General features: G+C 29.6%; 7 protein-coding genes across 8 annotated transcripts in view; 5 read left to right on the plus strand and 2 right to left on the minus strand.

Moving 5' to 3' along the window:
• Positions 1-1,577: 1,577 nt before the first annotated feature.
• LOC111042191 (probable Bax inhibitor 1) lies at positions 1,578-6,236 on the minus strand. The gene is made up of 5 exons (XM_022326717.1): positions 5,864-6,236; positions 2,307-2,536; positions 2,012-2,238; positions 1,764-1,934; positions 1,578-1,703 (listed from the first exon to the last, which is right to left on the minus strand). Exons 1-5 carry the CDS (start codon positions 5,911-5,913, stop codon positions 1,674-1,676), a joined length of 708 nt encoding a protein of 235 aa, XP_022182409.1. The 5' UTR covers positions 5,914-6,236; the 3' UTR covers positions 1,578-1,673.
• Positions 6,237-6,417: 181 nt separating this feature from the next.
• Positions 6,418-9,692, plus strand: LOC111042190 (DNA primase small subunit). Its single transcript, XM_022326716.1, has 8 exons — positions 6,418-6,728; positions 7,304-7,460; positions 7,530-7,661; positions 7,723-7,947; positions 8,014-8,221; positions 8,301-8,506; positions 8,570-8,754; positions 9,576-9,692. Exons 1-8 carry the CDS (start codon positions 6,635-6,637, stop codon positions 9,593-9,595), a joined length of 1,227 nt encoding a protein of 408 aa, XP_022182408.1. The 5' UTR covers positions 6,418-6,634; the 3' UTR covers positions 9,596-9,692.
• A 6,047-nt stretch (positions 9,693-15,739) lies between these two features.
• On the plus strand, positions 15,740-25,855 carry LOC111042183. Its single transcript, XM_022326707.1, has 13 exons — positions 15,740-15,883; positions 16,144-16,301; positions 16,385-16,688; positions 16,878-17,083; positions 17,274-17,427; positions 19,332-19,367; positions 19,459-19,632; positions 19,986-20,168; positions 21,050-21,178; positions 22,362-22,475; positions 25,111-25,221; positions 25,286-25,495; positions 25,556-25,855. Exons 1-13 carry the CDS (start codon positions 15,862-15,864, stop codon positions 25,756-25,758), a joined length of 2,004 nt encoding a protein of 667 aa, XP_022182399.1. The 5' UTR covers positions 15,740-15,861; the 3' UTR covers positions 25,759-25,855.
• On the minus strand, positions 25,763-35,518 carry LOC111042182. The gene is made up of 10 exons (XM_022326706.1): positions 35,251-35,518; positions 34,137-34,375; positions 33,834-34,051; positions 33,568-33,760; positions 33,313-33,499; positions 32,849-33,024; positions 29,856-30,167; positions 29,559-29,764; positions 29,231-29,500; positions 25,763-26,780 (listed from the first exon to the last, which is right to left on the minus strand). The coding sequence occupies exons 2-10, from the start codon at positions 34,371-34,373 to the stop codon at positions 25,979-25,981; spliced, it is 2,601 nt and encodes an 866-aa protein (XP_022182398.1). The 5' UTR covers positions 34,374-34,375; positions 35,251-35,518; the 3' UTR covers positions 25,763-25,978.
• LOC111042185 (testis-specific serine/threonine-protein kinase 2-like) lies at positions 30,346-32,841 on the plus strand. Its single transcript, XM_022326709.1, has 3 exons — positions 30,346-30,676; positions 31,903-32,288; positions 32,364-32,841. Exons 1-3 carry the CDS (start codon positions 30,346-30,348, stop codon positions 32,799-32,801), a joined length of 1,155 nt encoding a protein of 384 aa, XP_022182401.1. The 3' UTR covers positions 32,802-32,841.
• A 158-nt stretch (positions 35,519-35,676) lies between the features above and the next one.
• LOC111042184 (vacuolar fusion protein CCZ1 homolog) lies at positions 35,677-39,296 on the plus strand. Its single transcript, XM_022326708.1, has 10 exons — positions 35,677-35,990; positions 36,482-36,579; positions 36,661-36,754; positions 36,845-37,057; positions 37,188-37,363; positions 37,938-38,075; positions 38,158-38,318; positions 38,387-38,672; positions 38,756-38,883; positions 38,953-39,296. Exons 1-10 carry the CDS (start codon positions 35,922-35,924, stop codon positions 39,006-39,008), a joined length of 1,419 nt encoding a protein of 472 aa, XP_022182400.1. The 5' UTR covers positions 35,677-35,921; the 3' UTR covers positions 39,009-39,296.
• A 9,305-nt stretch (positions 39,297-48,601) lies between these two features.
• LOC111042195 (sodium-dependent serotonin transporter) overlaps positions 48,602-72,089 on the plus strand; it is a 33,245-nt gene continuing 9,757 nt past the window's right edge. Inside the window, exons 1-9 of one of the 2 annotated variants that reach the window (XM_022326723.1) lie at positions 48,602-48,785; positions 56,572-56,843; positions 60,970-61,104; positions 67,876-68,089; positions 68,302-68,440; positions 69,402-69,536; positions 69,634-69,862; positions 69,923-70,021; positions 70,243-70,388. In XM_022326723.1, the coding sequence (XP_022182415.1) occupies positions 56,576-56,843; positions 60,970-61,104; positions 67,876-68,089; positions 68,302-68,440; positions 69,402-69,536; positions 69,634-69,862; positions 69,923-70,021; positions 70,243-70,388 (1,365 nt within the window). In that variant the 5' untranslated portion in view covers positions 48,602-48,785; positions 56,572-56,575. Of the gene's footprint in view, positions 48,786-56,571; positions 56,844-60,969; positions 61,105-67,875; positions 68,090-68,301; positions 68,441-69,401; positions 69,537-69,633; positions 69,863-69,922; positions 70,022-70,242; positions 70,389-72,089 lie in introns of those variants that run through there. The other variant, XM_022326724.1, reaches the window with a different exon arrangement.

Consider the following 72,089-nt stretch of genomic DNA (forward strand, 5'->3'; position numbering starts at 1 on the left):
TGATTTTTAAAAAAATGTTTAGTTAGTCAATATAAATAAGTACCATAGTCAAAAAATTTTTTTCTTCATTTTGTAATGCTAGAATATCTACTTATGGCCCATTTCTTCATAAATTGTTTACTACACATTATTTTGTTTATATTAACAGTTATGGTACCTATCGCATATTTAACATTATAAACTATAGATTTTTTGTATTTACTAATATAATTATATCAATATGTGTTGTAAAAATGTAAACACATAATTTCATTTTGTGTTTAAGTATATATTTTTTTTTTATTTAAGAAAATTTACAATCTATATACAATTTATATAATAAGTAAATATGATGAGCAATATTACAGGACATGAAAATGTTGAGGGAAGGGAGTGTCCAGTGACACTACTTCCAATTTAAACTTAGGGGGGAGGATGTTTAAATATTAGAATATTTTTTAACAAGACAACAACTACTATACCTCACCATATTAATATTAAATTTTTATCAAATATTAAAGTGGATAGTATAGATCAAGTCAAAACAATTTTCGTGAGGAGAGCACAAGCCACCACAGGTTACGACACAAAATCATAAATTGTACAAGTTCTGATATAGTATACTTTTTACAAGTATTGTAGAATCTAAGTGGATCGCCGTATTGTTTTTACTGTGTATCATCACATTACCTTTTAGAGTAGTCAAAAATTTCGATTTTCTGGTAGGGAAGAAAATATAGTTGGTACTATTTGGGGTATGGTAAACCTTTAAGATTGATTAAATTATTTTTGAACTATTAAATTATATGACATTTTCAAAGTGTTTAGATTAATTTTTACCTGTATTCAGATCCTATGGTTCGTCAGAAATTACTTTGTTGATAATTTTATAACACTTGGTATCATTATATCATTGTCAATTTTTTATTGGAAAAAATTAGTTCAACCTACCAATTTCTAATAGAATAATAAAAATTATTTTAAATAGCAATATAAAATAATCTTAAAAGTATATGATGACACGTAACAGCTCCACTCAAAATTGTTTTTCTCATACAATGATTCATCATTGAATTGAAATTTAAAACATCCATTGCAATAACCTGCAAGATGATGAGGTACACTTGATGCTATATACTAGAACTCCCTGATTTTAAAATGTAGATTTGTCTAAAATTTGAAAAATTGCATGATAAGCAAACTGCAATATAGTTCCTGCATTTGTATTAATTAGTGACACTTAAAATAAATATTGTATTCTGTAATGGTTTATGGAGAAATTAATAATTGTAAGGATGTCATATTTAGAAAGGAGATCAATATGAATAATGTAAACGTAAGTCGTTATCAGTTATAGTAACAAATTTATTAGTCTTTTATTATAAGAAAACCATTGCGATAAATGAAAAATATAATTCTATTAAATGAATTCAACATATCTACATGCCTACACCAAAAGAACAATTTTGACATAAGGTAAGTTTATCTTTAGACGGTCTAAATTATAACTTAAATTATAAGACTTAATAGATTTATAATGTATAATATGTAAAGATATTACCAAACTAAAAACAAAAACCCACTATTATTATTTATACTTTTAAATTTAATTTCAAATAGTTGGTTGTGTACACAGTTGATAATATTTAGTTGGTAATTACAATTTTTATTTTAAAAAGAGGATGTGTTTCCAATCAGTCTTTGCGCTTCTTCGATCCTTGTTCCTATAACAGTAAAATTATAGTTTTGATTGATATTTGTATTTGTTATTTATTATTTTTTACCTTTTGTGCTAAAATAATTAGCAGCCTTCTGAAGATGCCAATAAAGTCCACAAAGAGATCAACCGAATGAGCAATGAAATCTTTGTCTCCTGCTCTTCTTTTTTCCATAATTAACTGAGTATCGTACAAAACAAAACCACTCATAATCGCAAGACCAAGGTAAAGATAGCTCTGAAATGTACATCAATAAGTTAGTAACTAAAAAAATAACACAGCAGTTAATATCTATTAATATATTATAAACATACTTTGAATATAAGCTCTGATCCAAGGAATAAGTTGGCCAAAGACAAACACATGAGGACAGATAGCAATGACATTAAAGTACCACCTAGATAGAGCCATTTTCCACGTTCGGCGAAAATGGCAGACAAGCTGAATGATGTGAATACCAATGTAGACGCCAAAAATGCTGTTGGTATAATACTGGGATCCACGTGGATAACATATTCTAAGACTGGACCAATTCCAAGACCTATAACACAATATTTCAAATCAATACATTTTAATATTTGATTAGTAATATTATTTATGAAAACTAACCAGTGAAGAAAGTAAATCCAACTAAATAACTCATTCTGAGAGAGCGATTTTTTCCATTATCTTGTGTGTACATAAGTGCCAATAATAACCCAGTAGCACCCAGAGTTGTCAATAATCCAGCACTAAGAAAGTTAGTAAAAACATGAACATACGCCCCAATTGCAGCTGATATCATGGATACTGTCAAACAGGCATACACATTGACTAAATGTGTACGTACTGGCTTTTCACTAAACAAAAAAAGTTTAATACATTATTACAGGTAAAATACCTAACTTAATGGAAATAGTATAATATTTTTTTTTTAAAACATTTTCAACATGTAACTCTATTTTATGATTTTTTTTATCTAATATAAAATTACATACTGATTAAATACAATAATACTAATTATTTAACATATTTATTATCCAAAAAATAGTTTAATTGAACCATGCATGTCAATTTTATTTACATTTAAATGATGTATATTAAGGGGTTTAGAATAATCGACAAATTGATTTTCAAATTTTTCTCACTTGAATGTAGGTTTTAGTGTATAATCTACTTAATACTAGTGAATAAATATATATTCATAGCTCTCACAAGTCAGTTTATTCTATTCTAATTTTTTTAAATAATCAGTTTTGTATATAAAATTGTTACCCAATCAAAAAAAAAAAGTATAAATGTGTTAGCATGTTTTAGACATTCTAATAGACCAGTGGTTCCCAAATTTTTTGGTACTACGGACCACCTCAATTGTATACCTTATTTTTCTTACAAATAAGAATCAATTTTTTTTCACATATTTTAGAATTTTGATTATTATTATATGAATAAGAGGCATTTAATAACATGGGTTTCACTATGTAATATACATTTATAAATAAACGACGTACTATACACGATTGTCAATAATTAGTGTTATGCCTCAAAGGAAAATGAAATTATTAAAATATTTTTACATTTTTTAAGTATGGCTCGCGGACCACCTGACAATGTCTCGCGGACCACTAGTGGTCCGCAGACCATAGGTTGGGAACCTATGTAATAGACAAACTATTGTAGTTAACATACGGTTGTTAATGAGTATTTAATTGTACTGTGTACAATATAACCTACATATTACGAGTACCTAATTCATTGTTTTATTATTCTATTAAAATTATTATTTCCTATAAATATCGGTTCTAGTATGATTGTTGAATACATAATTTAATGTTGACCCAAGCCTATATTATAATAAAAACTCTTAACCCATTAATAATATATAAATCAATAATCTTAGCATAATATCCTACACTTCAATAATCCGGTCATTTATCACCTACAAACTGCCCAGTATAGGTGTCACTGTATCAGCAACCACCACAAAAATTAGAAATTCCAAACACTGCAAAACAAATTCTTAGGAATAAACAAATACATAAAGATACTAGAATACCAAATTCAGAAGGAGCACATTTTAAACAAAAAAACAGACGTCAACAGACCTATAGGAATATACGGAAAACTATCAAGACGACAATTAATTATGAGTACAAAATTGAAAATCTATTATAAATTCATAAATCAATATTTGTTCATTTTTGTCATTAAAATCCAGGTAGAAATCAATTAACATTTCAAGTAGCTAACATTTTTAACACCAATGTGAGAGGTAAGCTTCAATCTCAAACAACTAAAAAAATGTTTGATTGGGAGGGGGAGAGGGTATCATGATTTTTGCCTATAGTTACACCAATTCTGTTAACTAATATTTTAATTCAAAAATAACAAATAATTATAAATTATAATACATGTACATAATGTAGCATAATAAATTTATAATAACATGTAAAAAATATTATGTTGAATCAATACAAAAAAAAATTATTTATTATTATATACCTAACTGTTTGTAACAATTTTAATGCAAAATCAGTAAATTAATATTTCAATGGTTGAAGGGGAATTTTAATATTAATAAAAAAATGTAAAGAATGTAAATACCTTAAAATAGCCTTCAAATTTCTACTATAATTTATAGGTAGGTACAAAAGTATATCATTTATTAATAAACAAAAAAAAAAAATAAATTATTAATATTAAATGTTAAACCTACAACAAATTTATATATTGTACCTGTGGTTTTTATTGCATTTAAAAATACAAAGAACCTATCTATGTGTTACTTAGAAATATAAGTTTTGAAACTTGTTGATTAAAAACAAGTAGAACGTTTTGTATGTAACAGTAGTAATTATACCTATTTAAATTTAAAAGCAATAATCTCAGAAGCATAACTACTTCGAAGTTTTCAATTGAAATATATCAAACATGATTCAAATGATTATTTTAATGTTATCTAACTATACGTCAGTAAAAATAAAATTGATATTTATAAGAAATATTTATTATTATTACCTATACCTATTAATATGTTTTATTATCTTTATTTATTTATCTCTTCTTACAGTTATTAGTTCTTATACAAAAATATTAAAAGGAAGCACAAATGGACTCTATGTGTAATGTCAAATGATTAATGTCTTATAATTATTATGCTTAATGTGATGATGAAAAAATACAATTCACTATATTGAAGTCATCATAGAATTCACTGATAAAATACTAATGACGGGTTGCGCAAACATTCATTTAATATTAAATGAACCAATTGTTATCTTTTGGCACCTTAAATATAATATAGTGGCTAACGATTGGTCAATTAAATTTCACTGAATTATTTAATTAATTTTTTATGAATTTTGGAGCATAAACAAATTTAAATATATTATTTCTAACTGGTAGAAATAAATATTTCATAAGAAAAGAATTCCAAAAATAGGGCTTTAAGCAGCTCAACAGGAGAATGATTTATAACTTAACAAGATTAAAAATGGGTAGGTAGGTATTCTAAATCTGTTCAAACAACAACGTCATAAAATAGCAATGAACAAATTTAAAAACCAAGCATAAAGGCAAACAAAAAACAAACATACTAGGTATGTAGAAATTCGTCAAAATATGTATATAAGTATGAAAATTTATAAAAAAATATTTATGTATGAGTAGTCGATTGATATCTAGTGAACTGAATAATTTATTTATTTAATACTGACATAAAAGTCATAATTAGCATACAAGATAATTATTATGTCATTGGAATTTTACCATTAAGTGGTATTACGCGGTTATTTGCAATTGCAATTAGCATTATACTTTTTTTTGTCGTTTCCAACTTTCAAGGATAACGTTGTGACATTTCAAGACGTAACCAATGCCTGAACGACCGAGAAAAGTTTCATGTCCGGAACATAATATTATTAATATTATACCTCTTTTCTCGTTGGGTACGATGTAAATAAAAAAATGGCGTATTAACTATTAACGACACCGCGGGCATAACAGCGTTCGTCAATAATCGATAAAAACGAGAATTTCCACCGTCAGCCGAGGCATAGCAATTAGCATAATTTGTTTTTGACAATATCACAGGGGCACTTCAATAACAACAACAACAGTATGAATAATAATGGTAATACAAATCTGTGAGCGCATCAGAATGCAAATTCGAGTGTCGGCGAACTTACATTTTCGACCCGAACGAACGGGCGAACGAGCGGAACGTCGTGGCCGACATGTTCGACTCTGCGTGGATGTGTTTATTTATAGGCAGATACGATCTGGTCACCGGTCGGATGCGGGAACAACGATCGAGATGAATATAATAAGAGATCCCACGGTCTATTTCCGTCGGCGGAAGTGAACACGATCGGTCGTATCGCGTTAAAAATCGTCGGTTTTGCTAATGCAACTTCAAGGGTTCCGTGTTACGTTGTCGTTTGGTCGCAACTTTCAAGATGTGCGGTCGTCGGGTGAACCGTGTAAAAATCGTCGAAGACTGAGCTCGAATAGCACTGAGACAGTGAGACCGGACGAGACGTGAACAACAACACTGAGTGGGCATGACACACACTCTGGGAACACGTAAATAAAAATCCGATGACGTCACCGGTGGGTCGACTCGAGACCTTGGCCGCGGGACGCTGTAGAAACGGACGTCGACCGTCCAAAGACGTTACGAAAAAACGAAACACTGGACATCTCGTTTTCCCGCGTTTTCTTTATTTTCTTATCATATAGCCGAGGTTTGTGCTTTGTGGGTACGAGACATGACTGACGAGCGTACGGAGCCACTAAAACTAAATATAAATTTTATGATAAATTTAATAATGTACTAAGTGTCAACGTCTCAGTGTCTCACACTCTCACGTAATAACTATTACTAATAGTATAGTTGTCTAACTACCGATTCGTAATACAAGTTTTAAAACGACAACGACATCAACGATATTATAATCATGTCCGACGACCAGTTTCCGGACTACCTTAATGTCTACTACAAAAAATTGTTTCCGTACTCGCAGTTTCACAAGTGGTTGTCCTACGGAAACGGTAAGTTTTTCATTTAAATCGTCCTGAAAAACATTTTCCACTCAAATTGTTTATTCATTCTTATTTCTACAACAATCAACTGTGAATGGCAGACAGATATGGTTCAAGTTCAATATCTAACCCAACAATATATTTGTGGTTTTTGGTTTCCTAAATTCAAAATGTATTACTTAATATCAACTGCAAATCATAATATATAATTTTTAGAAAATATATAGAACTACATTACTACAGCCCTCCTAAAAGAATTGTGCTATGGATGCTTATAAATAGATTTAAATACATTACATGTTACAGTTGGAGCTGTCATTTAGCAGTTTCACTGATGTTATAACTTCATTATAGATATAATTCAGAAACATTCAACAATAAGTATTAAATAGTTAAAAACATTGTTGCATTGTTATTTTTAATAGAGGTATAATTTTTTGAAACTCGTGTTTTTTTATGACACGATGGAGTTCAATGTCTCTTAATACAGCCCTCCACAGGCTATGATAGATCATAGATGTTTCAGATAGTTGTAAAAAAAAACTTTTATTCACTTTTAATTTGCTTGTAACTTGTATTTTCAGTAAAACCAGAAAACTTTTTAAATAGAGAATTTTCGTTCACCTTACATGAAGATATTTATATTAGATATCAATCGTTCAACACATTACAAGAATTTGAAACTGAAATTCAAAATAGATGTCCTTTTAAAATAGATATTGGAGCTGTGTTCAATATGAGGTTTTTATAATTTTATTATTATAAAATATTTTATTGTATCTCATGTGTTTGTATTTATTTGTTTTTTAGTCCCAAAGTCTGTCGAAATTATCCTCAGTTTCATGCTCTTGAAAAAGAATTAGTGATTGATATTGATATGACTGACTATGATCAAATCCGTACTTGTTGTTCAGGCGCTGACGTGTGTCAAAAATGTTGGAGGTGTGTAAAAATAATTTTACACCAATCTTGGGAAATATTTAATTTTATATTCTTGTTGTAGATTTATGGTAATTGCTGTAAAAATATTAGAACGAGCGATTCGGGATGATTTTGGATGGAAACACTTGTTGTGGGTATTCTCAGGTCGCCGAGGTATCCATTGTTGGATATGTGATGAGTCTGCAAGAAAACTCTTACCTTCTGAACGTGGATCGTTCATTGACTATTTAGCTGTACTATCTGCTGGGGATTCAAAAAGATATAATGTAAATCATCCATCTGTGAAGTCAGTTGCAAAAAATAATATTATATTTTCAAATTATCTTAATAACCTTTTTATAACAAACAACAGACGAAGTATTGCCATTATAAAAGAAGAATTCAATTCACTTCTTTCTGAACAAGATTTCTTAGGAACAACAGAACAGTGTAATAAAATTTTGTCATTTATAGCTGATGAAAAAATTAAGGAACAAATTAATTTACAATTTTCGAAGTATCAAAGCAGTATACAACGATGGGAAGCATTAACTGTTATTGTTAATAATAACCATAAAAGGGTAAAATTTACAAATCATTTAAAGTTATACAAAGCATATTTTTACCGCAACTCACATAATTTTACTTTCATTCTAACAGGGTCTATTGAACTTTAAAACAAAACATTGTGTGGAAGATATTTTGTTATATTTGGCATATCCAAGACTTGATGTGAATGTAACAAAAGGGTTAAATCACTTGTTGAAATCTCCCTTCTGTGTTCACCCAAAAACTGGAAAAATTTGTATACCAATTAACCCAAAAGTTATAGAAAAATTCAACCCAAACACTGTACCCACTGTCAAGTAAATAACTACTATTTTTTTTTTTTTATTACCATATTTTATTTATTTATTTATTTGTTATAGTGTTTTAATTGATGAAATTAATGAGTATGACAAAAAACAAAAAGAAATTATCAATGATGCAAACCTGAGTAGTAACCGCTTAAAGGATTATAAAAAAACTTCATTGTTAAAAAGTGTCAATATCTTTGAAGAATTTTTAAGAAGTTTAGAAAATACTTGGAAAGGAAGTAGAATAAAACAAAGTGGCAAGTTACTTATTAGTATATGTACATTTAATAACCTATTATTTTTATTTTAAAAATTATAAACAATACCTAAGAAATCGCTCTGCTCTAGAAAAGGTTTCGAGTCTACCTCATCATTGAGTAGATCACTGTAAAGGATGTGTTCAATTTGAATTCATTGATAAATCATTAAATACAAAAAAAGATTCTAAGTGAAGACAGTGTGTTAGCCTATACTTCTAAGAATATTAATTTATATTACTCTTAGTAGGAGATTTAGATAGATTTTATTAATTTTTGTGGAAAATAATATTTGCAAGAATATTGCATAAATTAATATATCATGTAATTATGCTTGTAATAATCCAATTCACCACCTGATGCGCCATGCAAACAATCGCTACTTTTCAGTTATAAGCAAATGATTATTGTTCATGATGTAGTTCTGAACCAGTTTCACTAACAACACTGTACTGATCATTGGTTGTGTCAATTTGCATTATAATACCATATAATCATATCATATGTTCTTGTTGGAAAATGGTAATTTAAAATATAAATATTTGTATACAATTTTAAGTCAATACTCTTATCATTTTAAAAAGTACCAGGAATTATTGATGAAAAAAAGTACTAACTAGATCCAATTACTACCAAAAACTGCACTCTACATTGAAGTTAAAAGAATTTTACTGCTCCTAAAGGTATTGTTAAATACAATTAAAAAAACATAGTAAGATAAATGCAAATAGTGCTTCACTCAGAATCTAAAATAATGAAATACATGCATTGTTTGTTTCAGAAGTATTAAATAATATGTATTATGTAATATTTGATTTCAGATATTAAAATGGAATTTTAAAATGTGCTCCATCTTTACTGTTAAAATATTGTGAACTCACCGAATGAATTGTGTCATTTACTACTACTGTATTATTATTAAAAATTTTTTGAAACTATGTGTATTTATTCTATACTTTACTTCCGGTGTACTATGTCATTTTAATCAGTACATTAAGAAAGTCCGGCCTTAGAAATTTGACTGGTAACAAAAGTTGGTATAAGTGTATAACCATTATTACTGCGGTGATGGGAGTAGAGACCGGGGGCAAAATAGATTATTACTTATATAGTGGTTGTTAATATAAACACAATTTTCTAGTTCAATACTGCACTAGTTACATTCAGTCATAATAACTTAACATTCATTGTACATACTACTTAGACACAATGTTTGATCATAATATTGTAACTATATAATACTATTACCATATTAACATATTATAATGTCTGTCGTATCACTTATTATGTGACCCACGCTAAACCTTTTATTGTTCTATCTTCGTACCTTACGTAACCTAACCTAAGACAATGACTCAACTTTAATTTAAATTAGCCAACATTTGTTGCTTATGTGTGGTACGATGCAAATTTTTATCTATTTTACATTTATCTCTTCCAAACCTCATTGATTAAACATTTAGAATACCACAGTTTGGTGAGATTTCAACAAGTACAAATATCCCAGAAATATTCACCTAAAAAGATAAGAACGTTGAACAATTACAAACAAACCTAACAGTTTTTGGTCAGAAACACTTATTAATAATTGAAACAAATATAAAGTATCTTAATATTATATGACAGTTGTTAGTCTATCCTATATGATTTTATATTTAGATGCAAGATAAATAAAATCCAATCAAAATGGTTTATTCGCGCATTGGTATTAAAAGGTTAGCCATACCCGGTGTCCAGGTGTAGGGGTAGTAGGGCACCCACAGGGAAATGCACTTTAAGAAGAAAAGGAATTTAAGACTGTCTTGCATAATGATGCAAGATTTTCAAGAAAGAATTTGGAGTGTATCGGTACGTATCGGGTCAATTTTGAGCGTTCAAGATGTTACACGTGCAGTATACAAGCGATACGTACCGACCCGTATCGGACTCGAACTACGATACAAGGTGGTAAGTAACTATTACGTATCGATACGTATCGAATTTTTCTTCTTGAAAATCTTGATGTTGTAGGCCACCAGAGACCGTAGTCTACATTTAAATACAATTTAGTAGAAATAAATAAGCTATAGGTAACCAAAACATTTTAATACTATTAAATAGGATCTTAAATTTTAAAAAAGCAGGTTAGTGGCTGTCGCTCTGCAGTACAGTAGGTTATAAATGGGTCACTGTAATTGATGGTGTTAAATTTGAATTCAATGGTGTAAAATCATTGTATACAAAAAACAATTTTGAATGAATATGGTGTCTGTCTATAATATTGTTTAATAATTTAGTATATTTGATGATATTATTTTGATAAAAATAATTTGTTTTACTAGTAAGCATTAATACTACATAAAAGATAAAATTCATTTTTGCCAAAAAAAATATATTTGAAAAGTCATTGTGTGTATAAATAAAATAATATACCTTAAAAGTTTTAAGTAGCCACAAATAATATTTTTAATTTACAACGAAATAACAAGAATCATTATTCTTGGTTATTTAATTTGTAATTATTTTGTCTATATACATTTGAATATAAAACAAAAAAATAATTGTATTTAAATATTTTTAGGTTTTTTGGTTATAGAATAACCTACTTTGCGTCGAACTCGTTTTCAATTTTCCACCATTAGTTATAAAAGTTGACAATTTTTTTAAATATTTAACTATACAATTATTTGTAAAATTTGAATGATATGAATTTTGTCAACATTTGAAGTTTAAATGGTTGTAAAAAAAATCATTCGCATGTATTTTCAAAATTTTTCAACTAAATACATATCAAGACCCTTATATTCAATTTTCAAACTTTTTGACCCAACAAATACAATTTTATTGACAATTACAGAAAAAAAAATTGAAAATGTACGTAAACATCTTAAAACTATAGTAAAAATATTTTGAAAATTGGATCATGATAATATAAACATTACGGCTTCAATAAAAATATTTACCGTGAAAAAACGATCTTTCAACATGCAAATACATACTACTAAATACTAACATTAAGTTAAAATTGACCATGACCCAAATAAGTATTATCAAATATTACCGTGGACCAAATTCGAGTACCCGGTGCCGGCGTGAGGTTTTGTGGGGCCCAGGGCAGATATGTTTTCAAGGGACCAAGAAACATTTTTCGTGAGGCAAAATAAAATGAATGGCACGTCCTAGTACTTAGGTAAAAGAATTTTTTTAAATATTTTTTAAAATAAAACATGTACAAATTAAATGTTTAGGTACACTAAACACAAATGTTACACAAAATTTAGAAAAAAATTCAAAATGTTTCATCAAAATCATCAAAATTGTTTTAGACGTTGCCGTCGCTCGCTGGCAATATAATTTATTTTTACTTTCACTCGTTAGTCGTTATTATAGGTTTTCCAATAATTATTTTATTAAAAACAACGAAGCCGCTGCAGACTGAACTAGCTTGTATTTTTAATTCGAAAAACAAAATTATAGACTAAAAAACCATCAACTGCCATGAAAAGAGCGGGATTCTGGGCAGCTGCCCCTTCTGTTTTGCCCTTCCTCGAGTACCTATTATTAAATAATACACCAAAATATGACCCAACTCATGTTTTTTTTAAACGATCAAACATCTCGGGACTCACCTCAAGTTTTCCCCGTTTATTGACCTAATTTAGTTAAAACAACTTTATATGTTTAACAGATTTCGAATATTATGAAATTTTCGATTAATGTCAATAAAAAAGAAATGTTGGCTCCTTCAAAAAACTTAATATTTTGGATACATTATTGAGAGAGAGAACAACTTTTATTTAAAATATATTTATAAATCAGATTGCCCGTCCAATAACTTGCATGGGAGCTATAGCGGCACGGTATACTTATCAAGTATATATCCTGTTCTTGTTGAAAATACAGTTTGTGTGGTTAAAAATGATATTGTAAGCAAGGGCGAACTTCAAACCGGGGAGGGAGGAGGCAAAGTCAAAAATCTCTGATACCACAGCACATACTATTTTTTTTGTTTTCACAAATGATAAAACGATAAATAATAATTAAAATAGCGGGAAAAGTATGGCCCCGGCACCATCCTCCAGGCTCCAATGTTATAAGTACTCAAGGCAGTATTTATAAATTATGCGCATCGGGGCACTTTTAAATTCCACCTCTCTTCTTGGTGGCACGGAAGGGGTGGGTGTCTAGTGTTAAAAAAAAAACTACAAATGTCTATAAAATAGCAAAAAATGCCAACGGCACGTAGTGTTCCCAAGCGGTCACCCATCCAAGTACTAACTACGCCCGACGTTGCTTAACTTCAGTGATCGGACGAGAACTGGTGTATTCAACGTGGTATGGTCGTTGGCGAAGGCTAGGGATAAAAGTACAATATTTAAATCAAATAATAACTTGTATTTTAAATTTTTTAATAAAAGAATAAATTCATTTTAATCAATAAAAATATGTAAGTACCTACATATTCGTAGATTTTTCGTCATCAAACTAAGTTTATTCAACGTTGATAATTGATTGATCTTTGGTTGGTCGAACTTACATCAATGCGTGGGTATAAGAATAAACATGTACTATTTTTGGAATGAGTTATTATTTCAGTGGGTATTCGAAATTTCGATTTCCAAAATTTTCAGTCTTTTTTTTATTTTTTATTTGTCTTTTACTCAAAAACTAGAAACTGTAGATATTTGAAATTTTAAGTTTTTTGAGCTATTTATGGACAATTAGACAGTGGAAATATTCGACTTTTCTTATTTTTTTTTTGAAATGTCAACCTATATGTGGAATACCTATAACAATGTAAACCACGAATTTTTTTTTAACCAACTAATATTATTTTTTATTATTAAGTACCTATTTATAGTATTGATTTTTTTTCACAACAATCATTAATTTTATTCATGTGTCGTCATATAATAAAATATGAATTTTTTGAAACACTGTGTATAAACTTATTTTTGTTAGGTGCTTATCGTACTGTCTATTTAAATACGAAGTATAGAACAGCAGATAAATTATGTGATCCCAAGTGCCATGCTTCTAAATCTTGTTCAAATAAATAGGTAATAATAAAATTATAATTTATCATAAAAATAAAATGATGAACGTTGATTATAGGTTGACATTTCAAAAAAAAAATAAGAAAAGTAGAATATTTCCACTGTCTAATTGTCCATAAATAGCTCAAAAAACTTAAAATTTCAAATATCTACAGTTTCTAGTTTTTGAGTAAAAGACAAATAAAAAATAAAAAAAAGACTGAAAATTTTGGAAACCGAAATTTCGAATACCCACTGAAATAATAACTCATTCCAAAAATAGTACATGTTTATTCTTATACCCACGCATTGATGTAAGTTCGACCAACCAAAGATCAATCAATTATCAACGTTGAATAAACTTAGTTTGATGACGAAAAATCTACGAATATGTAGGTACTTACATATTTTTATTGATTAAAATGAATTTATTCTTTTATTAAAAAATTTAAAATACAAGTTATTATTTGATTTAAATATTGTACTTTTATCCCTAGCCTTCGCCAACGACCATACCACGTTGAATACACCAGTTCTCGTCCGATCACTGAAGTTAAGCAACGTCGGGCGAAGTTAGTACTTGGATGGGTGACCGCTTGGGAACACTACGTGCCGTTGGCATTATTTGCTATTTTATAGACATTTGTAGTTTTTTTTTTAACACTAGACACCCACCCCTTCCGTGCCACCAAGAAGAGAGGTGGAATTTAAAAGTGCCCCGATGCGCATAATTTATAAATACTGCCTTGAGTACTTATAACATTGGAGCCTGGAGGATGGTGCCGGGGCCATACTTTTCCCGCTATTTTAATTATTATTTATCGTTTTATCATTTGTGAAAACAAAAAAAATAGTATGTGCTGTGGTATCAGAGATTTTTGACTTTGCCTCCTCCCTCCCCGGTTTGAAGTTCGCCCTTGCTTACAATATCATTTTTAACCACACAAACTGTATTTTCAACAAGAACAGGATATATACTTGATAAGTATACCGTGCCGCTATAGCTCCCATGCAAGTTATTGGACGGGCAATCTGATTTATAAATATATTTTAAATAAAAGTTGTTCTCTCTCTCAATAATGTATCCAAAATATTAAGTTTTTTGAAGGAGCCAACATTTCTTTTTTATTGAAATTAATCGAAAATTTCATATTCCTATAAAATATAAATAGTAAATATAAATATAAATATAAATAGTCCATCATGAGCCAACATTTTTTGAAAATTGTATGCAGTGTATAGAAAATGCTTACACAAACATTCAGTGAAAATGCCATGTATCTATGGTTATATTTTTAGAGGAACACTAAAAACCAAAATCGATTTTTTCAAAAACTGGTTTTGTTCAAAAATACCCGTTTTCTATTAATATTTTCACTTTCAAAAACTATTGGGAATCTTAAATTTTGACCTCCCGAATGCACCAACAAGATTCAATATCCTACCAGAAGAGTTGCCGTTGATCAAAATCGAAGCACTTTTACTGTCCCAAACCGTAATAACAGACACAAAAATAAAAATAAAACTCACATTATTGTATAATCAATACATTCATCGCTTCGCTTCGCTAAGAATTTGAAATACGATTAAAAAAAAAATGAAATGGTTAAAAAATTGTACAACTTCAAATTGAGGTAAGTACGCACCTACCACTTACCAGATAACAATTTTTATTACCTATTGACTATTGAGTGTTTCACTTTATCGTGGACAGACTGAATAGTAAACATATACATTAATTACCTACCTATATATCTGTTTTGAAAATGAATATATAGTTAGTATCGTATAAGTTATATTGATTAGTATTGTATTATACAAAAAGCTTATTATTGCCATTGAATTGGAAAAAAAACTAACAATATATAAGGATCAATAATGCGTCGTTGTAAAGGTCATTTTTCTTAGAGAAACCTTTTATATATAATTATAATAACAACGTAGTCGAAGCCCTATACTAACTGTTAGGTTAATTCAGTATATTATCTATGTGTCAGTTTATATCGTTCCATTGTTATTTGTTAAATATAAAATATGACTAAAGGTAGGTCGTACTGTCGTAGGTAGTAGAATAACAACCACGTTGACTGGGATGGATCAGTTGGTGTATATCGGTAGGTGGAATTTTATTTTAAATTTGTATGTTTTTATACATTATTTTCATAATAGACATTTAACTATAATATATATATATACATAAATGTATCCCCCTTGTTGAATATACATGTCATGACGTACTCGCAATTTCCATGAACGGGATGGTACCTATAAACGTTAGATATGAGCCTCTCGTCTCCCTGAATGACCGGAAAAGATACGTATTTAATTTTCGTACCAATGTATTATTTGAAAAATATTTTTTTGTACATTTCAGCTTGTTTATTGATGACGATATTTCAATCTATCGATCTCTCCTTAAATATCAAACGGTATGACATCTGTAGGCCATTCAATAAAAAAACAGTTTATACTGCGATTGGATCTCGAGGAATTGTATTTGCCAAAAACGACATCTATCGCCCAAAATTGAATGTAACTTGAAATTACTACGCACATAAACAATTTTTGAATGTGCTTTTATTTTCTAATAAATGTTTCTATCTATGCTGCTTTAGGAAAGTTTTTACAAACAATGTTCTCTGCGCATTATCGCATGTCCGTCGTGTATGATCAACTTACGTTTTAAAGACGTGAACTTGTCGTGTACTGCAGATAATAATTCGAGTGAAACGGATCTTGTTTGTAATTCCATATGCATCTTCGAACCACCATATTCGGCACGGTCTCTAAAATGTGTCAATGGCACTGTGAAGAATTCGTCTATTCATTACAAGTCTTTAACCAGTCAAGTAAATTTAAATTTTATCAACGGACATCCGTATCATAACCACGCATTTACAGCTGAGTACTTGATTACCAGTGAGTATATTTTACCTATTTTAATTGTGTGTCTAGGGGGGGGGTTACCCCCCCCCCCCCGTTGATGCCACAAAAAAAGTATTATAATGGTATTAGCCATTAGTTAAATATTTGATTACCTATATTATAACTGATGTTTACTATCCAACGTCTAGAATCTAGATTATTAAATAATGTATCTTATCGTAGGAAATATTCAGTTAGTGGAAATAAAACCAGAATTCAACTCTGCAAATATTTTATTCGGTGGATACATCAGTACTCCGTTCTTTCCGATGTCTTATCCAGATGATTTGACATTTGAACAGGTGATCAATTGTAAGGCATACACCGATGAGTGTCTGATACATTTAATTTTCGTGGATTTTCAAATTTCCGAAGAATCAATTGTTGAGGTAAGTATAGGTTAGCCCACAGACATGATATGTATTATAATAATACCTTTATTACCAAGTTGTAAACTTTTATAATCTCGAATTAGTATATTAGAAGTTTAATGATATTTTGTGAGGTACCTAAATTAAAATAAAATCATTTACTATTGATAGTGATTTAGTATTTTGTTTTAATTATTCGTACGTATAGTTTTACGATTCAAATCGAAAGAGATTGGGAATAATTGGAGGTATAACATTTAGACCACCAGTGATTATATCTTCTGGGCCAATGTTGTATATTAAATTCTTTGCTAATGCTGGATCTTCAATTGGGTACAAGGCACAATACTCCTACGTTAGAGGTCAGTAGTACATTTATTTGTTTATAATTTATAATATTAATTAAAAATTACAGTCGAAAATAAAAATTTAACCTAGCCGGCCAGGCATCTGTTTAATTTATACATGTAGAGACGTAGGGAAACAACGCATCTAGTATGAGGACTGGTAGTATGTTCGGTATACGTTTACCGATAGTTATATTGGTATCCTGCAGTATTTGAGAATTATTACGGTGCCTATGCAATGATTTAGTAGTTATCACTGTTGCAAAAAATACCATGCCGAGGTAATTACTAAACATAAACCGAATGGCATGTGTGTACCTATTATTGTGTCATGTCACTGTCTTCATCATAAAAAAATTGGTGTCGCTCAAATAATTTTAGGTGACCCAACCCTCATAATATACTGTATACCAACCTATAAAATGTCTTATTTTTCTTCTATGAATACCTACCAGATTACATTTAAGATGTTGCCTGAGCGACACTTGGACCCTACGTACACACCACTGACTGTCTTTGATACGAACGGTACCTACAGTTCCACATTTTGTATTGTATTCCTAAAAAACCTAAACTATGTTCGGTGTACTGTGAAGTATTTAAACCACGTGCCACGCGGTACAGATATAAATAGTCTAGAGTTCTACTTTGTAAGCTATACATTATAATATATATGTATACCTATCACATAACTAGTGGTCTATGATTGCAAATAGGACAGGAACCTCTGATTTAGATTCGCCGAAAGTACCAATTACCGATAAATATGCTGTTTTTGGTAATTACCTTAGTATAACCCGAAATAAGAAGTATTGATCATAACAAAATAGATATTATATTGTTAGGTCATCCTCCTAGTTAAGCCGACGACCGCCTGGGAGCTGGGGCAAACAAATTCTGTTTCTACCCATTTTCAGTTTAATTATAGGTATATTCTATTTTATTTTTTGTCCAACAAATCAACGCTCCATTTACGTATAGCTTGCATAGGACACAAGGTGTAAATAATATAACATGATATAATATATTGTGATTTTTGAATCAGCTTTTTTGTAGGAATATCTTGTACGTATAATATATTGGGGTAAATGCAAAATTAGGTTTGTAAATTTAACATTTTTTCTCTTCATAAATTAAAACTGAAATACAATTTTACTTTTTCAACAATATTTTTTTATAATTATTAATTCTTTAGTGAATTTTGAATGAACTAATTTATGCCTTTTAAACATCTAACATTACAATAATTATGTTTTTCACTATTTCCACAAAGACCATAAATTGGCCACCGCCCACCAGGTGCAATCAAACCCCCCTTAATGTGGCCTAGCCTATGCATATACTATTATATAGACTCACAGCTGCAAATAACATATTATATAATCGTTCAGATACGATATTTATATTTTTACCATTTTTCATCATTCTAATTTATACATTTTTACTTTTTAAATGACAACATGCGTTTTTGTTTTACATTCTTAAGTAGAATTTTTATCTGAGTATTTCAATATACTAAAATATTTTTTTCTTGTAATGACTAACTAAGTAAAAATAAATGTTTCAAAAAACGTTTATCATTAGGTACTTAATTAAAGACATGACTACCTAGTATATAGTAGTATACCTGTATACGAGTGATTATAATATACACTAAATATTTATTTTGTTTATAGTTATTAGATTCACGTAGGTTAAAAATCTTTGTAATTGAGCTATCTTACCAAATACAAAAAAATATATACCCCTACCGTCAAATTAATTAGGTACCCTATTCCTATAGTAGTATCTTAATTATTATTTACATATTTGCATGATAAAATATTTTTTTTCCATAATTTTTTTTACCTAAAAAATTATCTGACCTGTGATTAAGATTGTAATTTTTATAAATTATAAATTAATATGTTTTTTATCAGGAAACGTCAAAAGTTCTGTTTTAAAACCAAATACGAGTAAGTGATACCAGCGAATATGATTTGTACACAGTATTTGAATGTATAAAGGTTCTATATTATATTATTTAACTCATTGATATATATTAAGATTGTGGTGGATTCGTGGAAAATAAAGGTGGGGCTATTACAATGATGCAAATGGTGGAAGAGTACGAACCAGATGTGCAGTTTGATTGTATTTGGTTATTTCGAATATCGCACAAACTTTATAATTTGAAGTCACAACATTTTTACATGAAAGTCATAACGTTGAAACATCTAGGTAAGAAAATTAGATTGTGTGTATAATATATTAATATACATATACATATTATATCAGGAGTGTATAGGTACTCTATATTAGATTGTTCAAAAATCTCGAGTGACCTTTTACAATTTCAACCGAGTAAATATCACAAATTTTTATACCGCATACATACCTAATTACAATTTTTAATTTCAAGCGATAAATATCAATAATTCTGCACCCCCTCTCCCCGCACAAAACTTTGGTCCATATGGTGCTGGTATACTCATATTATATTATTATTTGGTTTGTGTTCAGGAGATTAATTGTAGTTCAATAATAATAAGCCACACTATTATACGATTTTACATGATATGCACCTTATTTAGTTGAGAGCAATTTGGTCATCCGAGAAGGGCGCACTTCCAACGGACGTTTATTGCAATGGTTTAACGGATCTCGTCGCACAGAATTAGACGTGGCTATCGAAGTTGGCTATTATGTCAGATTGACGGGAACGTTCAATTCCAGTTCTCGGCTAGAAATCGCCTACACAGCCTTTGCTCAATCTAGTAACTACAACATATATGTTAACTATAACCTTATCTTATATGGTATTAGACGGAGAAAAAAATCTACGGAAAAAAGCACAACAAAATAAACACACCAAGGAAAAAAAGCATACGGAATATAAGCCCAGAAAAAAAATAAATATAAATGTGAACACATGTATACCTAGTACATAATATGAATACAGGCAATTTTATATGCGGATACTCAATTAATAAGAAACTTTTCTTACGTATGATATACATATTACATATTTATACAAAAATTACACATGATATTAATAATTTATGACATTATTTTCATTTTAATATATTATATTTTGTTATACGAGTAGGTAAACGCCATACGGTAATTACTAATTCAGAAAAAAAATAGACATGTGTTCACATAAACGTTTATTTTTTTCCTGGGCTTTTTTTCTGCGTTTTATCTGATGTATAATATACTATATATAATATATGCACATATTTCACCCATATAGACGTGCGCCGAGAGGCAGCAGGGTGGGATCTTGCATCTTGCTGCTCATAAGTGCCCCCGACCAATCCGTCTATTTTAAAGGGTTGGTCAAACCCAATCTGGGTCACTATCAAGGCCGTAGCCAGAAAAATATTTAGGGGGGAGGGGTAAAGTTTAAGTGTTTTTAGGTCCCTTACTGAAGTACCGAACTAATAATCTACTCATTCAAAATTTGGATTTTAATGCATCAAAAGTTCCAGCGAAAATATAATTAAATTAAAAAAAACATTAATACATTTTGAGCAGCTGGGTGTTAACTGTTAATATAATCACCCAGCATACATGCATATTATAATAAGTTGGGTGCATTTACCGAAATTATAATAAGTTAGGTGCATTTACCAAAATTTAAAAAAAAATTAAGGGGCATGCAGTATGGCAAACGAATTTACGTGCACGAATGGACGCTGCATACCCAGCAGATTGGAATGTGATGGTTTTGACCATTGTGGAGACAACAGCGACGAATCCCCCCATTGTTTCGAAGCCCACGGTACGTATAATACATATAGATATATAATATAACTTGACATACTTTTTTATTTGTTATTTATATATTTTTTATACTATTGTTCCGTTTATGTGTACAGACGTACAGTGAGCGTCTCTTAAGCCTTAAGAAGACGCCACACCCTTATGATTATGTGTATTGTCTGATTGTCTCCGTCTTACAAACATGTAACATAGGACATTTACCTTCAGTAGATCACTTTTAAATCTTCCACTTTAACAATTAGAGTGAATTTAACCTATTATTAAACATGATGGTAAGAACATTATCTGTGTTCCCATATTGGTGTTTTACGACAGTTCAATATATAAGTGAGTTATGAGCATTTTTAATTTACGCTGTATTATATATACGGATAACTTGTTAATAAATTTAACTAAGTATCGTAAAAAACCAATATAGTGTTCTTACCACTTACCATCAAGTTGTATAATAGGTCGACCCATTCTAATCTTTAATTTTTTAAACTAAGAATTAAACATGATCTGTTCAGTGTACGCACTTGTGAGACGAAGACAACATAAATATGTGGTGTCCTCTTAAGGGGATTCGATACCGTCATTTTCTGTTTTTGTCTAACACACGCGCGACATAGTAATTTAGACGTGTTTTTTGCCAAATATACCAATTGATCTAATGAAGCGATAATAAATCTGAAAACAGATTTGAATTTGTCGTTAAGTCTACTTAAAATAGAATTTACCACATTTATGATATTATACCCCAAATTCCTAAAAATGTCATATTAAAAAAGAGCATTTAAAAATGTTTGTATTTCAATTTTCGGAGAAGTTAAAATCAAAAAATCATAAATGTGGGAAAGTCGATTTCAAGTAGACTTGACGACAAATTCAAATCTGTTTTTAGAATTCTTATCGCTTCATAAGATCAATTGGTATATTTGCAAAAAACACGTCTAAATTACTATGTCACGAGTGTGTTAGACAAAAACAGAAAATGACGGTATCGAATCCCCTTAAAAGGTTAGGTTAGTCTTGGATATAAATATATAATATGTAGGTAGATACGGGTATCCATGAAATTAGATTTTTAGAAAGAATTTAATTTCAATAGTCTCCTATTCAATATTTATTTTATATTTAAATATATATTATTATAATGTAATGCCTAACGATGAGCGTTTAATGTTTATTATATTGTATAGACACTCAATCGGATTATATGGACAAGAGTTGGTATGCATACAAGTCAAACTATTATTTTCCAAACAACACTTTATATTCAAAACGTTATCACATACTTTTGGGATGTTTTATAGGTGAGTAGCAATAGTTAAAAAGTAGCATATATAATAAATAATGGGTACATATAATTTATAATGTAGGTATCTACCTATAGTATAGTAACAGACAGGGAAATCTACGGCCGCAAAAATATAAAGGAGCATAAGCACAAATCAAATTAAAACACCTAATACGCGTAATTAAAATTGTCATAATATTATAATAATTAATAGGTAGTTAAAACTAAATATTAGGTATTTAATTAACATACCTTACATTGCATTACCAAAATATGATAAATAATTATTTAGTCCTAATACAGTTAAGGGTGTCGAAGCCAATGTATTTTGAGTACATATTAAAACTTTTATCACAGAAAAAAACTATAACGCTTCTTGAAATGATCAGATTTTGATTTTTTTTCTTATTTGAAGGATGAAAACTTTATTCAGGTTGCAATATGGTCCCCGTCCTCCCCGATTTAAAAAAAAACTATATTTTTATAAGTTGTGATAAACACTTATAGCAGTGTTTCCCAAAGAGTGCGCGGTGAAAACTTAAATTTTTTTATATTTATAACCAACTAACCTAACCATTTTAACATTTGTGTGACAGATTTAAACGTTACTCTTTCGTACAATACCTAGAATAAAGTAGTGTTCGATATTGAAAGAAGTTTAATATTACTAGCTAGGTACTAATCTGTGTATATTCACATAGGTACGTGTTTCGTGAACTTTTAAGCAGGTAGATTATTTATTGTTGGCAAATAGACAATCTATATCTAAAGTGTGCTGTGACTTAGGTATGAAAAGTAATAAATAATAATAATGTACGGAGATGGAATAAAAGTTTGGGAACCACTGGTGGTTGATCTAAAATCGAAATACTAAATACTAAATAGTCACACATTATTGAGTATTTCTCTGGCATTAATTAACTCCAATGCGACCGGAATACAATTTCCGATTGATCAACCAGTTGTACACACTACACACTATTTTGTTCATTACTAAAATAACCACTCACCAACCGTCAGTACTTTTTGACAAACGTTAGTAAGGAAAAACTAATTCAATGTGACAACGTTACAAATTGCAATGAGTAACCGAAAAAATGATTAATTAGGTACCGATGATTGATAACAAAATTTGTTGAGGGAGAGCAGGAAAACAATAAACATGATATTTTATTCACTATTCAGTTATAATTGTCGTCACCCAGATAGGAAAACATTTTAAAATTGATTTCGTCAATCAGTCCACTTGATTATTTTAATATTTGTCAAAACAATAAGGGTTTTTTAAGAACTAGAAATGTTCATTAAAAAACAAAATGAAAAAATATTAACATCAATTATTGAAGTTTGATTCCGACAAGGCTTCAAAACGGTTTTATAACGTTACGAGTATAATGTTAAACGATTCAAAAAACAATTTATATCGATAACGCATAACATATGTCGGTAAACGATAAACGATAAACGATTGAAACGGATAACCAAACAGAAACGATAAACGATTATAATTATTAACATCGGATAAAGTAGGTAACAGAAAACGATCAATAATTGAAACATAACATTGCCAAAAAAAATATAGGTATTATTTTGGTTATTTTTGTAAGACTGTGACTTCAAATACTAGGTAGGTACTTAATATAAAATATAACTTTAAACGTAAAAAGCTTAATTGTTAATAGCGCTAAACGCATAGGCATAAGTACATTGAAGACCTAACATTTTAAATTGTAAAACGTTTAACCGCACAAGTTGAATAAATTCTTTGCGATGTTCAACAGTCAATCGATTATAGACTTTAATATTCCTATAGGTGACGGTAAACTGTATTATTATTATTTTAATTTAAGCTCTGGATTCTAGGACAAAGGGACGCTATATTCAAACACAGTACAGTTCGAGACAAACTGTATCATGAAACCAAGCATTTGAGATAAATAATCACCAATATCTGTGGCTGGGTCAGGCCTCATTCACAGAACGTTATCTGAATATCCCGCACCGGTCAGTGCAACTAGTTCCCGGTTGGGTGACCACCCGAGTTCTTAATACATACCCGTGTTCCAAATCAACAGCACTCTAAGCTACGGCTAAAAAACCTACTAAAAAATAATCACCTAAAGGCCTACAGTAAAAAAAAATTACCTATCGATTGGTTCTAGGCTACCTACTTTAAGAAAATATAATAGGTTATAATAATATGTTAAGTTCAAGGCCTGATATATAAGCGATCTACTCTACAGACTTCATATTACAATGATATATGATATATCTCACAATATCTTCTCTATATGGTGTTTGATGTTCACAGTTATGTTAACCTAACCTATTTAGATTGAGGATGAAAAATCTTGGTATTATAATCTGTTGATACAATACCTACCAACCTATTTATTTATCCTAAAAGTCCTATGTGGCTATACTTCTGTAGGTAAATTTAAATATCAATATTGTTGGTTTCCTAACCAGATTCTCATTAGAAAAACTGAAAATTTATTACAGTGATTTAAATAGTTACTTAAATGATGGAATACTAGTATGATATGTCGATATGATTGATAATAAAGATTGTTACTTATTGAGCATAACTAATGTGCAACATACCCATAACATGTACCTACGTCCTACCCTTCATATTTTTGTCATTGCAGGATTCATAATATTCTTCATAATAGTTCTAATGGTAGTCTATAGAATTGCCACATGTTACCACATTCAAACAGATTTTCAAAATCGGCTTATATCCATCAGTCAACTACTTTGTGAGTACAAATAAAATATTATTACAATTTTAACATGTGGTTAAACCATAGTTGTGTTTTTAAGTGGAAGGAATTCAACTAGATGACAACAGTCTGACTTCAGAAATAGGAAGGGTGAATTCAAATTATTTAATTGACGAACCACCTGCATATGAACCACCACCAGATTACGAGGCCCCTCCAAATTATGAAGAAGCAATAAAAATGTACAGGAACTCAATGAAAAATAAACATAACAATCTAAAAACAGACCGAATGGACTTGGAATCAAATGGTAAATTTTCTTGTGTTAATTACAATATTCTTAAGTTAACTTGGATTCACCTGATTTCAGATAACAGTCAGTTATTACATGTTAACAATAATCAAACGTCATCAAATAAACATTTGACAGAAAATAATAATTTGTTTTCTCATTGTTTATGTTGTAGTCAAGGGAGTTATCATATTCTAGCATTAGACATTAACAGTATGAATAGATGTTGTTTGAATAAAATCTATTCATTAAGGACATTAACAATAAATAATCAGTATTAAGTAATTATGTTTTGACTATAATTAGTCTTTATTATATTTTACAATGATAAAATCAATAAGAAAAAAAATCACAAAATATAAATATCATACAATATAATATATACTTAGTATATAGTGTTCCGCTAATTTGATTAATTTAATCCGGTTGAGAAATGGAGATTTCACAATCACACAATTTTTAATTAGTGAGCACTGTAAACTATTTAGTCATGTTACTAGATTAATCTAATCCACTATGTAATTTGTTCAGATAAAATAATGATGTTTTATCATCAAAAGTTATTATACTTGACAATCCACGTTTTATTAAGGTTGTTAAATCTTCAATAAAAAGTTTTCCGTAACTACTTCTACTAATTTTTTTGATAGTTTTTACACGGTCAGGGAATCTTGAATTTGAAGTAAACAAATATTTAACAACATCTAAATCCACATTGGCCCCGAGTCTTAACTGATGACCAAAATCTTTTGCCCATCCATAAATTATATCACAATTATCAACCGAAATAGAGTTTATCATAAACATAATAATTTTTTCAGATAATTCATTTGACATGTATTGATCTGTGATTGTTATTAATTCTAAGAGAACATTTACATTTTTGGGCAAAAGACAATCACAATATACTTCAAGTAGAAGCAAAAATGATTTGATACAGTCAGAACTTACATCATTTAAACGTACAGTATTTTGGTATGCTTCCTTAAAACCTCCACATCGAAACATGGCCTCAAACATTGGAGATTTCAATGATAATAAGGATTTATTTGCATTTATTAATACACCATCGTCCAACTCTATTGTTACAGTAGTTTCTTTTTGTATAATACTTTTATTGCAATCTCGGGTTTGACAATATTGTATTTCTGATTTTTTAAAAGTAATTTTTACTTTATCAAATAAAGCTATTAAAGCTCCAATAGCATCATCAAACGATGGATTTTGGTCATCTTTAATTATATTACATAACATGTAATATACTTTGTAACGAGATAACAGTAGAATCAATAGTTTGGGATTGCTGAAAAATACAATTTTATTTATCATTATTATTCATTAATTAAATAAGGACAAGGCCCAAAATAGTAAATACAGTACTAGGTATTCACAAGTATTATGAGTTCAGTAGAAGTGAGAAGATACTAGTTAACCAGATTACAAAAGTAATAAAGGGTGGGCGTTGGCCAGACACATTTATCAGTCAATTGGATTATTCTGACAAAAATTAGTAGAGTATTTAGGAATACAAAATGGAGCAATAGAGAGGGATGGACACAGATGGACACATACATTTATGAGGGAAAGAAGCAATATGACATTAGCAGAACTGCTAATAAGATTTTGAAGGAACTTTTATTCTTTTATTGGCCAAGGTTATCAGTCCTAGCTCATAGATAATTGGATAAAAGTCGTGTAAGGGGTGGGGAATTTTAAGAACATAACTAGTGTAGGATAGACAACGCCTTTGTATTCGCTCTATCATAACAGTTTGAAGCTGTGAGGGGTCCCACAGGACTGTCTCAAGAAGGGTCCAAACTAATGAGCAATAAAGAGCCTTTGCTGGAGAGATGAGCTTAGAGTTTGACAATACACATTATATGAACCCTAGGGTCTTATTAGGCTTTGTAACTTATAAGAGAACACCTCAAGTCTTTTTTGCAGCTAACCGATGGTATAGTTATATTGCTAATTAAGTAAGTGCAGCAAACTAAAGAACAGCATAAATTGATGAAAGAAAACATAAGTAATTACTAATTAGTACCTATACATCTAAAATGTGAGCATATTTTATATGGATTAAACATGTGTACACGGTAAAAGGTAAATGGAAAATATTATAGAGAGATGAAGTCATTAACTGATGATCATTATTTTGTATCCGAGAACGAAGCTCAGCCTAACCTGTTTGACTACCTACAGGACTTTTCATTTTTTACTAGATAGTTGTATTTTTTTTAAATACCTAAAGGCTAAAGGCTAAAATATCAAATACTTATTGTATAATCAATACATATCTGAATTAGACTAGGTTAAATAATTATTATTATTCATAAATTATAAATTATTATTTTTATATGTTTTATGATTTTTTAAATTAAAATCAATTTTTACTGAGTATTTTAAGAATTTTTAGTACAATCAGTGTCTAACCCTAATAATGAACATTGGCAAAGTTAACAGTTGTTAAGTAGAGAAATACAGATGAAACTCCCATATCTTTATATTTTGTTCTGGGGAACAACTAAATTACACCAAAAAGGTTTTGTTGGACGAATTGACTCAGCGAGTTACCGAGTAAAATTTGGTTGGCCGTTCAAGTCATGAGAGGAAGCTGACTGAAAATAGTTAAGAGTTAATAATTGTAGAAATGGAGACTGAATGTTGGACTTAAAAAAATTTGTGTCAACAGCTACCAGTTGTATAAAGTACAGAAAAGTCTGTGGGTCAAATTTGTCTAATGCAGCTCTGTAGACAAGTATGTCAGGGCTCATGGAGGATAAGCTCTACATGAAGCACTTCTAATGTGTTTGTTGACTATCATTTCAGACTTAAATCTGCTATTGATAATGACTACTCTTTATCAGGATGCTTAATTAATTGAAAAGTACCTATCACACAAAAATGTTTTTTCCTCACATTGTACTATATAAATCAAAAATTATTTATAACAATATTTATAAGTAATTATTATAATACATAAATACATTAACAGATAATTTAATATTTTGATATGTTCTTCAATGATTATTTATTAAACTATCATCATTAAATGATTTTTAATAAATAGTGAATATAAAATAAAATTGATGCTTTCTTAAATATACCTGCCATCAACTTTTTCTGGTTTAATGAAAATGGTAAAGAAATTTAAAAATTACCTCTAAAATATAATTTATGCTCAATATTTAGAAACTATGATGTAAAAGACACTTATGATAGGCTAAGAGGGCAAAATAATATGAGTGTTACCTGACCGAAAATCATCAAAACCTGGTTGCATCCAAGTCAGTGTTGAATCCAGGTATACTTCCCTCCCCTGAAATTTCTTTCGCACCCCCTGACAAATACAACTTAAACAATAATACCATTTAGAATATGTGACCTTAAATTGATTACAAAATTAAAAAATAAATAATTTGTTTATAATTTGTTTTGTAGTTGTATCTAAATTGTAAATTGTAATAAGAATAACTACCTATTAATAGGTATAATTCATAATACTAAAATGTATCATCATTCACCAATGAAAAAAAAGTGAGCCCCCCCTCAAAGAAATTGTCTGGATTCAGCACTGATCCAAGTATCTTCAAACTACTCATTTTAGAATTTTCTTTAAAAGGCTTATAATATGAATATGAATTAAAGTTCTAAATTTTTAAAATTTTTATCTATGGCGTTATCAACAGTCATTGTAATTTATTATTTATGAGATAAAAATTGTTGGTGACGAAACTATAACATACAGCTTACCTTTGAATAACAAGGGGGACATGAACAGACACTAATATTTTAAGTTTTAGTTTAGCATCTGGTGTATCTGGTTCATCCAATATACCAGTCATAATACCTTCTCCAAATTTTGATGAAAATGATTGAGTATTTTTGATGATTTTCATACCCAATTTGTTTCGGATCATACAATACTTGCATAGCTCGAGTTCGTGAATAGGTCTACATAGACTTCGATGTGTTGTTAAAATTAACTCTTCAGTGAGAATACTATTCAAGTTCAGAACTTCACTATAAAATAAAAACAATAAAATAACATTGTGAAACTGAATAAAAAAGAAAAACGTACCGAGTAATAAATTCTAATATCTTTAATGCGTTTGAATTGTTATGTCCATTTTCAATATATTGCATATAATCTAAAATTGTCTCCCATACATTTTTATCAGCCATTAATAACACAACTTTTTCTATGTACATTACATGTGTTAGGAACTGTATTATTTTACACGCTGTTGTATCTTCTAGAGATGAATGTTCTACAATTTCATCATCCTAAAATATGAATTATACATTTATATTAGATATTAAAATAAGTTAAACTGATAATAGTGGTTTAGTGGAAGTATTGTGAATTTTATTTCACCTTTTCTTCAAAGTCACTGACATCAGATTTTGAATCATCTGCGTTTACAGACTCAATATCAAATGATTCACAAACTGGTGAATAATATGGAGAATGCGAGTCTGTGGCTATGTTATCATCTTTAGGTGGTGTCCAAATAGGACTTGCATCATGATCATATGAAGTTGTTGGAGAGGCACAGCTAACAAATGTCGAATAATCTAATGATTTAGCTTTAATTTCCAATGGACACATATGAGGCATTTTATTTTTTTTTACATATAAAGATAAAAGCTTGATTAACATTGGAATCAAACCTTTTTCTACCATTTTCTGTAATCAAACACATATTGTATATTATAGCATACTATACTATTACTGTAATTACCTCGTTGGCCAATAAATATTACTATCATTATTATATTCTATTACTATGGGAAAAAAATTATTTTTTCTCACAAAAAATGAATTATTTAAATAAATACATTTTTTACAACAGTTTTTACCAATAATGTTTTTATTTTTTAATAAAAGTATGAAATCAAATAAAGAGTTATCAAAAACAAACATTCTAAAATCAGAAGGATACATTATATTAGATCACATATCAAATGGAAGTTATGGTGAAGTACGCCATGCTAAATATATACAAGAAGATAAGGAATTGAATTTGGTAGTGAAAATAATCGATACAAGACAAACAAGCAAAGAGTATGTTTCTAAGTTTTTGCCTAGAGAGCTAGATGTTATACGCCAAATTAATCATCCATATATAATATATACACACAGTATTTTACAAAAGAAAGCAGTATTATTTGTTTTTATGGCATTTGCAGAAAGAGGTACAAAAACAATTACTTTGATTAATTAACTAAATATTATAGGTAGGTAACAATAAAACAAACAGATTAAGGATACTTTGTCAAAAACAATTAGTCAATAACACTTTTTGTCAAAGTGCTTTTCATCAATGTTAAAAATATTTTTTATACTTAATTTCAAATTATTTTTTAATTTATTGCACTAAAATATTTATTAAAATTATAGAAGTCAAACATTTTCATATAAATGTTTCCATAAGAAAATATTTAAAAAATGTAATTTTGTGTTTAAAATATAATAATATACGTAAAAGTTTTGAATTCCAACACAAATATATTTTAATTAAAACAAAATAATTAAAATTGTTATTCTTTGTTTAAATATCAAATTTTGTCCAAAATTAATCTTCAATTGGCTATGAAAAAAATTAAGCTTATATATTTTTTGGTTACAAAATGAACTACTTACAAGGAACCTTGCATTCAGTTTTCAAGCTCTAGTTACAAAAATTGAATGCTATATAATATTTTTAACAACAAAATAATTTGCAATGTTCTGCTATTTTGACAAATTTTATCAAAATTCGAACATCAAAAGCTTACATAAAATATAAATGTGTTTTTATATCATTACAATACCATACAAAACTACAGTTAGGTCAAAATATATTTAACACAACTACAACGACATAATTGTCGTGGTCTACTGTTTAAAATTTAAAAAATCCTTTTTTATATATATTATATAATATTATGTATATTATGTATTTTTATTTATTCAGTTGTAAAAACATATCTACAATGGCATACTAGGACATTAAGTAATTTCAACTTTTTTTTGGTTAAAAAAGCTGACATGAGTCGCATAAAATGTATGGTAAACAAATTGGGTCAAGAGTCATTTGGTTTGAAGACCACTAATAATTAATGTATATTATTTGAAAAATATGAGAACAGTTTTATATTATTCTCTATTGAATATAAACATTAATAGTGAAATTTCAAAACATTCCAAAAATAAGTATTATTTGATCACAATAAATTTTGCAAATTATCTTTTGTCATGAATAGTTGCTTTTGACAAACTGTCAAATATACTAACAAACACTAAACTAATTGGTAGATCAACACCCTCATTTCATTAGCGCATCCAGTTCCTATTTTTATACTCTTGAATTTGACTTTTTTTTTATAAAATATAGTTTATTACAATCATGAATAATAAAATGTATTTCTATATTTCTAAGGTGATCTTTTGCAGTACATTATTGATCATGGGGCATTAAAAGAAAAACTGGCTCGTGTATGGTTTAGACAGGTAGCATTAGCGGTGCAATATTTACATACACTGGAAATAGTACATCGAGATATAAAATGTGAAAATATTCTCATCACTGAGCATTATACTGTCAAGTTAACAGATTTTGGTTTTTCAAAATTTGTTAGTTCCAAAAGACTGAATTGTAGTACTTATTGTTGTTCATTGGGTTATGCACCACCAGAAATATTGACTACACGTCCATATGATGGAAAAACATCTGACATATGGTCACTCGGAGTGGTATTATATGTCATGCTTAATAAGAAAATGCCTTTCAATAGAAAAAACATGAAGTTAATGTATAAGCAACAAGTATATTATCACTCATGGCATGCATATTTTAAATATTATTCAATTTTTTTTTATTTTTAATTAAAATATTTAAAGGTCAAACGAGATTGGGAACATCAACCCTCAGTTGAGAGTATAATAAGTGAGAATTTAAAAATGTGTATAGACAATATTTTACAACCTGAACCAAGAAAGCGTTGGACAATTGATAAAATATTGAATAGCGATTGGATAAAAATGAATCGGAGATTAGTCAACATGACTGATCAAGAGTCATTTGCTCTTGTTGAAGCCCTAAACCAAGATAAAACAATAAATCAAAAACACTTAAAAAAGATAAAAGCTAATAGGTCAGATACTCAACAGATATTGAGCAAGAGATCTCCAAGATTTTTAAGTATAGCACAACAATTGGAATCAATATCTAGTTCAAATAGAGAAAAAGATGGATCTAAATACATGTTAAAACGTTCACAACGTATGGTACACACAAATAACATACTAGATACCAAAAATGACTTGACAAAAAATTAAAACTAAAAATATTATAATAACAAATAAATCATTTAAGTGATACATACTTTAATTGTAACTTTGCAATATTGGAAATGTGGTAAAGTATTAATTGCTATATCAATATAAGTATGGTTTGTACTGGTGATTAAGCCCAAAAATAGACTTTGCCAGTCTTGTATACCAACGAATCTAATGCGGTTGAGTGGACATTGCAATAAAAGGCACATTGATAATGTCAAATCTATAATTTAGAATAAAAAAAATTAATTATTATAAACAGTTTAGGTATATCAAGGAGACATGTAATTGTTTAAAAATTCAAAGTATTTGCCTATCAAGGGTTTTTATGTTATTGTAAAAATACATTAACAATTAAATATTAGTACTAAACAATCATTTTATATCAATGATAACTGTTTATGTCATACAAAAACTGAAGCAATGCAACAGGTAATGTTATTAAAAACAATCAATTTTAATTTGGTATACCTACTTATTGTATGTTATTATAAAATTATATGCAACTTACAATGGTTATCTTCATTTTTTAAAATTTCAGTGATATGCACAATCAAACGAGATTGATGTAAATATCCTAAAGCATCACGAATTCTACACATTGCATATATTATCTTGGAAACTAATGGCCGTTCAGGTAATAATCCCATTAAAATACATATGTTATCAATACTTTTTTGCTCACTATTTCCTAAAATCTATAACAAAAAGATATTTTTTTTAGTGTTCTTGATAATTCTTTTTATAAATTATACTCCAATGTTACCTGTACAACAGCGTCTAGACTATTTTTTGCATGTTTCAACTCTAAAACACGGTACAAAATGGCAGTCTGGGCTCGTAGAACAGCCATAACTATTTCCTTACATTCTGATTTTAAGGAATCTGAGATTATTTTAACAGCTCGCAACTTTAACATTTCTGAACAACCAATTTTTGATGAATTTTCCCATATTTTTCTAAATCATTAAAAATAATATTGACAATTACAAATTTGCTAACTAAAGTATGACAAAATTAACCAAGCATTACCTAAGAGCTCGAATTGCCGTATATCTTGTAAGATCACTATCAGTATTTGATAATGTTTGTATAGTTATGCTATGAATATTATGTTTGTACATAGCCGGAATATGGGCTTCAGATTTAGCTAGATTAGCGATCAACCTAAATATGCGATAGTGAATCGAATCAACATTTATATTTTTCATTATGAAACTAAGATCTTTGAGAACACCATAGTCAAGTAACTGCAAAAACGATGTTAGGTGTTAACACATAAATATTTATACCTAAAAGTGATTTTTATTTGTTTGATTAAGTAGTTATAATTACTTCTTCACAACACTCTTTATTCATGCTGTAGTCTCCAAGAATGCTTAAAACTAATGATGTTATCTTAGGGTTAACTTGTTGTAATAATCTGCTCAATATTTTAACACCACCATATTCTCGAAATTCTTTTAACGCTCCATTTTTTTTTGCCATTTCGGAACGTAAATAAACTAGACTTCCATAAATACCGCCTTTATTAGCAGCAACATTTGCAAGTGCTGATGTTACCGAATCCATGCCTGAAATAATTTAATAATTTATTAATCATATTTTTTCCAAATCAATAATAATTTTAATAGTTTCAAATTGAACAATATGCCAGTTATAACATTCTGTTAATGTTAAATTAAATATAGGTACTAGTAGGTAATATATAGTAGGTATATATAGCCTATATAGGTAGGTATTACTTCTTACAAGTGTAATATATAAATATAAGACAATCCAAATATATATTATGTACTTTAGAGTTTTAAGTTGAAGAGGATTCATTTAGAAATAATATTGTTAATTATATAACCATATGGCTATACAGATACCTAACATTATATGCATAGACAGCCATGTGTCTATTTGAATATCTAACCCATATAGATAGATGTAATCATAAATTATAGATTTGAACATCATATTGAAATTGTGATATACCGGAATGACGAAATAGAAATTTAAATATTTTTCTGTTGACACTGACATATGATAGGTACATATAGCAGCTAGTCTGTAGCAAAAAAAAACAAACATAATACATGCATTTGAAACAAATAATATTTATCCATTGACCCAATCTTAATTTATTTTTAAATATATAATAAAAATGCTGAAATTCTTAATAATATTTACCTACATTCATAATGATTCAATAATAGAAAAAATATTTTTAAACATTTCAATTCTAAAATTGAATATCTAATATAATAATGTAATGCACTATCTGTCACCCTTTGATACAACTTAAAAAAAATTAAAAAAAAAAAAAATTGTATGTATACAGTTTGCTGCCCACCCTTGATTGGAAAGTCGGAGTTATGACCCATTATTCTATATAACACTAGTAGTGACTTACATAGTTACATGGCATTGCAATTTGCAAAAAATTATTCAGATTACTTACCGAAGTTTTTATTTTTCGTAAGTACTTGTGGGATACGTAATAGAACTGGTACCGAAATTCAAACTTAAGATCCCATAAAATAATTCTACATCATAAGCTCCTAGATTCGGTTTATTTTCGGTACATCGTGAAAGGCATTTAGCACTTACCCAATATAGAACGATATATGGTAATTTAAAATTTGCCTATAACCTATAGGTATATAATATACTACACAGTACACTTTTATAGTTACTACAATTAATAATAGTAATTAATAAATAAACAATAATAATACATAACATCATCGACTGATAATGATCATAATAATATAATCATATTTTGATTGTACTTTGTTTGAGTTGTGTTGTACTTTGATCCGCCTTGATTCTATGGAGGTAGTTTTTCTCTCAGACGGTCGCATCTGATAACCGTTATCACATCGTCTGTTTGTTGTTTTGATAGCTGGTAGCTCATAGACTAGTAGACTACGGAGTTCAGAGTCACACTCGTAGATATTAGCTGTAGACTGTGAACTTTTGTTTAATTTCTCTTTATTTATTTGATTGTTGATCCATAAAACAATTTACGGCGCTCGCAACAATAATATTTCACACTTGCCATCGCTTTGTGTTAAAATTCAAATTCATATTCAATTCAGTAACATGTAAGCACGGACCACAGAAATAAAAATGCCTACTAAAGTCACTGTACAGAATTTGTACATTTTTAACTCGACACTATCAAAAACCGAGGATGATGTAAGTTTATTCGTGTACATGTTTTTAGTACCATTTGTCGTAACGGTTTTTATACATTTTTTTTAATCGTGAAAATAGTCTCTAAAAAATTAAATAATATTTGTTCATAATTCATTGGCCTTGTTAGACCTTAGACATCAAAAATGGAACTTTGCTTAAGAGGACAATGTACCCTCATGTGCTGTACCCATCTTACACACATTACAACATATCACATTTTAGTGTACTAATTTCAATAATGATTAATATGGTACGAGTTTTGATATTAGAGTGAATTGACCTATTAATGAAGTTTTAGGTAAGAACATTATCTGTGTTCTCTCTTGGGGTTTTTAAGTTATTTTAATTTTTAAGTGAACTATTAATGTCTTTAAATATTAATATTTTACCCAATATTTTACATTTATATTTTACACTCATAGCAACGTCCTCTTGATACTTAGTACTTGTAATATTCTTCACAGTATGTTATTTTTTTTTTTGTATTACAGGGAGCTAATAAAATATTATTTTATCATCCAGAACTCGAGGACGAAAACAAAAAAATTCTCAATGTCGGTCACATTGAAGCTGTAATCTGTTTTGCGCGGTATGCCAGTAAATTTGACTATCATACTTATTATCATTTATTATGTAAGCAAATGTATTAATTGGTGTACTAATATTACAGGAATTTTAATGTAAATGAGTCATGTGAATCATTGCGTACTGAAAAATCATTGCAAGTGTTGTACAATGCAGAGCCGGATTTTTGGATAGTTATTGTAATATTATTTCTAGTTTTTTAAATAAATTTTTTCAATCTCTAGATTTCTTTAAAATTATCTTACTAATTGGTACATTATGCTTAGTAGACTGTGTCAGCAGAATGTAAATCTAAACAAAAGTCTTCAGAGTCCCCAGATGAACCTGTATATTGCACATATAATCTTCAAGAACCTATCTATTTGGCTGTCTTGAAACACTGGTATCACACATTTCAAATGACTGTTGGTAACATGACTAAGCTAATGAACGATAATGATCCAGATTATCTCAGACTTATGCTTAACAAATTTTATAGCAAGGTTAGCTTTTATAACACATAATTGCATCTCGTTTATTTATTGATAAATACTAATTCAATTCAAATCTGTTTAGTGTTAAGTATATAATTTAATTTTGTTTTTAACGACTATGTATGTGTTTTGTTCTTAGTATTTACAGAGTACTGATGTATCAAGTCACACATTTATGGATATGTTTCAAGGCATCAGTTTTCTTCCTTTAGACAATGTCATTCATTTGTACGCCCAGAGTTTTCTAAACATTATTGAAAATACATTTCAACAAGTACATTTTACAATGCTACTTTATAATGATTCACTTGTTTGGTAATGTATTATATTTATTACGTTTCATAATCATTTAAAAATTAGATTATATGCCATTGTAAATTTTACATTTTATGAATCATTACAAGAATTTTAATAGTATAGTCTGCTACATCAAAACTGTCCGGCGACCCCCTTCACCCACCCTCTATAGACGGCTTGTTAGCTATAGGTTCTTATACTAAACCAGCTGCTGTAACCACGCTCCACATGTAACTACTCCCCAATATTTATGAAATGACCACTGGGTTCGTGACAGTCACCGCCACTTTTCATGTCGCAGACTTGAATATGTTTAGAAATTTCTTAAAACACATATTACTGAAGCCTGGCAATAAAGCGACAACAAAATTTGTGTCCAAATGTATAGTTTTATTACTTGTACATCCTCCAGTTGTAGTATCATATTTATGTTTTTCAGGTATGATTAAAAGTACTTAATAGCTAATACATTTTCATTTATATTAAGTTGAACTAGTAATGATTTATATAGACCGTGGAACAATGGTTTTAGTTTAACATTTTCAAATGTCACTATAAATCGGATTTTTTTTATTGTTTGACATTTTTTTAGGAGTGGTCTGAATAAACGTCAAACTCAACTTGTTTATTCCTATATTTTAATGTGGGTCTTACCGGAAATAACAAAAAAAGAAAATTTAGCCAAAGGAAATTTAGTACAACAATGTTTGCCCAATCAATTAGTTGGAAGGTATAAATAATTGAACTCATTTATGTATTGACTATTGTTATATAAAAAGTTAACTCCTTTAGTGTGACTTGTTTTTGAATAGGTTTATAACAAATGTTTGGGCAGTAAAAACAGATAGTTGGATTAGTGATTTGGGTAAGGTTCCTATTTTAAGGTTAAATGATGAAGATGACAAAACATTCAAAAGCTATAGGTTAGTTATGTATAAAGCTCATCATTCAATTGTATGTATGTTTATTAAAAGTAAGTATCATAGAATATGATTATATGCTAATAAAAAATCATTCTGTGATAGTGATAATTATTTTCAGTGGAAAATCCATTAACGGCAGACTTGTACAACAACTTAGATCAGTTTCTTGGGACAAAATTACATTTGTTATCTGAAAAAATGAAAAATGCAGTTGAAAAGACATTGGCCTCTAAATTGTATACTGAAAGACCAGCTAAATTTGTATATTTTAATGCTATGAATTTAGCTATTAAAAATTCAATTAAGTATTCAAACACGGCAGCTACAACTAGTAGACCATCTGAATTTAATCTTAGTCCGGATGCATTACGAGTGTTAGTGGATATAAGCAGCCAACAATCTTGGTGTGTGATTAAGAAAATCTCATATGTATCATAATATGCTCGTTTATTATTATGTACTAATTGCACTATTTGTTTTATTTCAGCATGCACCCAACTTATTCTGTTATGATAAAAACATCTAACGATAATTGGGTAGCTGGTAGATTATGCAATTCACGAGAAATTTATATAGTGCTAAATCAAAAGTTGACTAAGTTATACGACGTCGATTGTGAGTATATACATTTATATGTTAACTTAGATGGTACCAACATTTAAAAAAACTTATTTTTATTTTCAGCTGAAATTCAAAGTCTATGTGCTCAAGAATTTGGAACAATATTTTTTTATGATTAATAAGCTATAGTTTACACAAGTAGCAGATTGACTACCTCAAATTATAAATTAAAATTATTAATTCCAATTTTCATAAGAACAATATTTTTTTTTAATGTTTCTTATCAATTTTTATTTTATTTTTGTTAACTTAATGAAAATGTAAAATATACTATTGTTATAAAACTTCTATATATATATATATATATATATATTCTTTTAGATTGTACTACTATGATCATAACACTAAAAGTACTATTATTGTATTATTGTGATGATTAAAACAAAAATAATATTTCTTAAATAAATTTTAGTTGATATTTTAATTTGCCAAGCTTAAAATATTCCTTTTGAATACCAAAAGACCGGAAAGACTTCTATTTAAAAGGACATTTTATTTGCGTGTGTTGTCTTTGTCAAAGCAACAAGAAAATTTAATTTCAGCAGCTCTTATGTTTTTGAGGCTTTGTTAGTTTTAATTTTAGAGTGAATTTACCAATAATTAAGTATAAAGGTAGTAACATTTTCTTTGGTTTGTTGGAAGTTTTTTTTGATACTTATTTTGAAGATCGTTAGTGTTCAAAATATTACAATTTAAAAAATGTTCATAACTTCAAAATGCACAGAAAATGTTCAGATTAATTGTAATAGATGAAATGCACTACCCACTCAGATATTAAACTGATAAAGTCAAAATGTGTTTAAGTCTTATAAAGATGGAGACAACATGTATATACTAAACATGCATGACATACTTAAGTCTCTCTTCTTAATCTGGTACTTAACTTTTATTTATAATAGTTTGTAATCACCATTTGTAAATTGAAACACTATTCCTAGTGAGCATATATGTATAACAATGGTATTTTTAAGTAGATAAACTAAAAATTGGTTTTAAGACAGGTGCAAGTCAACTACTCCAATAAGACATTTTGTTTAAAGTATATCTTATAATTTATTACATTTTATGATTCAACTATTTTATACTAAATATTACTAATATATTATGTAAAAATAATATAATTCTGTTTTTCATCCTCATTCAAATTCAGTCATTTAGTTATAATTAGCATTGATGTTATACCTAAACATTCCATCACGGTTTTTTATTTAACAGCTTAATCTGCTTCATCAATCGTCATTATTCATTATCACATCATTAGTGTTACAGCAAATAGTTTTTATCCTTACACATTTCAAAAAAGTTGCCTTACAATAAATCTATCCCTGATTAAATATTAAAAAATATAAATAATCTATCCCCAAATATTATATTTTTAATTATGCCATGTTTATTTCCTTTAATAAACTATCCTCTCATTGTTTGTGGACAAAATAATTTTTTTGATGATTCACAACTGTCAGGTATCCCGTGATAGCTCACTTTTTTTTTTCTATAAATGTCAATAAAAAAAATTTTTATATAAAGTTCATCATAAGTTCACAGATAAAGTTATTAAATACCTACCTAATAAAAATGACTTGACAAAAAGTTAAAAATTATAAATATTTAAATATTTTGATAAGACAAAGGTGTTAAAATGTCCTGTGTCCATATTAGTGAAACTATTTTCAACTTGTAGAATCAAGTTAGGACCCGTAGTGTCCAGAAATAGATAAAAAAATATGCGAAGCATACTTTGGTCGAGGGAAGGACAGAGTGGACTAATAGCAGATTTGAAGTCTATGTGCATTGATATCTATAGTAGGGACATTATTTTTCAATTTAATAGTTTTTTTTTTTTGGATTATGGCTTCAATTACTAAGGTTAGGTTATGAATAGTTTTTTTTTTGGATTGATCGCAAGACTTGCAGTTTTAATATAATTTGTATTGCTTTATTAAATGTATTAGTAAGATTTTTCTAACAAAATAGTACTGAATACAACAAAATATATTTGAGGAGTTTATGTGGAAATTTAAGGTAAACCAAAATAAATCTGTACGCGCTACTTTTAACACTTTGCCCAAGTGTACTACTTTATGGCATCTCTATTCCTTCATCACCTTCAGTAAAATACCTTGGCCTAACTCTCGATCAACGCTTAACCTGGGCTCAACACATACGTGAAAAAATACTATCCCTAAACAATCGGCTACGCATGCTCAAGAATTTAATTGGTAACAAAGCTACCCCTATTAATATCAAACTCCTCTTGTACAAAATCTTATTAAAACCCATTTGGACATACGGATTGCAGCTTTGGGGAAATGCTAAAAAGTCAAATCTGAATAAGATTCAAGCTTTCCAAAATTTGACCTTAAGGAAATTACCTACTTAACGCCCCTCCATACATATCAAACCATACCCTGCATTTAGATTGTAACTTAAAAACTATTCACGACGAAGCTAAACGTTTTTATAAAACATTTCATAACTCTTTTTCTTCTCATTCAAATCCTCTCATCAAAAAATGATCATCCCTCACAATCCCAGGTAGCCCTCCAAGGTGACTCAAACGTAAATGGTGCAGAGATTTATTACTTTAAATACTAACATATAACTAAATTTTAATATATAATATAAAAACTAACATATAACTAAATCACTACGATAAACCAAGACGAAAGTGTCATCAGTGGGTGGCTTCTTTCTTCAAATTTATCTAAAATGATGTTTAATTGTCGATGTTTCCTTTATCGCACATATTCTTATTATATCTTAGATATAGATTGTATATTTTCTTCTTCTAAAAAAAAGGGAGTTTATGTGATTTTAATTGTTTAAAACGTGGTAGAGACTGCATTTACCAAGTATTTATTTTTACTTATTTTATTCTATACCTACTCCCCTGACTTAAATATTTTACAGCTAGAAGTTAAAGATACCGTTCATTATAATTTATTTAGTGATACCCTTGAACTAGGTCAAATTGTTTTTTGAAAAAAATCAATTGAGTCTGATGACTTAATTTTTTGTTTTATTTTATCGTAATTAGAAAAATCAAAGTCCCTGAATTTTGTTACCTATAACCTGCCTTTTTAACCTTAAATAGTTTAAATGACTAATAGCAGCATGTCTATAAGAAATAATTTAAATAGGTAGTGTATTAGTTTAAACCTAAGTAATTTATTTGTAGGTATAATATACCTACTTAATACTTATAAGTCATAGTATTTAAAGTTAAATAAATTGATTAAACGAATTTTTATCTTTCCGATTACGATTAAGAAAAACAACAAAAATAAGGATTTAAATATTGGTCTTGTCGGTTTTATTTACTTTAAATTACCTAGTATAAAATTAAGTATTACGAGTTAAAATGAGTATAGTTTATTATTCCATTTTCCACAAGGTACCTTTTTATTGTTTCATACTCTCGTAGGGACTATATATTATTATTTTTTGAATTAATAATTTATTATTTTAGAAAAAAAAATATGGTAAATCGCTGTACCTATAGGCTATATTATTAGAACCATACTATATTATAATCAAACCGGACTTGGCGCATGCCATATATATTTGAGAATACATTTTGATATATTCACTATAATTGGCATCATCTGTGGCCCGTACAAAAATATAAGGAACTCGTATATTACAGCGAATGGTTTTTGATCTTTCTAAGTATAATAAGTACCTACCTAGCTGAATTGTATCTCTGCGATGATTGCGATCTCTCATCCTCACAACAATAATCGGACTCATGCGTATTACTTTGTACTACCATTTACCACAATAATCGGCTGCACGAGCCCTTTCTGCAAATGTCAAAGTGACACTATCTCTCGGACGGTGAATATTTTGTCTTATGCTCACAACTCATCACTTACCGTATACTATTTCAGTGTGTGCGTGTTGACCGCATGTCTTTGAATAAAACATGATATTTTGACGTAATCTCTGGACGCGATGGATATAAGCGAGAGTTTCTGTATAATCTTATAATTTATAATAGTTTGACCTACCTATCTATTATAATATAATATACTCTCTACCCTATATCAACCACCTTCCCTTAAAATAATAATAATAATCGTGTATATCGTACCTACAGAATCGGTATATTATTATCTACTATCTTACGCGATTTCACTTGGGAGTTAGGTTTCATCGCCATCATTTATGAACTGAAGACCAAGACCGATTTGACTTGTAATTTAAATTTATGTCAAATAAATGAAATTAAAAAAATAATTGTTGGAGCACATTTTATAGTTGGTGAATATTTATTACACTACTCTTATACCTAGGTAGTATAGGTGCCTACATTAATATGCTACCTATACAGGCGTGTGAAGACTTATGAAGCTGACGTGGTTACTATTTTTTTGACCACTCGCCTCTTCACACTATCTCCCAACCACCATAATATCCATAAGCACTGAAAAATTCATAAACAAAACATACTCAAACAGATAATGAAAATGTCTTTTAGTGTATCGATACACACAAATCTTGTTTAAAATATTACAACTATTCAAACTTTAAATAATTAATCTGTGTTACCCATATATTATAAAAGTTTTAAATTCTCCAGTGACATGACCAGAGTATACTGAATTTGTAACTATACTTATTGTTCAATAAACATCTATAACTGCAGAGCGTTCAGTCTTCTTGATTAATTGTTGAATTTAACTTTGTCTTCACAATTTTTACTTTCGAAAAGGATCGTTCACGATTATTATGAAAAATTTTCATCATGTGAATAAACTCGTAGATTTATTGAGAATTTTCGGCAAGAAAAAACAAACGAGATGGTGTATACTATACTTATTGTGCATTAGTAGGTACGTGTACGTCTTATCTTCGAATATGGCTTTGTTGTACGAGATTAATATACAGCAAGTGCAGGGCCGAATTTACAATTGTTGAGCTCTGGGTCAACCATAATTTTACGCCCCCCCCCCCCCAAAAAAAAAATAGATCCACTTTTTTATTTTTCTTAACACATTTTTAGTTATAATTCTTTATAGTTAAGTCATGGTTGTCTATTTACAACCGTGGTTATGTTAAAATAATATTAATTATATTCTATGCTAGCACTTATCCGTTATTGTTGCACTGCTAAGTTCACAAGGGTCTACGAATTCTTTCCAAAAAAAAATATATATTTATTAACACAATACTACACCGGGTTACAGCGGTGCCCGGCCGCCCCCTAAATAGATCAATATTTGGCCGCCTGGTGCAAATGTCTCCATTGCACCCCCCTAAATACGGCCCTGGGCAAGTGGTTGCAAGAATGTGTTCAACGTACATTTTTTATTTTGCTTGACATTTACTAAATATTTTTCATTCACTTAACGGTTTAATTCCTGTAACAAATAGGCTTAAACTGGTTTCCTCGGCGAAATGTATAGGCGTGTTTTAAATATAAACAATTATAATTTTCTGTCTTGTAAAATCGCTTCTCCTACCTTATACTCGTACTAATTAACTTCGAAATTCCGCAATTCAATACTCGTACCAAGTTCCTTGCACATCAACTATGCGCAACTCAAATTACTTGATGTACGAACTTTTAAGATGACTGATGACTGTTGCCAATACGGACCCTTGGTTTTCAGTTAAATTATTTTTATGTTACCTATACAAGCTGTAGTCACACTCGGAGTTGCTTGTGCCAAAAAAGTGTAGGTACATCATATTAATTCTACTAATTATTATAATAGTAATCATATAATATGTAACCAATGGCAACACTGTAAAATATAAATAAACAAACAAATATTCTTTTTTCGTGAGATGAAAAAAAATACAGGTGTTGTACAATTTTTATACTTTTTTAATATTATATAATATTGTGTATATTGTTAGGTACTTAGATATTACTATAGTATTTTTGTTGGACAGTTAGCAATCGGAAAATTAACTTAAAGTCTTTCATGTTATTACAAATTACAATATATTATTATGACATTTTAGTACTTTTTAGTATTTACGAAGTTATTTAAAAACTGTAAATAAAAATTATAATTTGTCGAGTACCAACTCTAATACTTAGTGTATCAATGTGCCAACTGATCTGTACATATTGTACTTTTGGGGGGTTGGGATACCCCCTAGAACCCCCCTTCGGAATGGCCTTGAATACAGACAGTCGACAGACCTACATCCAGCTGTATTACGTGATATCGCCCATGAAAAAAACGGAAAAATATATAATAAAGCGCTATATAGGTGTACTTAAGTTCACGGGCAAATCGGTGTCGGTGCACCTCGATTTGTGAATTATTTCGACCGAGGTGGGCGATTTGCCTATATTTTTGAACGTGGTTCAAACTAATAACTAAAACTTTTCTGATAACTCTGAGAACAAATTGAAATTTTCATCAAAGTCTGTTGAGTATATAAGCTACACACATACATTTACCTCTCATATTTGTTTTAGATTTTAGTTATATACTTTATTTGAGGCCATAAATGGGACGATTTGATGCATGCTTTTACAGTTTTACTAATTCATCTACCTACCAGAATAATCAATGGTATTTTGATTTCTAACTCAAATCTCAAAATGCTCGTGTGATCACCTCTTTAAAGTGCGAATTTTGGATAATCCTTTTTCTAGTACACTCCTAAATGGTGGTTCCAAAGTATCATGTAATTTGTAATGTCGCTAGCTATCATAGTTTAGGTTCTACGTTGATAAGTCAGGACACGATGGATTATATGTTATGCCATAAGTTTAGTTGACTGTTATTCTTAAAAATAGGTATGTAATTGACATCTGCCGAAAGAACTTTGACCTTAAATATTATTGAAATAAAGCATTATAAATTAATAAATAATTATGATTTAAAATTGTCTTCTTACAATTTAGTAGTAATTTTGTGATGATAATTGTTTTAAAACAATATTGCAGGAATATTTATTATTGCAGTGATACCTATTCGGCTATACCGAGAATTGTTCTAAGTAAATAAAAGCTTTTATTTACTTAAAACAATAAATTAGTATGATATAATTTACAGACAAATGGACTCTTAAATAATTAATTATTTATAATACTATTATACATATAGGTATCAGGTATATATCCATAGTTTAAAAATGCAAATCGCACAAAATAATAATTAAATTCTGATTTTACGGTTCACGTCTTGCTCTGAAAAAAAAATATTAATATAAACCAATTGTTTTTTTTATGCCGTTGAAGATAAATACAATACCTTAATATAATGAATAATTTAATATTTATCAATAGTTTTACTCGAAAAGGAATTCCAGTTATACATATATGTATAAAATATACATTAATGTGAAATAAAAATCTAGATAGGTAAATTAAGAATTATTTGATAATCATATAATATTACATTAATAATATGCGTATATTTTTATAATATAAACATTTATGTAGGGTTATCAATTTATAATTTATTAGCATTTATTATTTTACTCTCATGTTAATCTTACAGTTTTTTAATGATATTTTAAAATACAATACTAAATAAAGTTCTTTGATGTCCTTTGATGGTTTTTTTTATAAAAATGTATTTCCTTTTGAGAAAATTAAATGTCATCACAATATGCATGTGCCATTGTGCCAGATGTGTTCCACGTGACTACGCAGGTACAGAACATTAGGAAGCTGCAATGCTTACATAATAATATGTTTACAAAAATAGCGTGAACGTACATAAGTACATTCATACTGTTGTTTGAATTTTCATTATTATAGAATACCACTCTACTGTTTAAAATATTTTGTATTCACAATAATTTTTTACAACAGGGAAATCGGTAATTTGTTACTTATTATTTTTAAGAATACCTAATATAAAATATTTGACTAATACAGTTTTTAATGGCTATTTTTTACTGTTTATATTAATTTATTGATTTATAGATAATATAATAATTAATTAATTTTTGTAACGGGATTTTTTCTGTTATTATTTTTAATAATACACGCATTTGCTTATAATATCTATACCGATTGAATGAAAGCCAACTAAATTATTATTTTTGTTTATTTATAATAACATAAACTCGTAGAATAATCAAACAATTTATAGAAACTAGACGGAGGCGCGTATAGCTGGAAAAATATGTATCGCATTCGCATGTATATGACTCCTATGTAGGTACCATTTCCAATAACCCACTCTCGATCGTTTTTTCATATCGAAAAGGTGTTACACACACCAGGCACCACGTCATGTCATATAGGTACTACCAAAATAAATCTCTGATCATAATTTCTTGTCCGTACTTACACCCATAAGATTATTGTGTAATGTTTTAATTATTTATCGACACTGATTATTGTAAAAATTCCATAATCCATCATTAATAAAATATAGTTAATAATTATAAGAAAAAATAGCTATTAAAAGAAAAACTTTTACGAATTTCTAACTGAAAAATAATTTGCAAATTGTCGGGATTTTGATGAATTTGGTCAAAATTTGAACTTTAAATGCGCATAAAAAATAGTCCTATATTTATCTTTAATATTTTTGAACTGCTATTAATGAAACTTATGAAAAACCTTGTGTTATATTTTAATAAATGAAAAAGTTACGACAAATTAAGGCTATATAGAATATAGCTTTAGAATAGCTCTTTATAGCTCAAAAAGAGTGAAAATATTTCAAAAATGTTAAAATAATTAGTAAAAATTTCAAGTGCCTACTGTTATTAGTTTTTGATTTACACCAAAAAAATAATATCGGTTTTATCAAAAATTATGTTTGTGAAAAATTACCACTTTTCTTCTATTTTTTTTTTGTTTTCCCCTACACATTTGAAAACTATTGTGAATTTTCAATTTTGACCTTCCAACTCCTGAGTGCGCTTTACTTTTCTACCAGAAAAGATGGTAATGCCAAAAATCAGAGCATATTTATAGTATCCCAAATATTGATGATAAACACAATACCCACGTTTATCGTTAAGCTTAGAATCAAAAACTAAGTAGGTAACTGGTTATAGGTACTAATTAATTTAGAATAAGCATGCACAATAATATGCTGTACGTCATAAAATAGACTATTTATTATAACTGTTCGTAATCAACAACTGACAAGTTCAAAGTTGTACATTAGCTTGCAAATATATAGTCACAAACTCACATATAATCTATACTAAGACAACACACTTCTTCATCTTGAGTTATTCTAACGAATTTAGTTGGCTTAAAAATGTACAAAAATGCTCCTAAAAGCCATAAATTAAATAATTCGATTAAATCGATTCAACTCGAATACTATCTTGAAATCGTATTATTTTATGTGATATTATTTTCTGTCGACTTTCTAAAAAACGTGTTGTTTCAATTAATATAATATTCATCAATAAAGTCAATACGTCTTGCAGTATAGGTGCGATCAACACAATATTACATATCTAACAACTAACAAGTACGTCGTATTTTCTATTTCGTCTATATAAGTCATGTGCGTGATTCGTGGGCCAGCCACACACATTATTGCAAACGTATAGTTTTATTTCGCCCCAAAAACACAATAAATATCTTGATTAATGAAGTTTGCGGGGCCCACATAGTTTCGCTCTGTACACACGGCCACTACAACAACCGTACGCAACTAACAAGGTTAAAATTGCAAAACGTTTACGGACATCTGGTTGTGCGCATGCTGTTATTTAAAACGTATAAATGACCTCCCTCTTTTCTTTTAAACTTACGAACACCGCCATATACACGGGACACGGAGCGGCTGCAGTGAATAATATTGTCCGGAAGGGCCTTTAACGGTTTTTGGGCGATTTGAGTTTGGTCGCAGTGTATTTAGCGCGCCGGTTACAGCCGCACTATTGCACCGGCGGCACGCGCCATGCACTCCTTGGTCGTCACTTCTCGCCAACTCGACCGCCAACAGGTAACATTTTCCTTACGTAGTTTGTTTCGTAATGTAATATAATATTGTTTTTTATTTTTCGTACATCGTTTTAGTTTTATTTCCAAATAGAAAACATATTTTAATACAGTGCGAATTATTGTTGCGGATGGGTTGTATGTCGATATTATATGTCCATAATATTATTGTGTTGTAACGTTGTGGTGTACCGTGTTCGATGAAAGATATTTTTATATTTTATTTTTTTAATATTGGGCTTTTAAAATTAAAAAAATATTTTTATTATTTTTGACGTCGTGTAAAGGAGTTTAACTACACATTTTTTAAAAATCGACTTCTGCAAACTGTTGAATCGGTAATTGGTAGTCAAACATTTTAAATTAATTTTATCATTTATTTTATTGAACAAAATATGAAAGGCATAAAAATTGATTCTTGCAATAAGTATTTGAGAAGTCGTTTATAATTATCGTCGAATAACTTGAATAGAGAAATCATACATTGAGTATAATCAGTGGCTATAGGAAGTACTAATAAAATAAAGTTAAAGAAAATAAATGTTTTTACCTGCTATTTTAAGTTTTATTTTTATTTTTAGAACTACTAAATAAAACGATTTTTCATATTATCGTGATTTATTGTTCTACTCTACAATTTTTACTGAGTTAAGAAAATATTTTTCAACATCCAAATGTGATTCTGACAACAATTATGTCTATGCATATAAATAGTATTCTTTTGGTACAATTTGTTCATGATTATTATTTATTGAAGATGATGTTTTTAAATTAATTTAAATATTTGAAGTAATTTATCCATTATTTCACATTTTTTTAGGTAATATATAAAAATATTTAGAAATTTCATAATTCACCAGAATAATAATTGTAATTGTGAAGAACATAGTTATTTTTATATAGATATTCTATAATTGTCTTCATAATATAATATTATAATTTGATTATCTCATATTTAAGTCAAGATAAAATTACTAAAAATAAAATTTTCAGAAAGACAAGATACTGTGTATGGGTTCATTTCACTTTGGTTGCAGAAAGAAAAACAGTGCATTGTATTATTATTTTTAATTTCGTAGTACGGCTTTTTTTTTTTTATAAAAACCTCGGTCCCCAGTTTTGAATAATGATATCTTGATATTAACATTAAATTATTTGATTAAAAATCCGATTTTCGGCGGAATTAGTTTATTATATATTCTTATAATAATACTTTATGTTGTTAAAAAAAAATAAAATATTTTCTGTGTTTATAACAAGACGTATTTGGAATTTTGCAAGTAAGTAGTCTAATAACTTCGTAGGATTCTTAAAAGGATATTAAGTATTAATACATTATTAAATAAGGCAATGTGCTAACCACCAAAGGAATACAATTATAAGTTTTTAAGAATACAATTGAAAATGACTTCAAATATTTCTATATAAATCTATGAATAATAAGTTTGAGGGAATTTTTTTTTCAAATACAATTTTTTAGAAATATCATTCCATGGGCTACGGAGTATACGTAAATAAATTCTTGTACTTCGTCATAATAAGGTAATATTGTAATGGGTACCTATTTAAAAATATTACAGAAAATGAAGGGATAATTTTGAACTCAAATAATATTATAGAATGACTAATCAATTATTTGTTCACGCTCACAATACGAACATACTCGTATATTATTCTTGGATTTACGATTGACGATCGAGCTTATTTTCTATAAGTTTTGGAACCCTCGTAAATGTGGTGGGCTTAATTAAATTGGGAAATATTATTCCGTTGTGCCTATATTATATTCTTGGAAAAACTATATGCTAAAACAAACAATCGATTTCGTCAATCGCCGTGATCTGTTTTAAAAGCAAAACGTCGAACACAATAGTAGACGAACGAAAAACAATATTATATAGTTCACTGATCGTCTTTGTGCTTCAGCTTTCCCGATTCAACTGCAAACCCGGCAGTTATTATTGCAGGCGGTCACGGCGCTGTCAACATTCGATTTCTAGTCGAATTTATACCCTCAATAATGTATACCTACAATAACTACTATTTTATTAGTCTCTACTAAAAAAACTTTCCTCGACGAGCCACAAAACATTTGAAAGATATTACAGACTCGTTCAATAGATCCGCTTGTATTATAATATTGTTATCATAAAACACGAATACCTGCAGTCATGACTTTTATTTTTGAACAGTAATATTGTTATTACTGTGACAATTATTCATTAAACTAATAAAAATCGTGGCTTTTGAAGACGTCTTTTTTTGTCTTCCGAAATAATACACTACCGCCGTCCGTAACACTCTGCTATTATAGTAATTTTTTAATACTATATGAGTAGTAAATAATTTAAAAAATATACTTATGTCAGCAAATTTCCTAAAATTATATTAAAAAAAAATTCTAAAAAATAAACTATTCGACTAAGATAAATGTTTTAACTATCAAAATTGTTCTTATAATCAGATTCACAAATTGGCTATTTTGAACTTATCTAAAAACATAAGTATTAATTTTAAATTTTTTATATTCAGTATTAAAAAATAAAAATATTTTTTTTTATATTATTCATGTAGCGGCAAGTGACTGTAAATTAAATACATGAAAAAAAATTCAAAATATTGATTATAACAAAAGTTATTGCATTAGTCAGTGCTTTCTGTTACATCCTGTATACATAGCTATTTATCATACATAGGTATGTATAATATTCTCGTGAAAACGTAAGTCACATAGACGCCTGTGTTATTGGCCTTGGCGACAGTCGTGGTAACGGGCTTATAATACGACTTTTACGGGGACCACCACCACATACCTATAAGAAATGAATTAGAAAATATCGATTAGCATTTAGTGTATATAGGTAGGTGCAAGCATTTTTTTTATACACTTTTCTATCCAAAGTTGTATCGCGTGCTATATCATACTGTTAATGGATAATACCGTCGTGTAATGAATTGTGTGATTTAAATGGCCGCCGTGAGATCAAAATTGCGTTTCCTTATTATATTCGCGAGTGCTTGTAGGAGTGAAATATAATATATTATAACGCTTGGGAATTCGTACGCCGACCTCATGAATTTATTTATTTTTGAAGTCTTTGCAAAGTGGCCTCTTTAATAGGAACTATTTTAAATTATAATCATTGTATAGTAGTAGGTACCTTATTAATTCTTTCGTCGTATATATTAAACCAATGTATATACATCAGAAACAACGTATTTGCGGTGAGATGAAAATACGCATCACATTCTATCGGTTGATGGATGGCACGAATCTGTTGCGATTACCCGAGATAGCTTCAAAACTTTGATTTATTCTTTTACAAATACGAAAGTAAATTTTAAAAATAAATATTATTAGCTGTATCAGTATGAGTAAATGTTTTAAATACTCGATTCGTATTGTTATTGTGTTTATGTTTTTAATAATTTGAGGTATTCGACGAATTTTTAATAAAAATTCGTTTTTATTTGCTTTTAAAAATTAATACATATTTATACGGTTGAAATAAAGAAATAATATTATTATTTAGGCCAAAAATAATTGGAAATTATAATTATTAACTTTGTATACCTATTTTATCTCTTTCACGGATGTATTTAACTTTGTAATTGTTGAGATATGATAATCTGCATTGAGTATTTCCTTAGGAAAAAAAAAATCATAGAGACAATGTCATTATACTTTCTAACAATCAGAAATTAGAAATTATACAGTTTTTATCAATTTTCTTTTGCTATACAAACTTGCTATTATCTTCTTTTTATGTTCTTAATAAATAATATTCCTTTTTCGTTATTAGCTTTAAAGATTTAAAACTCAAATACCCTGACATTGATTTGGATTAAAATTTAAGAGTTTTAACTTTAAGTTTATGCTGTCAACAAATAACGCGTCTTAATACATCGATCGTAACATAAAGAGACAATATTCTAATACTGACGACAAATTTGTATGTCATTAGACGATAGTATTCCAAAGTTTTTCATGTTACAAGTATCCTCGAAATTAAGGACTCCGTTTTTAAGCAGCCAAATACACCGTTATACGCAATGCGTGACAAATTAATCGAATACCAACGATAGTCGAAAATAAAATGTACTTACCCAAGAAACTGAGTAATTTGTGTATACAAAAGAAGAATGTTAAGTAAGAAATGTTTTAAACATTTATAACTCACAAGATAGTTTGATTCGTTTTTTGATAAAGTTTTTTATTCTTAAATAATAACCGTAATTAATTTTAGCTTTTTCAAATTAGGAAAATTAGGTAACGATTATATAACTATACCTGCATAAAAGACTGTTATATATTAAGTAAAACATATAACGTTCCTAATATTACGCTGTTTTGTAAGCACATGTGATTAGAGTTCAACTATACCCCGTGGGATAATTGAAACTATTTAGTCCATAGGAAAATAGAATTCATCAGTAAGCTAATTTCAATTAATTCGATCAAACTATTGAGTTTTATTAAACACAAATCTAAGTAATAAAAGTGATTTAGTTTAATTCAAATAATGATTTAGTACCTAATGAAATTTAAATGTATTTAATCAAATATAAATGTTGTTTCAAAAACATTTTACAGACAGCTAAAAAAATTAAGACAAGAAATAACAACTTTAAAAAACTTAAATTTACGGACTTATGCAGACCTTGCGTACCCTCGAAACACTATTATAAAGGCTATAATAGACGTTAGAAAAAAAATTGTACAAGTTAGTTCGTCTAGATTTTCTTAATCTAACGATAAATTAGTACTTAATTTTGTTGTTGTTATTAATTTACTAGAATAGTTGTTTACATTTTTTTCAGCTTATAAACAACCGTGCAGGTATTACAATTAACTAACTACCAATGGAAAGTGTAATTATGTGTCTTTTTTTGTTAAATCGTTTTATAATAATTTGTGTGATAGTTAAAAATATTATAATTCGGAGTCGAATACCGAAAATTGATATGATACGATTTATACTTTTTAGTGCAGTTAATTGAATTGTCTTGATATCTGCTGATCCTATTTTTAATTGTTGAGTTCATTGTAATAGGTATAGATGAAAAATAGCGAGTGAAAAACCTGATTTATTACATTCCGTGTAATATTGGACTATTATGACAAAAATAGTGTCAATACTATCTGTATCTGATCAAAGGTCATTATTGTAGATGACATTTTTATAATATTTGTTGCCCCTTTGACATTTCCGTTATGATGGTTTTGACGTAATATGTTATTGTTCCCTTTCATTTTTCTCCGTATAAATATTTTAAATTAAATTAAAACCTTTTTAACAGATTCTGGAGTTTTGAGAAATAACTTAAAATATGCCAGCAAATTCTTACGAAAATACCGAAAATGTATGTACGATGGGTTGAATCTTGAATAGCATCAAATATATAATATTACTCTATATGTACACCTATTAATTACACTTGTATAAGAGTATAAGACATTACGATATTGGTACTTACTGAACAATTCGTGGTTTGACGCGATGAAGCATCGAATAGTCAACTTTTAAATGTTTTTTTGGAAAATCCGATGATCAAAGACATCTAAATACCTTATGAGTAAGGTACATGGAGGTGTATCCTACATTATTGTACGCACATAAATCAACACACTCATCAAAAACACAGCTCGAAGTTGAGTGTTTAAATAAATATAGGTAGGTTTAGCGCATTTAATGGACATAATATGCTTTACACAAGGGTAACGATTTTAGGAGAATATTTTTTTCATCATCAATGCATTTTTCCGTCGAACTCTTACAACTCTTTGAAGTGATTATTTTCGAAAACGAGCGAAAACAAATACCGAAATTTCGATCGTAAAATATTTTAGTATTTGCTTTAAGCTCAACTTTGTACAGGACCCAACGGCACATCGGTAAAGGGTACATTATAATATCATATCATGTTAAACACGAAAACAAACAACGGCGGTAGCTGCGGGAAAACCGCGCGAAACACACCAACAATAATGATAATATAATAGTAGGGAGGTACGTAGTAATATGTACGCTCGTACGACGTAGGTACCTATCTGTATAGCTGCTATTCCGAGGGGCCGTTCCAAAGTTTTGGATGAGACGCGAGTCGGCGGCGGTTGGGAGGGTTATCGCACGCGTCATCGCTCTGTCATTTCGGGGTTTCGGACGAATTCGCTCGTATATTTATACTTACTACTACTTATACACACGTGTACCCGATATTGTATATTATTTACCTGTACTCCGCCGCGGCTATGTTGTTATACCTGTTATTATTCGGTGCCTCTATGTGTATTGTTGTGTACATGTAATAATAATAATAATAATAATAAACGTAAGTCACTGCTGATAACAGATTCATCGTCGATTTCCACGATCAAATAATATAATAATATGTGTACCTCCTATACCCACACACCGACGTTGTACGGAGTGGGTACTATGATGCTGCCAAACGCTCCGACCGCGACGCGGGGTCGGAGTCCTCGTCATTCCTGCGGCGGCGGTGGGCACACGCCAGTCAACAGCAGCAAAAGCAGCACCAGTTGTGAGTCCTGTGAGTGACAAACGATCCACGTCCTCCTTTACCTCCACCACTGCCCGTATTATACATGTCATACTGCACACACACACACACACACACACACACACACACACACACACACACATTTTACACGTACACCGGCGATACGACGACTTCTAAGGACTATTTATCCGACCGTCCTCACCCTGCGCCCGGGACCTGCCGCGCGGGTATTTACGGCGTATACCTACTCGCGTTATTATATTATTATTCCTTGGCGAAAACAGATTTTGAAAACGCAACGGCGATAAAACAATGTCCAGCGATATATTTCATCGACGACGCAAATGCGTTCTGCAGACGTTTGTCGGCGAAAAATATTCGCAGAAACGTCCGTTCTCAGCTCAATCGAATGTCCTCTCCGCCGCCGTCGCCACCCCTACCACAGACGCCGCATAGTCGCCGCCGCCGGACAACCGACAAACGAGCACTGCACCGAAATATTTACTGACGTAAAAATCAATCACTCGCCTTTTACAAATGATAACTATTATTATTATTATTATTATACGTATTTTACAAACCTTTGATACTCGCGCGTATTATAATTCGAATGATCGATGATTTGTTTAGATTCATTTTTATTTTTTTTTCACTCGCGACAATAAATCAGATTTTTACCAGTGCATAAATAACAAGTGTTTTCAACAGTCTGCAATCGTATATAATAATATACTAGTACTGTGTATATTATATAATATATTTGTATTATTCGGTCAGTTTGAATGTCAACGACGAACCCGAAACTGAAACTCTGAAATAAATGTTTAAACACTTTTCACTTTCTAAAACCCGAATATTCAAATTCTGTAGATGTTTACATCTCAGCTGTTGCAGTGTGTGTCGGAAATCTCCAAATAATAAATTACGACTCCGCCATTTTAAATGTGGTAATATTATTATATATAGGTATATATTTAAATTGGGTGGAAAATATGTGTCTGTAATTTATTGCCGAAATTATTCGTACAAATCCTCGGAACACAAAAGATATATTAGTATTATATAGCTACAAAAAATAAAGACAGTGACAAAATGATTAAATCTAGTAATTATATAATTATTTTCAAGTACCCATCTCGAAATTGAGTATGGACGTGTTATGGTATTTTTGTTTAACACGTTGTATAATTCTCCTCGGAGACTAAATAGTAAATATATACGTACATATAATAGATTCTAAATATTAATGTTCATGTTGATTTCAGTGACATGGTGATGGGTGAGGGTGACGGTGAAATGGAAGGCGGGGGTGGCGGGAACGACGAGTGTGTGGAAGACGGCGATGAAGAGTTAGTAGCAATGATGGGTCCACCTACAACATTTTGTGGTAATAACAAGTGCAAGAAAATCAGGAGACCTCTGCCACCCCGGGAGACGTGGAAGAAGAAAATCGAATTCTTGTTGGCGGTAGTCGGTTTTGCTGTCGATTTGGGAAATGTGTGGAGATTTCCTTACATCTGTTATCAGAACGGCGGAGGTAATATAATTTTTTGTTTTTATGTAGATTTAAGTTCTGAAATAGGTAGACCGATTACCTACTACTTTACCAGGTATATTAAGAATGATTTAGATGAATTGTTTCTATTTTAAACAACGAAGAGTCCAAACATAATCAAATATATGTATAATATACATTATAATATACATTATAAACTGAAACGTCTCCATGATCTTAATATACATTTCCATTGTACATTGAAATTGGATTTAAGGATTAGGTTCTTAATATTATGACTTTTCCTACAGAAGCGAAATTAAGTTTAAAATGGTTGTTACTTGCTATCAAAAACACTCGATTCGGTTTATGAGTTTCTTTTTTTTATTGAATAACTGCCTCGGTGAATATAGGGCCATCGGCTACAAGAAATTTAACATAATTATTACATTAAGGAATACATTGTTGCTCTAAATCAGTGTTTCTCAACCTTTTTTAAGTTACCGCCCCCTTGAGTGTCAAAAAATTTTTTAACGGCCCCTACAATGTGAGAATTCTATAATAAGGGTTAGGTTAAGGGTATTTGGAAAATTTAAAAGAAAAAATTGAAATTATCTAATAACTCATGTTTTTATTTATTTTTTATATTTGATATATTTTTTATTTATAGTTCTAGTATTATGGTAATCTACCACCCAAAATTAGTTCACCGCCCCCCTACCACCCAAAACTAGTTCATTGCCCCTCGGTGACATTTTACCGCCCACTGGGGGGCGATATTGCCCCCGTTGAGAACCACTGCTCTAAATAGAAACTTATAACCATATAGTGATAGAAAAAATATACATATAAAATTAATAGTAATACATTATAGGTGAATATATTTATAATACATAATATATGGATACATTTCTAAATTGTAATATGAAGTTCTATTATGAATTTTTTTTTTAAATTGAACTCAAGCCTGAAAACTTTGGCTGTTTTGTAGGTTTGTAGATTGTTGGTTTGTAGGAGGAGGAACGGTAAGTTTTTTCAACACGTGTGTTTTATATGAGTTTATTCAGACCTATTAATATATTTAGTAGGTACAGTAAGTTATTAAGCTCTTGGAAAGCAGTTATTGTTATTATTTTTATCGTCCTTGAATTAATTATGAGTTTTAAACAAGATAATTTCCAAGTTAATATAAGTTGAAAGTTCGACATAAAATTATTAAATATTTTAATTCTTATAGTTCATATTACGAAATAATATAATTTATATTAATATAAATGACATCATATATTATGTTCTACAACGCATTTTATTAAATTTTAGGTATTTAGACTATTTTTTAATTTTCGATTTTCAGTTATAGAGTATTATTAAAGTTTGATATTATTTGGAGTATTTGTATTGGTAAGGATAATTGTTTTGTTTTTATGAACTTTTAAATGTATTGAACAGTTATTTATCGGTTCATTTTGTATTATTTAACAATTTAATGATTTTAATTAGACTAGTCGTTTAAATTGATTGCGTTTAATCTATATCTTATAGTTATGTATAAAATAGAAATATTAAAATTATAAAACAACTTTTTGAGTCCATACCAAAGTTTGGTGTGAACTTCTGCCCTATTAAGAACGTACTGAATTAAACTTTAACCCTTAATTCCGGTTACCCTTCAAATCAAAAAAAAGACTATAAGCTTCTAACCCTCTAATTGATTTGTCAAATGAATCAATATTAAAACATTTGTCAAAAATACAAACATACTTTTGTTTTAACACCTAACTAATTTATGTTTTTTTTATACGAATATTGTATTAAATAAATAATACTGACTTTTAACGTTAAAATGGAATGTTGGTATTAAATGCATCTAGGGTTAGTCGTACAAAATAAGTCTCAGCTGTATGCATACCCATGTAAATGGATAATAATTACACGTGGTTATTATCAGTTTATTTGTTGTTCATGTTTATGTTTATTGTTAATTAATCTTGGTGATAGGTATAAAACGGTTTTAAGTTTATCAATTTCTTTTTTATTATGTCTAGACATGTAGTATTCGTACAATTTGCGCTGCGTGCTCAATCGACAATGTAAATTTTTTTTGGTACACTTAATTGATAAACCACTTTTTTAACAGGAAAACATGTACCCTCTTATACAATTATGAATTCGTTGTAAGCACTATTTTTCATTAAAATTAATAACTGTATTATGTAATAGTTAAAAAAAATATGGTTTCTGAAAATCTGACATAAATTCCCATTATTCGTCTACAAAAAAAGAAATAATTTTGATGAGGTAGTAAAGTAGATTTAAGTTGATAATAAGATATAAATGTTTAATTGATTGCAACTGTAGAAATATTAACAATTTATAATATCACTAAGAGAAATTATTGGTGAATTGTATACTTTGTAATTGTAGTAATAATAACTTTTTTTCTGGGTACCAGCAGACAGTAGTAAATACAAAATACATTAGTTATATCATGTTCTGTATAGGTTAACTGAACAATACCAGTTTTGACGTGATGTATGTCAAAAGTATAATTACTAGTTAGCCGAGGTTCCGAATTATTAATTATACTAATAAGTAATTTATTAATTTGATTCACGATTTGTTTCAGTTAGTAATTAACTTGTTATTATTATTCATCTACCTACATGTTAAATGTAAAAAAACAACATTAAAACGCAATGCATACATCCGTACATCCGTATTCCGCATAATAAGTGAATTAATTTAATAATTTAAAATGTTCGTTATGTTAGCAACAGCCAACAAGAGTACTAATAATTATAGTAGAACTTGGAATTACACTATTTAATATCAACTTGATAATATTTTAGTCGTGTGATGGATTTTCAGGTGTAAAGTAAACAATAGTTTACCCATACATTACGGACTACATAATATTCTTGTTCCGTATTATAACGTTTGCATAACAAGTTGATGAAATTCAATTTTTAGTGTATTTCTAATAATTGTAAGTTGATTATTCATTTATGTGCTACTATAATGATTGAAAAGTTTTATTCACTTTTCGTCGTTAATAAATGTAATGGGAACTTATTTTAATTAGAAACATTTGGAACTTCAAAAAAAAAAAAAAAACACCTATACGAGTATCAGTATTCAGTATTGTAATATTCTAATAATATATACATTATTTCACTAAAAAGTTCAATAATATGTTGTATAACGATTTAATTCACGTCTTGGGATGTGCAAAAAATATAATTTCAGCCAGATTTCCAGAAACTGCCTGTGCTTCAGAACCGATATTCATATTTAAATAATGTAATAAATCGATGTTATTTTCATGTGGTACTTTGTTCACGTGGCGAAATAAACATTGTTTAGACAATAAACTGATAATATATTATGTAGGTACACTTGTAGACGTTCAAAACTATTCGATGATAAATCTCAGAACGAACGCGGACGGAGTAATTGTTGTGAAATCAATTCACTTGGTATTTCCCGACGCGGTAAACCGCATCAATTCGCCCAACCCCATTACATTTAAAAGGAAATAATAGTGTTTCTGATGCTGCCGCTGTTTCCATTGTGACGGCGATGTGACTATAATATGTATTTCAGTATTTGAGATCTATACATATATGGCACATGACTCGGAGTTCTAAAGACCAAATGCACTTTCATCGTGTAATTCACACGTTGAATGTATAGTTCATAATCGGTTCAAGCAAGCTGGTTACTCTGTACGATGTATTGTTAAAAAAATGTGCAAAACGCCGACACTTTATAAGCGTTGCAGTTGTATAAAATTATACACTGAGACTGAGTGCATATTATATAGGTAGGTACGTTTGAGAAAAAACACCATTTGCAACATGCAACCATTTATCCTTAAACCTTAGGTACTAATACTATATAATAATAATGCATGTAATTTAATCGAATTCATTAATGTTCATTAATGTTGTAATGTCGTAATAAAAATATTAAAAAATTAAGTTATAAATACAGATGATTTAGAAATGAAAAAAATGTGTTTCCACTTATCAATATGACATGCAGGCTGCTGGGCTTTAAAATTATTGTAGTAAAGTGTATAAATTACAATTGATTTTGTGATAAATATATGGTTATGTTCTCATCATTATTAAACAAATATTTTATAATTTAATTCACTTGATTATAGGTGCGTTTCTTATACCGTACGTGGTGATGTTGGTGTTTGGTGGCTTGCCTTTGTTTTACATGGAATTGGCACTGGGACAGTTCCATCGATGTGGATGTCTCACAGTGTGGAAGAAGATTTGCCCGGCTCTTAAAGGTAGGGTATTTAAATTTTCACATTTTCAAAAGCAACTCGTGGAATGCTTTGAACGCGTGCAGTAATGGAATGTTCTACAACGAAACAATTTGCTTGGAGAATTATCAATTTAGAAATAGGGGCAGCCAGCAATAATGCACGTCTTAAATCAATGGCGAAAGAGGAGAGAAACCGGGGAAAAAAATAAAAAGGTTTCAAGAATCGAAAATACTTAGGATGAATATCCAGTCTTTTATGATAATTGAAAGATGATCTGTTGTATTGGTCGGAACTTTTGTTTTTTATTCTCTTGTTTTCAGTTGCATTAACAGTAGCTGCACAAAAGAGTAACTAGGAAATTAAAAAATAAAGGCACAAAATAAAGAAAAGAGAATACAAGGACGTCGGGAGAGAACGAAAAACAATTGATTCCTGAGAGCATTTTCAAGTCTACGACAAACATCGAGCCTTTGAATTATACATTAAATGCAAAAACGTGAAACAAATAAAACTGTAGAGCTTATTTAAAACGGCGCGGCATCGAGTAATAAATTATTGGCCAATAGGGAAATATTATATGGTTGCTTCAAATATTTGGTTACTTTACTATGTTGTTTGTATTCGTTTAGTTTTTTTCCTCTGTAATATCCCTAGTAAGAGTCTTTCAATAGCCATTGTATTCGGAGTTCCAATAATTGAAAAAGAGAAATACATTCTCTCCAAAACACCTGAACAAACAACCTGCTTGTAAATACAACTGAGACATATTTTAAAATATTGATAAAATTAATCTTAGCATTGGTTGTTAATTTGTTATTGACAATTTAATGATCTTAAAATAAAGATTTTATTTTGTATGGCTCACGCAGTGATATTTTATACGAGTTGTTCGTTATGATTATATTTCATAGTTGTATGATTTAAATCGTAAACAGTATAATACCTAATACGTCGGCAGTTAATTTTACTGACTATAGTTCACATTTTATTATATTGTTGTCTGGAATTCTGATCGACATTACTCAAATATTTAAATAGACAAAATACAGATAGGTAAATAACAAAATGTTGTCCCCTCTGATCTCTATTATTACGATGGATACGACGAGGGAGTTTTCCTATTTTAGCCTTAATAAATATACTTAGTTTCTCGTTTAAATATGTTTACAGCTATAGGCTATTGAAATAAAAAGATAAAGATTTGCCTTATCAAAAATATCTGCTTTACGAATTATTTATACTTATGCATATTTAAATAATTTTATAGTTAACAGACGTGTAAACCTATGTCTGCCTACTATGATATTATCCGAATTGTCTTTATCGAAGTCATTTAAAGTAGTCAAGAGAATGATTTACAGTACATTTTTTTAACTGCAGAGGGAGCATTCCTTTAGGAATTATAAATAATTATTAATTATTATATACTGCAATTTAATTCATAATTGTATTAAACGATTACTTTTGTGTAGTGGTCTTTGGGTCAAATCAATTCACAAATTCGGTCTAATCGATGGGGACGTGTGATTGTGTAAATATAAATAAAATAAAAATATATTTAAATTTGTTTTGAATTCCTGCATAATATAACTATACGACGAGAAAAAAACCAAACAGTGATTTCGGAACACGTGGGTCTCTGACCTTTAGCAATTTTCCATTGTCAATATTGACGTTCGCTCTATATAACGTCTGTTTTGTACATTATGACCGTCACGACCGTCATCGTCGTGGTGTTAGCGATCGACTGCTGCTGCAGCGCATACCCTCCCGACAAATATTTGCACGCCCTCACTTGAGCCATGATAGCGCTTAACGTTATAGTCAAAACGATATTACAGTTTTGGCGAAGCGGTCGCTGGTGTGAGACAAAAACTAACAACATAATATATAATTAAACAGCAGCAAACAGCTTTATAATGCGCCATCGCGGCGGCCGCCCCCTGTAAACAGCTAGTCGACAATTCCTCAGGGTTTCAAAAAAAAAAAAAAAAGGAAATCGGGTTTGTTTTATTGTAATACATTTTTTTCTCGTGTTTCCTTCTTCTCGATTTCCTCTCGCATCATTATATCGTGTCCTCTGCTACATGTCCGTACGTGATTTTTGCTGGGCAGAGGTGCAAACGTGCGTTGTCGGTAGCACGAGACAAAGTAATGATTTGGCCAATAATGAAAAAAATATCACTTTAGTTGTACATGGGTTTTTGCCGATTTTATTCCGATCATCAATTTTTGCCTTTCCACGTTAGCAAACCGTATCCTAGCGATTTATACGATACTCGCAGCACCGACAAAAATATAGTACCAATATACTTACGGGCTACGACGTATGGTATAATGACAGTCGGATTTCAAAAAAAAAAAAACTTTACGGACGTGTTAAAACACTTTTAGCGTTAATTTACTCTATCGTTTTGATAGGATGTACTAAGGGCACCACGTCAGTCTGGTTTTCAGACTAATTGATGATTATTTCTATCGGAAAATATTTTAACTTTAGTTAACGACATGCCCTCTGATATTTTAGTTAATATTGTTAATTCACCTTTCACTTGTAAAAATATAAAAATATACTATTTTGTTGTGTCATTTGGGTTTTTTTTTGGCTTATATTTCTGATGGCACTCTTGTTATGAGCTATACTCTAAATTAAAATCATTTACCAAATGTAAAAATATGCAAGCTCGTAATAGAAACTAAGTTTTGATAAAATTGTTCTAAATAGCGATATTCGTGGTGTTACGTCACCTGTAGTTTCACGTCCAATGCAAAAACATGTTTTTATAGTCATGCAGCTCTAAACCTGCATAATTATAATATAATTTACAGTCTTACAGATCTAGTTTTTATTACATGCACAATTAGTAGCTGAGCCACGATGATTTTGATCGAAATCAAATGTTTAAACACAGCCATATATACTATTCCTTTTTTCATTTGAAGACATTTTCAATTTGTACAAATTCAGTTAATTTTTGGTTAATACAAAGCGTTAAACACTTTACCCTGTTTCTATTTCGTTCCTATTGCGTTTGAAAGTCGTACATACATTTTAGGTGTATACTTTAAAATAGGTCACTTTTAAGGATTTAAATACCCAATGAAACAAATATTGGAAAAAAACAAGACAATAATAAAGAATTACCAAGTACCTAAACACCATTCATTTAAAAAAAAAAAAAACTTTTCTGTTTTTCTATTAACCAGTGAGGTATGATCAGAATCACTTTTAAGATGAAATGATTTATCATCGCTTTTAAATTTAAAGACATACGCCTCAGTTGCAGTGGAATTCAAATCCTGTAAAAAACTTTTTGAAAATTATGCAGTTTATAACTAAAAAAAACTTTTTTATTCTTAAGAATGTTAAAAAGTTTCGTGCTTATAATAATATATCATAGAATCTATCAAGCTTTTGATATCTTATTTCTCGACTGGATAATATATACACTCAATTATTTATTGAAAAGATATGAATCCAAAAAACGACTAAAATCACCGAAATACAGATTTTTTTATAAAGGAATAATGTAGGCAGTAAAATTTGTTGAACTTCTCACGGAATTTTTTAGACCAAGTAAATCTTGATTTAATGACGTTTGGTAGATAAGCTATAATTATTATCAATGGCCTATCGATCTTATTCGGAACGATTTAATTCAAGACCTGCGGTCCAACCATCTATTTAGTCACGTGGCATCTGTTGTTTTACGTTTCCTACCCATTCAGCAGGTGTTGTGTAATCCATTTTATACCCTTCTAAACCCTTCATAATGACTCAATAAAATCACTTTAAGGATTACGCACTATCCATAATAATAAGTAACAACAGTGTTTTAGAAATGCTGTTAGTTCGATTCGGGGGTTAAATCCGCACGTGAATATACTCGTAAACATATTATTATTTTTAGTTTATAACTGTTACATGAAAAAAAAAATGTAATATTTAATCAAAAGTTAATTAAAATCATATAACAGTATTAAATCACTTAGTAAATAGTATATATTCCTATAAACTTAAGTTTTTTACAGATTATTTATTTTTTTGATTCTTAAATAATTCGGTACACAGATTTTAAACTATTATAAGTTATGGCACAATTATAATTGTGTTTTTAAATTTTGTATTTTTGCTTCTCTGACTTTCTTTGGATTATGTATTCACATGAATTTTATTAAATATACAGTATACATTACGATGTTTAGGTGACCTAATGAATTATTTTACATAGATAAAGCATCGTTACATATAGATTGTTATTTACAGTAATAATATTTACTATTTTAACAGATATATATATATTACGGTTTTTTTTCGATATTATTGCTTTTAAATTGATGATACTTATATTGACGCGAAGTTTTTGTTATATCCTTACTGTTATGTTGATTAAATAGATTTTTTTATACTAAAAGGTAATAATAAAAATTAGCTATTTAATAATAAGTGCTTATTATATCTATATGGATTTATTAATAATTATTAATTATTATAATATTGTAATTTTAAATTTTAATATGATATTTTCATCAATATCGTACGGTTTAATTTTAATTTGAGATAAATAAAAGTGAGGGTTGGATAAATTTAATTTTGATTCCTATGTTAGATTTTTTAGACTTTTGTTTGGTTTTTTGGTCCAGTTAGCTCGTTATAAATAATTTTAGACTTTAAGAAGGCAAATTGTTTTAAAAACCCTTTTAAACAAATAGATCAAAGTATAACAGGTGGTGTACAACATTTGGGTTTAAGTGTTTAGTAACACTAATACGTATTCAAAATGAACATATTACAATGGCATTTTCATAGCGTTTGAATAATCGTTAGTTCAAATTTGTAATTTTTAGTTTAAACATTTAGAACGATTATTGCTAGGTAATTATTTTAAGTCCTGTTGAAAGGATTAGTGTGAAATTCAAAATTAATATAGTATTGCAAGGTGAATGAAACACTTTCGTGTAATTTAGACATTTGAAAAATTCTGTTCTTTTTTAATATCTGCTTTAATATCCTCATCATATTTTTGAAAATTATTTAAAATTTGAATAAAAAATATTAAAATTCTGAATATTAGTAATTAATGGGTTTCTCTTATATTGACAGTGAAAGAATTGAGGGTTTTCTTTCACTTTATATTTCAATGTAATAATCACGTTTACTAATTTATATATAATTTTTTTTCTTCAAGTTTGAACTTTCTTAATAGTTAATACATTTTAATATAAATAGCTGGTCTATTTAAGAGGAAACATCAGTTATTGAGTCATGGAGTTTCGTTCAAAATACGGAATCGAATAAATGTCGTGAATTAAACTGACGATACCATTTAGGCGCGTAATTCAATCTTTAAGTCATATTTTCGAACGCTCGTCGTATACATTAATTCGCTACTATAGCGGAGGCGGCCGTATCTCCTGTGTTTACCTAATAAGTATTTGCAATTAATGATACTATTCACAAACAAGTCCCCTATAACGAATACAGCGAGACAGCTATATCGGCCTGCTGGAGATGTCAATTTGAAACATTGTTCGAAAAATCGATCAAAATTGAATTCCGCCATGCAGCTATATATATGCTGCGTATAACTTCATCGTGGCGCATGTGAATTATTAGCGCAGTAGGTCTCACTTTTAACGTTGAATTTCATACCTATTATTATTTACACCGACCGTCGTTTCAGTACACACTTTGAAACGTATATCGTAGTGTTCTATACATAGCAGTCATTTTTCGAAAATGTAAATAACAGTTAATACTTATTGATTACACGCGGAATATTATTAAGCGCAGGCACTACAACTTACTGTAGTGTGTACCTATATATAAATATGAAGCAGTGAAAACGCGCGTGAAACGGCAGATCCTTCCTTTTCTCGCCGGATTTATGTCCTGACGCGATATTTTAATTTCGACATTCCGTGTGACAATAATAGCAAAATATAGGGTGGGGAGTGTGAAACGTTTTTTTTCTTCATAGTATTAAAAAGCTATTTTTATGTATGAAATTATTATAATGGGCTAAAGTAGGTTATGGGAGTGATAAAATTGTCAAAATATTTGAAACCTTCGAGGTGAATTCGGCATTGGTCTTGGCGAGAGGGGCGAACTTACATAATATTTTACATTTCTAGTTGTATTTTCTTGTATTTTGTCTATATTAATTGTGTTAAATTCAAATGTCTTTATTAATTAATCTAATCATTTTATACATTGTTATTTGTTACGATGTATATGTAGCATAATATGTATAGACTTAGTTTCAGTATTATTTTATCCCTTTCGGAAATTGTTGTGATTTATTATTGACCTTATCTCACGAAATACATTATCATTATATTTTACATATTTACTGAAGATTGAACTTGATATCAGGTATAGGTTTTTTGCGATTTATACAAAATGTTAGTTATGTTTCTGTGTTTCAAATAAATGAAACCGACACAAATATATTACATTGGCCATCGATAATGTACATTAATACGGCAATGAATATGAAGAGACGATGATTGTGCAGTTGTATAGATGAGTCATTAATCTATCACTGGTGTAGGTACTTTATAGGTGTAACAAGCTCAATACTTGTGTTATTTTGATTACTCGTTGAAACATTTTTTTTTAAAATTGTAATCATATTATTGAGTTGCAAACAAAAACATCGAAATAAAGGTTTTGCCGATTAAGACAAGGTATATAATACTTAAATTTTCCATACTAACGGTTTTCAGAAACTTGACATTAGGAAAATCTGTCTTTATTAAATATTATACTGACGTTATTTCTCTGAACAGGTGTTGGATATGCGATATGCCTGATCGACATGTACATGGGCATGTACTATAACACAGTGATCAGTTGGGCCCTATATTATCTGTTTTCGTCGATGAGATCCGAACTGCCCTGGACCAGTTGCGACAACCCGTGGAACACGTTGAACTGCACTCCGGTGACCAATTTATCGGCATTAACCAATGTTTCGACGAGTCCGGCTAAAGAATTTTTCGAGTAACCTAATATTTACTTTCGTTAAACTCAATAATAATAATATTGGATTATCGTTGTTTATAATTATAATGTTGAATGTTAAACCTTACACAACATATTATGCGGGGCACGCACGTCCAAGAATACCTGTCGCCTTTCGCCCTGTATCTATTTTATAATTTTAGGTGTGTACTCATAATATATAGTGCATAATGTGTGAATACCATTCGCAGGAGGAGCGTTTTGGAACAACATAGAGCCGATGGGTTGGATAGAATTGGCCCGATAAAATGGTCGTTGGCGTTGTGCTTGTTGGCTGTGTTCCTGTTGGTGTATTTCTCTTTGTGGAAGGGAGTGAGGAGCACGGGTATGGTAAGTACGTCATATATTATTATAATATATTGTGGTGGTGTTGTCTTTTAAAAATGTTTCACCGGAGCGCCCGCTCGGACGCAGATACAAACGACTGTTGATCCCGTCCCCGGCGGTCACCTCACGATTTGTGGTCTTTTATGTACCTACACCGTATATGTAGGCGCGTAAACGTATACATTACGCACCTATACTGTATAGTTTATTAGTTGCTGGGTTACAAAAAAAAAAAAATAAGAAAATAATAGAAAATAAAAGAAATTGAAAAAAAATACTAAGTGTAATAATATGTTTGCGCGAGCGTGGCGTGCAGTCAATCAGCCTAAGTAGTCGGCGTGGGACTTGTTATTATTATATATGCAGTGAGCTCGGTTCATTACCGATAAGTGTATGGTACGTGTAGAGAGGTATATGGTGTGTACTGTGTATAATACGGTGCGGTGTGGCTGTGGGGACGAAAAAGAATCTGTTATCGTATATTATGCTCACTGTTTTTAAAATCGTCTGCCCCTTATACGCGCCAGACTGACCGGCGACTAGAGAGAGATGGGGGAGAGAGAGTGCAGTGTGATTGAACGCCGTTTCGCATCCACTACTCCCTTTATTACTCGTGTTTTTATCTCTTTGACGTCTAATGAATTATAGATTGAACCGTTGTGTGGTGCGATTTCCACCCCCCCCCCCCTTGATTTTTCTCGGAGGGCCGGATCGGTCCCTAGACTTTTGATTAAATACGTCGGCTACCTATCGTATAATATTATCGCCACGGACGATAAACACTACTCACACGCCGACTATACCTATACTTGGCGGATCGAAAGACACGCGAACTGTATAACAATAATATTATGTATTCACTATAGCGTGTTTGTACCATATATGTGTGTAAAATGTATAGGTATATGTTGTGCATAAGTTATTATGTCGATGAATGAGACTGTGTTTTCTGTTCTTTGTTCAGGCCGTATGGGTAACGTCCCTCGCCCCGTACGTTGTATTGTTCATGTTGCTGTTTCAAGGCATCTCGTTACCGGGGGCAGGGGAGGGCATACGATACTACCTGACGCCGCAGTGGCACAAGCTCGTTAACACTAAGGTCAGTGTTGACTATTAATAATCGTAAATTATTTTTTCTCGTTTTCGTCCTTCATCTTATCGTCGGACGTATTTTTTAAAAATTTTTTGTCAACCAGGTATGGATAGACGCGGCGTCTCAAGTCTTCTTCTCGCTGGGCCCAGGATTCGGCACGCTTCTCGCCCTGTCCAGCTACAACAAGTTCAACAACAACTGTTATTGGGACGCCATACTGACCAGTTCGATAAACTTTCTCACCAGTTTCCTGGCCGGGTTCGTTATATTCACCATGCTCGGTTACATGGCACACGTACAAAACAAGAGTATATCCGAAGTGGGGACCGAAGGTAAGTCTCGGGATGTTAAGTCTTTAACGCATTGTTTACTTAATTTCTTTTGACTTACAGGACCGGGTTTGGTGTTCATCGTGTACCCGGAAGCGATCGCCATGATGACCGGTTCAGTCATGTGGGCACTGATATTCTTTTTGTTACTCATCACATTAGGTATTAATATGATTTTAAATTTAGTTATTAGTACCTGTTTATGGTGCGTGTTACAGTCAGTATTCATTTTTATGGATTTCGATAAATTTCGTGATTTATTTTATTCGATAAAAATTCTATTCATTTTTAATATTTTTTTTCTTATAAATTACAAAATTAATAACAAACATTGTTATAGATACCTTAACTGAATGACGTATATAATATTTATTTGGATATAGGTTTGGACAGTACATTCGGTGGTTTGGAGGCAATCATAACTGGTCTCTGTGATGAATATCCGAATGTATTAAAGCGACACAGAGAATTGTTTGTTGCCGGTTTAGTAGCAGTTATTTACATACTATCATTGCCAACTACTACATACGTAAGAAACACAATTTTTATGTTATCACTTAATTATACTTATGAGTTATATTAATTTACCTACGTAAATGAGGAGTTATCATTATAGGTTTCGTACTTAATTTTGTCTACAGTATAAATTAATTATTCATGGATATTTATATCTCTGTAGTTCGTTAACAGTTTGCAAATACCAATAAAATGTGTATTATTAATACTGGGAAGATGTCTGTATAATATAATATATATTTTCGTATTGAGAAAAATAGTGTCACAAAAAAAAATAACTCTTTCCATTTGAAAGACATTCCTTACTTTATCAGTTATCACTCGTAATTTGGTGAGAGTCAAAAGTAATATACAGTTCTCAAAGTTTAAATTAAATTATATTCGGGAAAGAATGTTTTGAAAACCGCTGCACTGAACTCAGTCATGTTTTTAAATTACCAAAAATGATAAGCTGTTGCCTTTCCCATGTTTTCATAAAATGTAACATTTTGAACATTGAATTGGCTTATTAGGTGTCAATAAAAAATAACAACGCCAAACAAAATACCTTATCGGTAATTGATTTCATTTTTTTTTTGTAAACTGTTGCTATACCATAAATTTATAATATCAATATTTAATAATGATATTAAAATAATATACTGTTGATAGTTGCTCGTTAAAAATATTCAACAGTATATTGATTATTGATATTTATGAATAAGCTTGTTGTCAACTTTAATAATATGTATTTCAATAGACAGTATATTTTACATAATTTCAAGACTTTAAAGGCTACAATCTCACAGATCGTTAGTAAATATTTTATTTTGATATTACAAGGTAATGGATTCTTGTTTAAAGTCCTTTAAGAATGACAAACTGCATAATTTTTATATACCTACCCGAGTTTTCATTTCGTAGATATTTTTTAATTTTCAGTTTATTCGTATTCTTGGTGGAATTTGTATTTTTGAGCTGAAAATATGACTTCTACTTAGTGGGCTTAAATTCTATTATTCAAATGACGCGTTCAAACATTATATTATAATCTTGCACAAGAATCAAAAACAATGAACTGATTTTCAACGATGCTAATTTTAATTAAGTCAAATATAATTAACTATTTTTAACTAAAATATTTAATTAATTTTTGTTTTTATTTTTTTCAAACACTTAATAGACTAAATAAATTGTCCACCAAATCACAGTATTTAAATGATTGTAAATTAACAGCACAATGCAGATCAGCTATTCACTAGTTTACTAAAATTTAATTGCTTATTGTCAGCAAACATCAAACAATAGGGTATTTAGCGATTGAACCAATTAAAAATAAAAACTTTACGCGGTGCCAGAGTGGCTAAGTTAGTTATTGTTCGATTATTGTTTGATCTAATAGAATATTTCCTCATGCCAGCCATTTTAAGGATAACTTAATATATTTTGAAAATCTTTTCCATTCTTAATAATATCGTAATATTATGATGAAATACGATATTATCTTATATAATACTGGGACATTATATTTATTTATATGCTGATTTTATTTAATCTGTACTTAAAACATTTGGTATGATGATTTTAATGTCCGTAAACAATTTTAAGTTAGAAAATAAATTATACTCACTTATAATATTTAAAAATTATTTTTAATTGAATGTTAGTTTATCTGAAACTTATTATCACATTCTCATTATATTTAATATAATATATACTTGGGGACTAGATATTT

Source organism: Myzus persicae, unplaced genomic scaffold (assembly GCF_001856785.1).
Source record: "Myzus persicae strain clone G006 unplaced genomic scaffold, MPER_G0061.0, whole genome shotgun sequence".
Lineage (NCBI taxonomy): Eukaryota > Metazoa > Arthropoda > Insecta > Hemiptera > Aphididae > Myzus > Myzus persicae.

Excerpts from the sequence above, each read along its gene's own strand:
- LOC111042191 (XM_022326717.1), bottom strand. The coding sequence starts at position 5,913 with ATGTCGGCCACGACGTTCCGCTCGTTCGCCCGTTCGTTCGGGTCGAAA. Across the intron at positions 1,935-2,011 it reads GATCAGAGCTTATATTCAAA|AGCTATCTTTACCTTGGTCT; the intron begins GTATGTTTATAA and ends TGTACATTTCAG. Across the intron at positions 1,704-1,763 it reads TAATTATTTTAGCACAAAAG|GAACAAGGATCGAAGAAGCG; the intron begins GTAAAAAATAAT and ends TTACTGTTATAG.
- LOC111042190 (XM_022326716.1), top strand. The coding sequence starts at position 6,635 with ATGTCCGACGACCAGTTTCCGGACTACCTTAATGTCTACTACAAAAAA. Across the intron at positions 7,662-7,722 it reads GTGTGTCAAAAATGTTGGAG|ATTTATGGTAATTGCTGTAA; the intron begins GTGTGTAAAAAT and ends TTCTTGTTGTAG. Across the intron at positions 8,507-8,569 it reads AACACTGTACCCACTGTCAA|TGTTTTAATTGATGAAATTA; the intron begins GTAAATAACTAC and ends TATTTGTTATAG.
- LOC111042183 (XM_022326707.1), top strand. The coding sequence starts at position 15,862 with ATGGATCAGTTGGTGTATATCG. Across the intron at positions 15,884-16,143 it reads GGATCAGTTGGTGTATATCG|CTTGTTTATTGATGACGATA; the intron begins GTAGGTGGAATT and ends TGTACATTTCAG. Across the intron at positions 22,476-25,110 it reads ACTTTTGGGATGTTTTATAG|GATTCATAATATTCTTCATA; the intron begins GTGAGTAGCAAT and ends TTGTCATTGCAG.
- LOC111042185 (XM_022326709.1), top strand. The coding sequence starts at position 30,346 with ATGTTTTTATTTTTTAATAAAAGTATGAAATCAAATAAAGAGTTATCA. Across the intron at positions 30,677-31,902 it reads TATGGCATTTGCAGAAAGAG|GTGATCTTTTGCAGTACATT; the intron begins GTACAAAAACAA and ends TATATTTCTAAG. Across the intron at positions 32,289-32,363 it reads AGTTAATGTATAAGCAACAA|GTCAAACGAGATTGGGAACA; the intron begins GTATATTATCAC and ends AAATATTTAAAG.
- LOC111042182 (XM_022326706.1), bottom strand. The coding sequence starts at position 34,373 with ATGGATTCGGTAACATCAGCACTTGCAAATGTTGCTGCTAATAAAGGC. Across the intron at positions 29,765-29,855 it reads TCAGTGACTTTGAAGAAAAG|GATGATGAAATTGTAGAACA; the intron begins GTGAAATAAAAT and ends TTCATATTTTAG. Across the intron at positions 29,501-29,558 it reads ATATTAGAATTTATTACTCG|TGAAGTTCTGAACTTGAATA; the intron begins GTACGTTTTTCT and ends TTTATTTTATAG.
- LOC111042184 (XM_022326708.1), top strand. The coding sequence starts at position 35,922 with ATGCCTACTAAAGTCACTGTACAGAATTTGTACATTTTTAACTCGACA. Across the intron at positions 35,991-36,481 it reads TATCAAAAACCGAGGATGAT|GGAGCTAATAAAATATTATT; the intron begins GTAAGTTTATTC and ends TTTGTATTACAG. Across the intron at positions 36,580-36,660 it reads GCTGTAATCTGTTTTGCGCG|GAATTTTAATGTAAATGAGT; the intron begins GTATGCCAGTAA and ends CTAATATTACAG.